The 57,500-nt window shown below is 38.8% G+C and overlaps 4 protein-coding genes across 7 annotated transcripts in view; 1 reads left to right on the top strand and 3 right to left on the bottom strand.

Annotated features, from left to right (window-relative positions):
• The window catches only part of LOC115005006 (BRCA2-interacting transcriptional repressor EMSY-like), a 17,694-nt gene extending 12,248 nt beyond the window's left edge, over positions 1 to 5,446 (bottom strand). The window contains 9 exon segments of the mRNA XM_029426777.1: positions 546 to 758; positions 1,090 to 1,315; positions 1,507 to 1,766; positions 2,421 to 2,573; positions 2,661 to 2,836; positions 3,066 to 3,140; positions 3,267 to 3,366; positions 3,800 to 3,908; positions 5,329 to 5,446. Coding sequence (XP_029282637.1) covers positions 546 to 758; positions 1,090 to 1,315; positions 1,507 to 1,766; positions 2,421 to 2,573; positions 2,661 to 2,836; positions 3,066 to 3,140; positions 3,267 to 3,366; positions 3,800 to 3,908; positions 5,329 to 5,331 — 1,315 coding nt within the window. The 5' untranslated portion in view covers positions 5,332 to 5,446.
• A 2,047-nt stretch (positions 5,447 to 7,493) lies between these two features.
• LOC115004999 (rho guanine nucleotide exchange factor 12-like) lies at positions 7,494 to 42,709 on the top strand. Of its 2 annotated transcripts, none has more exons than XM_029426768.1 (37): positions 7,494 to 8,134; positions 17,601 to 17,692; positions 19,966 to 20,064; positions 20,311 to 20,360; positions 20,961 to 21,018; positions 22,200 to 22,375; positions 23,280 to 23,357; positions 23,647 to 23,760; positions 24,479 to 24,604; positions 26,023 to 26,139; positions 26,311 to 26,409; positions 26,648 to 26,758; positions 27,450 to 27,548; positions 27,633 to 27,675; positions 28,131 to 28,236; positions 28,633 to 28,770; positions 28,877 to 28,909; positions 29,542 to 29,656; positions 29,748 to 29,853; positions 30,535 to 30,768; positions 31,141 to 31,291; positions 31,783 to 31,940; positions 32,013 to 32,159; positions 32,279 to 32,364; positions 33,336 to 33,461; positions 34,203 to 34,317; positions 34,422 to 34,522; positions 34,761 to 34,838; positions 34,927 to 35,002; positions 35,554 to 35,721; positions 35,947 to 36,034; positions 36,555 to 36,638; positions 36,711 to 36,805; positions 37,898 to 38,191; positions 38,272 to 38,481; positions 39,012 to 39,214; positions 40,145 to 42,709. In XM_029426768.1, the coding sequence occupies exons 1-37, from the start codon at positions 8,103 to 8,105 to the stop codon at positions 40,229 to 40,231; spliced, it is 4,293 nt and encodes a 1,430-aa protein (XP_029282628.1). In that variant the 5' UTR covers positions 7,494 to 8,102; the 3' UTR covers positions 40,232 to 42,709. The 2 variants fall into 2 exon arrangements, with proteins under 2 accessions (XP_029282628.1, XP_029282627.1); XM_029426767.1 differs by having other exon boundaries at positions 31,141 to 31,300.
• A 305-nt stretch (positions 42,710 to 43,014) lies between these two features.
• LOC115005012 (transmembrane protein 136-like) lies at positions 43,015 to 50,140 on the bottom strand. Of its 3 annotated transcripts, none has more exons than XM_029426785.1 (3): positions 50,109 to 50,140; positions 46,245 to 46,439; positions 43,015 to 45,188 (listed from the first exon to the last, which is right to left on the bottom strand). In XM_029426785.1, exons 2-3 carry the CDS (start codon positions 46,432 to 46,434, stop codon positions 44,662 to 44,664), a joined length of 717 nt encoding a protein of 238 aa, XP_029282645.1. In that variant the 5' UTR covers positions 46,435 to 46,439; positions 50,109 to 50,140; the 3' UTR covers positions 43,015 to 44,661. The 3 variants fall into 3 exon arrangements, with proteins under 3 accessions (XP_029282645.1, XP_029282644.1, XP_029282642.1); XM_029426784.1 differs by lacking the exon at positions 50,109 to 50,140 and adding an exon at positions 49,326 to 49,468; XM_029426782.1 differs by lacking the exon at positions 50,109 to 50,140 and having other exon boundaries at positions 46,245 to 46,628.
• A 14-nt stretch (positions 50,141 to 50,154) lies between these two features.
• On the bottom strand, positions 50,155 to 52,175 carry LOC115005011 (tripartite motif-containing protein 16-like). The gene is made up of 2 exons (XM_029426781.1): positions 52,142 to 52,175; positions 50,155 to 51,980 (listed from the first exon to the last, which is right to left on the bottom strand). Exon 2 carries the CDS (start codon positions 51,820 to 51,822, stop codon positions 50,155 to 50,157), a length of 1,668 nt encoding a protein of 555 aa, XP_029282641.1. The 5' UTR covers positions 51,823 to 51,980; positions 52,142 to 52,175.
• Positions 52,176 to 57,500: the final 5,325 nt, after the last annotated feature.

Raw genomic sequence — 57,500 nt, 5'->3', positions numbered from 1 at the left:
AGAAGAGAATGATAGAGGAAATGAAAAGGAAGAGATAGAATTACACAAAAGAGATAAAGAGTTAAGGAAGGAAGGAAGGAAGGAAGGAAGGAAGGAAGGAAAGGAAGGAAAGGAAAGGAAGAGAAGGAATGAAGGAAAGGAAGGAAAGGAAGGAAGGAAGGAAAGGAATGAAGGAAAGGAAGGAAAGGAAGAGAAGGAATGAAGGAAAGGAAGGAAGGGAAGGAAGGAAAGGAAGAGAAGGAATGAAGGAAAGGAAAGGAAGGGAAGGAAGGAAAGGAAGGGAAGGAAAGGAAGGAAGGAAGAGAAGGAAAGGAAGGGAAGGAAGGAAAGGAAAGGAAAGGAAAGGAAAGGAAAGGAAGGAAAGGAAGGAAGGAAGGAAAGAAGGAAGGAAGGAAAGGAAGAGAAGGAAAGAAGGAAGGAAGGAAAGGAAGAGAAGGAAGGAAAGGAAAAGAAGGAAAGAAGGAAGGAAGGAAAGGATGGAAGAAAAGGAAGGAAGGAAAGGAAGGAACAGACACATACAGACGGATCATGTTGGGGAGACTCACCGGACTCTTGTTTGATCTGGATGGTGGGCTTGCAGCCTGGCAAGGTGCTGGTGGTCTGGGTGACACTACACATTCCCATAGATGAGCTCTGCTGCAGCTGTTTGGGGGACTGCTGTTTGGGGAACTGGGCCATTATCTGAGCCGGTGACCCCACCATGGTCTTAGGTGAAGGAAGTCTGGCTGAAGCCACCTTCACTCCAGCTGAAGAGGCGCCTGCGACAGAGAACACGGCTAGCTGCTCAAACACTTTAGCAACGGAGGTCAAAGTGAAGCAGGAAGAGCTAATGTGTTCAAAACAGTGTCTTTAAGATCATGTTTGGATTCAACTTGTTTCAGAGTGGTTTAGGATAAACACTACAGGGAGCTTTTTAGCCTCTTTTAGATCATTGTTTTGTTTTTACAGACCAAAAGCTCTGATAAGCACAATGTACCCGTGAGAAGTACTGAGCAGATAAAGATTGTTCTCATGAGTTGGTGGAGATGAAACACTGAGCTGAAGAGAGTGGATACACATTTCTTATGTTGGTGCAGAGGAAGGACCTACATGTTGTTGACATGACCACTGCAGGAGCAGAGGACACCACTGTGGTCACTGCGACGGTGTTGGCGGTAGGGTTGGCGCTGGCTGGGAAGACCACCGTCTGTTTCTGGGTGGGCGCCGTCAGCATGGTGGTGGACACCAGCTTGGATAGAGCGGCGTTGTGAGCGTGAGACTTGGACAGGATGTTGGGCACAAAGTTGGAGCTGGGAGAAGTTGTCACGATGATCACCTGAAGGAACACGAGACATTTAAAAACTCAAGTGTCGTGTCGTGTCGTGTTAACCCTTTATGCCTTTTGTATTTTTATTGACACGATGTAAACAAACCGCCACTTAAAGGGTTAAGATTCCACAAACGATTGAATATTTGGTCGTTCTGCTCGACATTAAAGAGGTCGACGTTCTCAGGAGCAAGCGTCACCTTCTGCGTGGTGGTGTTGGTGGACTGGATGGTGGGCTTGGTGAAGGTGATCTTGACGGGGGACAGGTGGGGCGGCAGCGAGTTGGCGATGGTCTGCATGATGTTGCTCATCTTGGGGCTGCCGCTCACCGGCAACGTGATGTTCTTGGATACCTGCGGGGTCACCTTGGAAATCTCCTTCAGCATCACCGGCGACGAGCTCGACGAGTTTGTCCGCCTTCGCTTGCGTGGCTTCTCGTCCTCGTCGGAACAGCTCACACCTGCGAGGGACACAGGAGGGACGTTCAGGATATCGCCGGGATGACTAGTTCTGTTTTTGGGGTTTATCGATTCATCTGCCGATCATTTTCGTTAAAACATCAGAAGATAGTGGAATCATATCAAATGTCCTTTTGTGTTCTCGTTACATCTTCAGTGTTACGAATGTGCAGACACATCGTTCTGTTTAGACACCAGCTGTTTAACATGCACGCACACATGGCCGCTTGTGGAGTTGTCAAATTTAATCCAACAGATCCTACGAGACGCTGCGTTCAGGACATTTAAATCCTACCCAGTATAACGTCGGCACTGTGGGGAGAAATTCTGAATCAAACTCGAAGCATCAAACATAAAGCCTGAGTTTCCATCAGGGCATCATGTTCTCGTTTTATAATACGAGCTATAGCGCCCCCCTGAGGCAGATCAGGACACTTCTTCAAATGCATCAACAAAAGGTTCGGATTGATTTGATTACATGTACAAAAACTATAACTGAATAATCATTTTTTGAAAGAAACAAGCAGATATTTTGGAGATTGACTGAAATTATGACTAAAACTAGAGTAAAATAATGTTTTTCTTAAGATAAGTTCCCAGACTAAATAAAAACAGATAACTTTGACAGAAGGCTGAGACTAGATTATGTGACTCACTTTTTACATAGACGGTGCTCCCGCTGGGCAGCACCACCACGTTGGATGAAGGGCTGGGGGGTCGTGGTGACTTCACAGTTGCTCCGATGCTGCCGCTGGTCGCTGTAGCGCTGGAGGTGCCGGTGGTGCTCGTGTAGGAGTAACATACGACCACTGCAGGGAGGAAGTTTAACATTTTCAATCAGCGTCTAATCAGTTTTAAAAACACGCTTCGTCGAATACAAAGTGATGCTGGCCCACCTTCTTTGTTTCCCGTTTCAGCTGGCAACAGCAGGGAAGCATTCTGATTGGCTGTGGCACTGGCCACGGCATTAGCAGTCACAGTAAAGGCTGTCTGAGGGACGAGCCTCGGCATCAAGGGAACAAGCCGGCGTCCTTCAATGGACCATTCGGACGAGCTGTTAGGACCCGACATGCTGGAAAAGATCCGTAGTGAGTATATGGGGGGGGGGGGGGACGACGACGACGACTCATATTTGGCAAATTTACAAAATAAATCCACAAATAACTAAACGTACAAACTTCACAAGACATAAATCACCAGTGTTTCATGTTTGAGCCCAATTTCCACTAGAACATTTAAAAAGCACGATTTAGAAAGTTAGATTTAATTTGCGACTTTCCTACATTCCATGTTATACTTACTGATATGCAATGGTGGTGAGGCGTTCATCGTTCACAGCCCTGCGGACTTCTGCACGATGGCGCTCTGTCGAGATGCTGGGAGAAGGGTGAGGAGGATGAGGGGGGGGGGGCACATTTTAAATAAAGCAAAGTTTGTGTGCAAAAGTTGGTCAAATAGTTTCTCTCAATCGTCAATTTTTTGAATATGAAGGAAACAATTACCCAAGGATTTTAGTGAGTTCTCCCAGCAGGTCCTTCTTGTCCTTTGTCAAGTCTCCTTGTGCTCGCAGGGCACTGATGACTCCAGCATAGGCCTCCAGCTCTGGGGGACAGCAATCAATGACACAAACAGGACAGAGTTCAGTCACATAAAGTCAAATATGAATTTATTTTATCTTCTTGTTCCCTTTTAGTTGCATAAACTAAGTTATAATAATAATAATAATAATAATAATAATAATACTATCTTAGCATGTATAGCAAGCAAATAACATATCAAAATACATAAAAACACAGCAAGAAAAGAATAAATGTATTTAACAAAAGTGTCAGAACACTTAAACAGAATAAAAACTAGAATCAGATGAAGGCGGTGCAGTAAAGGTACGAGGCCACGGCTCCAGAGGTTCAAGTTTCAAACACTATGTTCTGTGTGTGAGTGTGTGTGTGTGTGTGTGTGTGAGTGTGTGTGTGAGTGTGAGTGTGTGTGTGAGAGAGAAATGCTCCAATGTTTGTTTTGTATTGCATGACCTTACCAAGTTTACGGAGAATTCTTTTGCACTCATCCCTGCCCAGGTCAAGGATGGTGGGCCATACCACAGGCATGGTACCAGTCAGCACCGGTTTCTCCAGCTGAATCATGGGCTGAGTGGAGAGTAAACAAAGTAATGCACGATTAGACAACATTATAGCTTTATACCATATAACCACGGATGAGAGACAGGCGGCTCTTGACGACAGCAGAAAGTTGTTCATTCTGATCATGTAAGAAAGGTGGACGTCTAGTTTAGTGCCATTTGTTCCCTGTTATTAAACAAACCATCACTTTTAACTTCATCAGAACAGTCTGAAGATAATTATTTCATATACAATTACAGTATTTTGAGTTGAATAAACGCATGTGTGAATAGTTTAAAGTTAAATATTTAGAGTTAAAGCTTGTCCCTCAGAACTGCTGAGTAATTACTCTGCTGTTATGCAGAACACAGAAGACACAAATGTTGTGTTAAGATGTTATGTTTGGCCGGCGAGCAGAGGAGGGGTGCAAACAATTCATGTTTTAGTAGCGCTAATGTTTCATATTGTTATCGCAGCACACTATTGTGGGATTACATCAGTTAATGACTCAATTACAACACATTATGCTTTACAATGCCTTTAAATTACATGACAGTCGCCAAAATGGACTTTTTTGTTTCAAAAAGCATTTGAATAGACACAAAGTCCTATTTAGCTTTTGAAACATTAGAAATAGTTATTAAGGTCAATTATGTTCGACTGTCACGGCCACATTTTATGGGGTTAACAAACCTTTTGTTGTTGTTTTTTGTTTTCAAATTTAGATTATTTACTAGATTATTTTCCATTATGTTAATGTACATCTTTGTTATTCTAAATCCCTTTTTTCAGAATGTATATAGTTATTAAGATATAAATTGGATGCATATTGTTTAAATGACAATGGAAGGGTTGCAATACATGCTGTTCAGTTGTTGCAGACAATGCTCTTCGTAGTTAAAGAAATGTTCTCAATCATCCTCTAAATAAGGGATTGGAAGAAAAAAAAGGAGAATATAATTGATCTGGCACCCAAATATCACAACAAAGTCTTACCTTTGTGTTTACACTGACCAGTACCGCCCACCACTGGGCATCCCAGTAACTACAAAACATTGTTGGCGTAAAAGGCCAACCACACACAAAAAATGGAGATTTTGTTTAATTGAAATGCTCCTTAGAGAGCGATTTATATTCCCAAAGTATGAGAATGGCTTGATAATTACACAACCTGCACATTTGTTCTACCAGGTTCCGACATTTAAGCACAAACAAAGAAACATTTAACTGTTAGCCGTTTATATTTTCTGGGTCAAAATCTGTCAACACAACGGAAGACGGAGCACATACTGAATAAATGACCAATACACAAATATCCAATAACGTTCAAATAAACTAGTAAAATATTCCGAGCAAGGCGTAATATCTTGAGTGACATTATATTTTGTTTTAACGCGTATTGAAAACCTTTACAATGGATGTTAGCTTAGCAAAATCAATGTCTTACCATCCGTTAGCAGAACAACTTCAAGGCCTTGATAATCCCGAGATCCAAACAAACATGGCTGACAATAAGACTTTTAAGTAAACTACCGCATCATGTAGTTATTCTGCAATAAATTGCGAAAGAAAAGAGAAGATAAACTGCTAAAACGGCCCGATCTACTCAAAGATGTTCCAGTGTTTACGTTGTCTGCTAGCTAGCTGCGGCTGGCCTGTGGATGGATGGGTTTCTTCTTCGGTGGTTTTAAAAGGCGGACTACAAACCAACGTTAAAGGTGTATGGCGCCACCTACTGTCCCGGAGTGTAACATCATGACTTTATAAATAAGTTTTATTCTAGATATTAAAGCTGTTTCGGTACACTGTAAAAATAATGTGTTACAAGCAAAAGTCCTGCATCGAAAATGTAACTTAGGTAATAGAATGTAAGTATAATCAGAAAAAGATATATAAGAAGAAAAATGCTGTATCTATTATACTTTTGTGTATATGTTTATTATTACTCATGCATTAGTTTAAAAACAGCATTTTACTGTTGTAGTTAAGTTAATACTTTTTATAAAACTACAACTAATGATTATTTTCTCGATTAATCAATTTGAATGTATGGTTTGTAAAAATTCAGAAAATAATGAGAAATGTGGTCACAATTACCCAGAACCCAAAGTGACACCATCACAATGTTTGTTTTATCCAACAATAATTCAACATTTAGAAAAACTTAAATCGGATAAGCGGTGGATGATGGATGGATGGATGGATAAATCAAATATTAATAATTAATTAAAAATAATTAAAAGGAAAAGCAACAAATCCTCACTTTTTTGAAGCTGGAACCATGAAGTAGGTGGATAGAAATATGGAATACATTATTAATTCAGCCAGATCACACATAAGAATAACAAAAACAAATAAGAAAATTATATATTATATATATATATATATATATATATATATATATATATATTGTTTTAACTAGAATCAGTTAACAGTTAGCCAAATAACCCTGATCCCATTTTACAGCACATGCTGATTAATGTTCTCTTCAGAATTCATTTAGAATAGAATAAAACAAATACTTAATTGTCTTCCTTTTACATGCAAAAGGCCGACATTTGTCGACATCTGCTATTAAAAAGAGTACATTAAAACATGACGTACGTAGGACACATTTACATAAAAACACAACACAAAATAGAAGCTACATTAAAAGGAAAAAAAGGTACTCAGTGAGAAAGACCTGTGAGCATCACCTGCATTTATTTTCTTTCATGTCAGGAGTCTATTTCATCTTGTACTTTAAGTTTAACTTTATTTGCACAATGTAACAAACAGAACACATGATATGCAAGAGGGAGCCTCTAAGTAATGTTAAAATAAAGTTATAGAGAACATAAGATTAATATCTTTACATGTGAAACATCTCATAGACATCTGAAACGTGACAAACACAAACTAGACGCTGCTTTTACGTATAATTGTACTCAAGTATGGTGCTTGATTAAATGTTTGTAGTTACTTTCCATCACTGGTTAGACATTTAAAAGGTGCAGGGAGGTGGAAGCGGTCTTTTTTAATATCTGCATAAACCTGTATTTCATTGCATTTAATATATATGTATAATCTGATTATTTATCTGTTTATGTTTTTATTGTGAACAGTGCTGAAATAAGTATTTAGATTGTTTAATTTTACTAAGTAAAAGAAGGAAAACCACAGGATATAAATACTACAAACGTTCTGCATTCAAAAGTGTATTTATGTCAAAGTGCAAAAGTATAAACATCAAATATACCAAAAGTAAAAATACTTATTATGCATTCTGGCCTATTTCAGATTATAATGAATTATCAATTATACTGTTGAAAAGATTAATCTATAACATTACTTCATGATTTATTAGTTGATTTATATTTTGTATTAATACAAAAAGTACAATATTTCCCTCTGAATATTAAAGACTCAAGTAAAGTACAAGCACATTAAATGTGTACTTGAGTAAATGTACTTTCCACTGTTACATTCTGAATAAAAGTAAAGTAAAACCACAAGATGGCTAATAAATATGATAGTTTAGAGAAGTACGAGGAGCTCTTGAACGCAGCAGGATGGAAGGTGGGTTTTCTCCTCTTTTGGGACTCTTGTGGGGAGGGGGGGACAAAGCACTTCCTTTTTTTTTCCATTTGCATCACACTGTGGAGCAAAAAAAGAAAACCCAGACTGTTGTACACATTTAGTGAGGATTAAAGACCTGGAGGAGGATGCTTCACAAACTCGGTGGACTCTGGACGTTCATTTTGGATTTAGCAGCCAAAGTTTGACGTAACCCCTCCCCGGATAATCAGGCTGCAGTCACCATGGAAGTATTTCCCAGGGGGAAATAGACATATGCTCAATTTGCACTTGGATGTAATGTGAGAAAGTTTGGGGAGGTTTTGCGCAGGAGGTTTCCAGATGTCTCTGCTGGTGCAGACAGTCCCATGAAACACACTCACAACCCGAAAGGCAAAAAAAAAAAAAAGAGAATATTTTTGTTTATTTCTTGCAACTTTTTGGATTCTTGGGAATAAATATAAGACTTTATTCCTCGCGCTCCCCTGGGACTGTTCATCCAACGCTGCCATTGCATTAGAATAACGGGAGTGCCGGAGATAACGACTCGTCGACGGTTGTGGATATGACCGGACACCGAGGAGCCGTTTTAATCACTAAGAGACAGACGTTGTCATGATAATGTTATTTGGGTGAAGTCGTCGGAAACTCGTAAGGGAAGCCCCAATGAGTGGCACACAGTCAACACTCACTGACAGGTAGGCGAAATGCTCTTTCTTTTCAACTCTAATTCTTTATTTCCATCGTTGCTATTTGAACGCAGCAGATTTGCTCAAGAGTTATCAAGTTGAAATGGTTTTCTGAATCTGTTAATGTATGGAAACACGACTAACTGCATCACGCCAAACTCCGTCTAAAAAACTCTCAATTTAAGGTTATCTTACTCCTTTCAAAACATGCATACTATCATAACATAATATACGACAATGTACAATGTAATCTAGATATTGTAGTCAATTCGGCTGTCAAATGATTAGACAAAAAAGCCCTACGTTTCTACAAAATATACGTTTTTAAAATTGACCTTGCGCCCTTACGTCGCATTGTTCTGGAAGATCATGGCATCTGGGATTGGTAGGGAACATAATTAAAAAGTTGAGTTGTAGTAATTAAAAACGTGCTTGATCTACTTGATACACGCCGAATTAGATACAAGCCATTAATAATACATATGTGCTCTTAGGTTATCTTCTAACTTTAATGTTTTATATGGGGAAACTTGTGCAAGTTCTAATCTGCGGATTTCTCAACGGAGCTCGTAAAAAGGGTTTCCCCTGTAAAAACTGAACTGTTAGTTTTCCCCTTTCCCCCCTTGATGACAAGCCCCTCTTCCCATCCAGCAGGGGGTATTTTCCTGGAAGAATAATTCTTTACTTGTGGCCTCTAAAAGGCTACCTTATAAAGGTTCTTGCACACTTTTATGTTCATATAACCTCCAGGACATTTGCACAACACAAGTCTAAGACTATTTCCTTGTTGTCTGGCTTGACTGAAGTTGGACTGATTGAAACATCTCCGTGTAAAGATGTCCTTTAGTATTTAATTATACAAACAGTCCCACAGAGGGGGTTCTGCAGACTCTTTTTAGATATCTCTATGTTTCACAGTCACATGATGTTATCTCTGTGCCGGGTTAATTCCAGATACTCAATAACAACATGTGTATGTCCAGACAAATTGATTATATGATCATATGACTTCCCCATTATTAATCACAGAACACACACATGCTGACGTAAGGAGACGCTGATGGTGTGCAGCTCTGGACTTTGTTGTAAGGTTTGGTAGATGAGGTGAATTGTTTTTAAAACGTTAATTGTTGACTTTGAGCTTTTCATATTCCACCCCACATAAGTCACTTGTGTATTTTTACACTCGGTAATCAGGAGTTTCCTCTGAGGAAATGCCAAAACAAAGGCACACATGACTGCCCCAGGAAATCAAACAAAGTCATTTGATTTCTTGACCTTCAGCCGGCAGCGAGGACTGAGCCGCTGCTCTTTAACAGCACTGGGCCTCTTTTTGTGGAGTTTTGATTCTCTGTAATGTTTCCATCACAAATTCCACATAAAGACCATATACAGTTAAAACAGCCTGTGGAAGTGGAAAGCATGACACACACCAAAGAAGGGACTTAAAGGGAAAATCTACCCTGAAATGGATTTCACAGATATATCTGCAGTGTTGTGCAGCTCAGGTTAGATTTGGTGGATTTACCATCACTGTGGCTGTCATTTGTAAAATCTTTTTTTATTACGGGCATTATCATAAGATGTGGATTTTGTTTCGCAAGACCAAACCCTTCATATGTCAAATGTTAGCTAATTTTCTTTATTTATAATCATTAATTTGGAAAACACGACTTTGTACAACTAAAACAATCACAATATGATTCTGCCGAAGTAGATAAAATGTAAAAGAGTAGACGTATAAAGTGGCATAAAATTGAGATACTCAAGTGAAGTAAAAGTACCTCCAAAAAAAGGTTCAGTTGCCCGGCAACATTTGTGCCAACTCCAGCAGTGGTTCGGTCACTTCCTGGTTGTTGTTCAAGGGTTTCTCAGGGAGAAGAATTCAGTGTGAGCAGCCTGCGAAGTAACATTTGTGATATTTTACTATCTGGATGTGACGACCCGCAGCGTGGGCCATGTTCTCCCGTCGGCGTGGCCTCCAGGGATTGGACTAAAACTGCCCTCTGTCCTGCAGATCACTGCGCAGGGCTCGCTGTGCTCTTCTCTACTTTGACTAGTAGAAGTAATGTAAGGCAGTTCCCTGCAGGTTGAGTAGAAGCAGTCGGTTTTTAGGCCTTTTAAAGGAAAACTACAGTTTATAACGAGTCGGGTTTTATCCTCGGCTCTGCCGGAGGCCGTCAGGCTGGTGATGCTTTTAAGAGGAACATTATGACCACTTTTACTCTCTGGCTTGTAACTGTGTGTAAGCTGTACTTCTGTGTTTATTTGATTCTGTGTTTAAACTTCTTTCTACTTTTACAATTTCTAATGCACATGTATGTTTGTCTATGTCTGTCGTGAAGCACTTTGGTACAAAAACCCTTATTTGCTTTTTAAAGTGCTATAAAAATTAAATAAACTTGAAACTTGGTCACATTGTACTCACCAAAGTAATCGCTAAAAATAGCCAACAAGTTTGTCTAAACCAAAGCAAACAGTAAAATGATTAAACAAACTCTCTGTTATGCATCATAGTTTATACACACACTCTGCAGTGTGTGTGTGTTATCACACGGTTTACCTGTGAAACTCGGGATCATCAAGGTCTGCAGGGATGTCGAGCGCTTGTAGGCCGACCTGGAAGTTTGCATCGCACTGGTTCCTTTGACAGAAAGCCAACAGGTTCCTACTTGTTATTTGATTTTGCATGTTTACCTCTTCTGCAAAAACATTTCCTCTTAGAGTGACACTGATGAATCTACAGGTTGGACATTTGAGTTAGAATAGTTTGAAAGACACATAAAAGAGTCGGGTGTTTACTGACGTATTGAAGTCGAGGAACAGAATGTTAAAATGTCTTTAGCTGCTGTTAACTACAAACCTTATTCAGGCATCTAACCAAAAACCCTTTGACTTCAAGACAAGGGAACAGGAAGTGTATACATGCTGAGTAATATTCACTCATACAGTGTTAGTGTGACTGTCAGCTGAGCTCACTTTCACTTTCATCTTCAGATAAAGTGTTTGTTTACACCCTCTCTCACCTGTTTCCCCCGTCCACATGTTTTAATCGATGCTTTCTAACATCTCAGCCATTACTTTCAGAAATCTTTACACAGATTGTTCAGTTTGTGTGCAGGTTTCAATTTCTCTCTGAAGATCTTCTTTTCATTCTTCACACAACTACAGAGAGCAGCACAGTGAAGCCTTTTATTAAGAAACTTCCGAAAGTGTGCAGCAACATTTGTTGTGTGAAAACTACAAAGACACAGGAACAGATTTGCAGAGGGTCCTGCACACATGTTGGTATTCTGCCGCTCTTCTTAATGCAACCATACGAGGAGACAAGTTAACAGAGGTTGATTCTTTATACCGTAGGATTAACAAAGGTTATGCACTTTGCATGGAACATTCTCTGCTAAAACAGCAGATGCATGTAAAGTGACAGTTTTTGTTAGATTGAGTCAAATGTTGTGGCTACGTCCTGTTTCCTAAATGTTCATTTGCAGATTATTTCAGTAAAGTCGACACATCTCTTGCATGTGCGTGCGGCGTTTGTTTTGATTAGTCAAGCATGTCAAACGTGAATGTGAGAGGATTTTTGTTGCAAATTTGGTGAAACGAGCACCTGGTGACCTTTAGACAAATTCCACTGCTGAACTTCACCCGCTGGGCTCTCCTCCCCTTGCAGCGTGTGTGTGTGTGTGTGTGTGGAGGTCAGGTCCAGGATCGGCCCGGGAGCTGACTGTAATGAGCTGTCGTAGTAAATCAGGAGCTCAACACATGCCGACACAAATGCATGTACATGTGGTCCATTCAGAACCAGTGTTGACACTTTCTCTTATAGATGTGGTCAGATGACAAATGTGTGATTCGTTTGAAAGACACGTTTAGAGTTGTTCCAACATCCGGCCTTTTGCTTTATCTCTTTAGGTCAAATATTACTTAACCTGCCAGACATTTGTTTATTTATTTGCAGTGTTGGAATGTAACTAAGTACATTTACTCAAGTACAAATTACAATTACTTGTACTTTATTTGGGTTTTCCCATTTTATACATCGTTGTACTTCTACTCCACTACGTCTGAGGTAAATATTTATACTTTTTACTCCACTACATTTATCTCACAGCTTTAGTTAGTTTTCAGATTACAGTTTTCATTCTCTCCTGTCCAATGAAAACCATGTTTCTCCGAAGTGTTCCTTTTATGTGTTGAGAAGATTCTCCTCCTTCACATAAATAAAGTCTTCAAAAAGCCTCTTGATCGGCTGGAAGATGATGTCACAAATCTGAAAACTGTTTTTCTGAGGAACTCATGAAAAGTTGACTTTTTAGAGACAAAGATACAAAAATATGATCTTATAGAATCTGATGCATCGTGTAGATTACACTACCAACAGGATGTAAAGGAGGGAAACATCTGTAGCAGGAACATATAACACACACATGTAACATGTAACACACACATTAATGTAACACACACATTAATGTAACACACACATGTAACATGTAACACACACAGTAATGTAACACACACAGTAATGTAACACACACATTAATGTAACACACACATTAATGCAACAGGAACATGTAACACACACACTAATGTAACAGGAACATGTAACACACACATTAATGTAACAGGAACATGTAACACACACATGTAACATGTAACACACACATTAATGTAACACACACATGTAACATGTAACACACACATTAATGTAACACACACATTAATATAACACACACCTTAATGCAACAGGAACATGTAACACACACATTAATGTAACAGGAACATGTAACACACACATTAATGTAACAGGAACATGTAACACACACATTAATGTAACAGGAACATGTAACACACACATTAATGCAACAGGAACATGTAACACACACATTAATGTAACAGGAACATGTAACACACACATTAATGTAACAGGAACATGTAACACACACATTAATGTAACAGGAACATGTAACACACACATTAATGCAACAGGAACATGTAACACACACATTAATGTAACAGGAACATGTAACACACACATTAATGTAACAGGAACATATAACACACACAATGTAACACACACATTAATGTAACATGTAACACACACATTAATGTAACACACGCACATTAATGTAACATGTAACACACACATTAATGTAACACACACATTAATGTAACACACACATTAATGCAACAGGAACATGTAACACACACATTAATGTAACAGGAACATGTAACACACACATTAATGTAACAGGAACATGTAACACACACACATTAATGCAGCAGGAACATGTAACACACACATTAATGTAACAGGAACATGTAACACACACATTAATGTAACAGGAACATGTAACACACACATTAATGTAACAGGAACATGTAACACACACATTAATGTAACAGGAACATGTAACACACACATTAATGCAACAGGAACATGTAACACACACATTAATGTAACAGGAACATGTAACACACACATTAATGTAACAGGAACATGTAACACACACATTAATTAACACATTAACAGGAACATCAGATATAATATAAAACATTTACTGCACAGTCAGTACTTTTACTTTATGTACTTTAACTGCATGTTGCTGATACTAATTACACACTTTGACTTAAGTAAGGTTTTGAATGCAGGACTTAAATACTTTCACTGCAGTAAAAGATCTTTAAACTTCTTCCATCAATGTCTATTTGTTTGTTTTATGACGGCCAAGTGTAAGAGTGATTTCTACATCGAGGGTGTGTGATCACCTGAATGCCAGCGGTCCGTGGACCAGCTCTTTTGCTCTTTGTCACACAGTTCTGCTGATCTGTGTGTTTCCACGCCCGCCGACCTCCACCCCCTCCACCCTTCCCGGGGCTCTGACGGGAAGTGGTGACATCACTGTTAAACAATGTCCGTCAGGCCCAGCAGACCACCGGCCCTCCCTGACTGACACTGCCGCTGGCGACGCATCAGTGCAGGATGGCTACCAACCACACAGCAAATACAGTCCAATACAATACAATAATTGTAGTGTTACTTTATTTCATGTCCTCATTACCTCCGGCAGGGAGGTCGTGTTTTCGGCTTGGTTTGAGATCGTCTGTCTGTTTGTTTTTTGTCAGCAGGATTAATAAAAAAAACTACTTTATTTTCTTGAAACTAGGTGGAAGATGCAGCATGGGGAAGGACCCATAGAGGTTTAAAGCGGATCTTAATCACGGGGCAGCTACACAAATTATTATTTAATTTAGTTAAAATTGTGAGATGAGGCATTTGTGCTGCATTCATGTGGTGTTCGAATAATCGGACACATTAGTTCTCAACTGGGAAAATTCCCATGAACACCACATTTATATGTGGTGTAAACAGAAATTAAAGATTTTAATTAAGACTTCTCCAGTTATTTGATTTATACAAGCTCATATTTAATTCATTTAACTTGGTTCTCATACGCTTATTTGTACAATTTATTTAATTGGTTACACAATATGTACGTTATCATTTCTCACAGTTTAATATTGTTGCATTCATTACATAAAGATAGTGAAATGATGTATTTCACTGTAACTCGCTGCGTTCATGATAAACATTGAGGTCTACTGTGTACACGGAGCTTTAGTCGCCATCTGCAGCCGAGTGCTTTGCTGTTATCATCCCGCAGGAATTGTCTGGTATTCTTGGCACTTGAGTTACTTGTAGATTGCTGCATGTTTTTTGGTAACTAACTGCAGTGAGAAAGTAAACAAATTAGCCAGCAGACATGCGTCCCAGCCGGCTAACGCTAATACAATAAGTGAATTAATGATTCCCTTCTATCGTGGTGCCAGTAAACGTTCACATGGACGTGAACAGAAAAGTACATCAGATTTTAATGACTCTAATAGTCAACAAGGTTTGATTGTCAGCAGGATTACGGGAAAAACTACCGGCACGATTTTCATGAAACTTGGTGGAAGGGTGAAGCACGGGCCGAGGAAGAACCGTGCAGACTGTCCAAATCTTTACTTTGTTTGTATCTCGTAAGGCACCTCGAGTATGTCCCTCCCCACTCCTGCCTGTATCTGCAGTAATGTGTTTTGCTTTTTGGCTGGATATTCACGATCCTGTGACACCGGCTCCATGTCAGCGAGGGTTTAATTTATCTTTGTAAATGTTTTAATTCAATGTCAAAGCCATGCATCGCCGCCATGCATCGCCGCCATGCATCGCCGCCATGCATCGCCGCCATGCATGCATCGCCGCCATGCATCGCCGCCATGCATCGCCGCCATGCATAGCCCTAGTGTAGGCAACTACAACAGCCATGCATCATGTTGGCTACAGTGCCCGTCGTTTTACAATGATCAGTATTTAATATTGTTTCAAGCTACAACTAATCAAACTCGGGTTTGGTCTAACTTCTGGGGACATACAGGTCGGGATTCGGGACTTGGATGTCACAAATGTTTCAGGCTGTCACTCTAAAGTGGCGCCCAGGGAAGAGGTTTAGCAAACAGTCAATAATAAACACCTTTTAATTTTGGGGTCACTTCCAAATCCCACTGCTGTCAGTTCTTGTGGAGAAGAACCTTTGGCTATGTTTTCAGGTGTCTCCATACAGACCGCTTTATGCGTCTTTAAATATCTGAAGCTGAATTCCTCACTCTTATCCACCGCTGTGTACTTAGCTGCCACCCACTGAGCAGGATGCAATCTGTCCTTGTCTCGCCTTGTCTTATCAGCTGTTCATCTCCTCCAACCACAGCAAGGAGGCTCCCTAAGTGGGCCCTCCAATCTCAGAGAACACGACACGGTTCCCACCTTTTCAACTTAATTTCCCCCTTTTTAGTCTGGAGTCCGTTTCTACTATTTAGTCTGGTTCATGTTACACATTGGTGTTTTCAATACGTCCCAGGATTGAGATTATCTCGCCTTTCCTCTGCACCGCGAGGTTAGTTTGGACAGGATTGTTCTCACACTCTGGGAGACTTTACTTTGGAGTCTTCTGTCTTCCCTCAAAGACACTTGTGCGCCACCTCCTTCCCGTCTCCCTCCTCCTTTTCTTTCCCAGCCTTCTTCCACATTCAGGAAACTGGAGTCGAGCCAAGACCCCGAGTCTCCGTTTCCGGGAATCTGTCCCACAAAGCCACAGTATAGTAAGTTGGCTCTGACGTGGGAGCCATTGTTAAAAACCCAGGGCCCCCATTGTCCAAGGGAGGAACAGCAGCACAAACAAACCCCCTCTTGCGGAACGAGTAGGAGGAGCTGTCGGGGGACAAGAACAGGGAAACCTCTGCTATTAATATATAGTGCTCCCACGAGGGACGTGCATAATAACCGAACGCAAAGAAAGAATACTTCTTCCTCTCATTTAATAGACGTTATGTTTCCACTTTGATAGCGTGGACATGATTGCAGAAAAACGTATTCTTGGCCGTCATAACTTAAATCTCCTTCGTATAAACTGAAGGTAAACAAAACGTATTAAAGTGATTTAGTTTATTCACACTGATTCAACAACATGCACATGTTGCATTAGTATTAAATATGAATTTATAGAACTAAATTTAGATGGAAGATTTACTTGTAATTGAAATACTTAAAGTTCATTATAATTCATATAACGGCAGAAGTTATCTGAAGACACTTTTTATGAAGAGCAGGTGAGACAGCAGCACGACAGGGGCAAGAAATCTTCTCTCTAACCCCCTAACCAGGTAGAAACTGGCTCAGGGTGCACTGTTGTCTATGGGAAGGCGTGATTTCTAATAATACACTGCAGCGTCGGACGATTGGACGAATATGTTGGTTGTTACCGATTGGCTGCGTCCATCGCTGGTTGTTTGTTTTGCAGATTTCTGCTGAAGCAGGGCAGTTTGAGGGTCCGCTGCTCAGCAGGATTTGGTGTATTTGCAAATGCTCGTGCAAATTTTTAGAGCCTTTTTCCAGCACTACAAGTTTGCAAACACGGCAAAACGCTTCATTTAGGTCCTTCAGATTAGAGTCTGGCTTAAAACCAAAATCATTTCCCAAATAGCTGATTTTGCATTCTTTCTTTTTTTCCCACAACAAGCTCTTCCATGATGGCGTGCCCGTGTGCAAGCCACACACACACACACACACACACACACACACACACACACACACACACACACACACACACACACACACACACACACACACACACACACACACACACACACACACACACACACACGCACCTGTGTGAATATATCTTTAATCTACGGTTGTTGGGCTGATTGATGCCGGTTGTGTATCCCAGAGTGACGTCTGTCTGAATGAGAAAAGATCTGAATGCATGTTTTCAAGGTTATTGTTTACTTCATGAAACGTGACCCACCATGTGTTGCACTGACTGTATTACCTGTAACTCCTTTTCATCAATTTAGTTTTCCCTTTCCACGTCTCAGGTGTTGTATGGATCAAACTGTTTATTTACTTGGTGTGTTCTCACTTCATGCTTCTCTGCAGGACGCCGAGCATTCTCAACAAGGAGCCCGCAGACAAGAAACCCAAGAATGATAAATCCTCCGTCTCCCTCAAACAGGAGTTTGACCCGACAGGTGAAGACACACACGGATGTATTCCTGACTTTTTACATTTAGTTTAGTTTCGGTTTGTTTCTTTAATTGCTTGATTTTGCGTGAAGGTTTAACTTAAATGTTTTATTCACTATCTAATTACAACTTTGACATCCAAAATGACTGTTTTGTGTTATTTGAAAGAAAGTTTTAAGACATTGAGATTAAATCGAGAATTTATTTGGCAGATTAATGAATAATAAAAATAATTACAAGTTGCAGCCGGAATTAAATGAACAACTTTGAGTACAGCAAGTAAACTTTGGTATAAATATCATATTTTTAGTCCTCTTTTCACCGTTTAAATGTAAAACATGAAGAGTCTGTCCTGAGATGTTGAAGGCAGAAACGAGCCGACGTTAAGCGTTCCCGCCCTTCTCTCACCCTGGAGGCCAGAACACGAACAATTATCCACTCGACTCTCAGATAAGTCTTTGAAGGGGAGACGGAAGAGGAAAAGCGGGCCGAGGCAGATTGCGGGTCACTAAACTTCCTCAGCGGCTTCAGGAAGAACATCCCTGATGCACGTTTCTTGATCTGGCAGATTGTCTTATTTCAGGAGCGAGAAGTAGCAGCAGTGTTGGAGGAAGTGTCGTGATGAGTGGCTGTGCATATAGTACCATTACATATTATTCCTCCTTAGAGCGGGAGCTCATTTCACTCTGGATTCATCTGCTAGTTATTCTCTTGATTAATCAGTTTATTGTTTGATTTATAAAACGTAAAATAAAAGTCACAATTGTCCGGTGACACCTTTTTAAAATCAATTCTCAGCCATATTTTTATTTATTTTTTATAATTGATTACTTGACAAATAGTTTAAGCCTTTTTATTATTTTTAAATTCTGTTAGTCAGTTTTAAAATGTAAAAGTTTTTCATATTTTGTATGCAAAATAATTTGTAAAATAGCCGTCGGATAAATAAATAATAAATATATAAATGTGGAGTAGAAGTAGAAAAATAAAAAGGATTTACTGAAGTAAAAGTACAGATACTGATCATTTACAGTACCACCACTGAGTTTAGGAATATAAATGATTTTACACTCGGGCCGATACAAATGGGAACCGTCAGCCGTGCATGTGTGTGGAAGTAGACGTATAATAAATCAGATCAACAGGGATTCGGACAATTCTAACAATTTATTCGCGTACAAAACATGGAGTTAATATGCTCTCCTCCGCTGACACTACTGCTGGTATTGGGGAGTCTACTGCCTGTTCTTCACAGGTTTTCTAGTGTTTATAAAACCTGCGTATACGCTCTAAAGGTGCATAAAGGTTTATTATATATCCATCAGTTAACCTGAGCGGTACACTTTGTTGTGATGCCGGTTAACATGAGAAGAAATGGTGTAGTGTGTGCAAGCTGTAAACAATAAAGTATTAATCATAAGAAATAGATATGAGTAGGTTAAAGAAGGTTTTTAATGATGCATTACTCAGCCCTGCGTATTGTTTCACGCTCTTCTGCAAACACTGGGTATTAATGCTCCGACAGGCAGCGAAGGAGAAGAGCTGGCAAACATGGATGTAAACATTGCATTTAAAACAATGAAATAAATCCGCTTTAAAAGTGTTTTATAATGAAGGCAATGCACTCGCTGTTTGTTAGGTCTCAAGGACATTTACAATGCATTTAAGAAGAAAATGATTTAAATACGTAAATATAACTTTGTTTGCACGAACAGGACACTTTTAAACCATCTATTCCATAGTTTATTATGAGCACATCCTGTTATCCTAATTTATTTATTCTACTCTGCACTGTTTGCATCATTTTAATGTATTTTCTCATTTAAGTGTTTTAAATGTTTTTTAAATTAATAATTTTTTGCTAAAACTTATAGGAATGGTTTTTATCTTAAATAAAGTATTATTATTATTATTATAATAATAATAATAATAATAATAATAATTATTATTATTATTATTATTATTATTATTATTATTATTATTATTATTATTATTATTATTATACAAAGGCTAAGGGAGAGGACAACATCTCTTGTGAGTAAAGTTTGTGTTGGAAAGAGAGCAGCTTCTATTTAAAACCCTTTTTCTGCTCCAGTCTCTTGATTTGTCACTTCCTGTGTGGAGAAATTTTCCCACAAGACGAAGATTGCACAAGTCCATAAACATCTTGCCATGAAGTGGGATCCTCTGCGTCGCGTCCACACTTCTCTCTCGTCTCGCTGCACCTTCGGGGAGCATGTGATGTGATGCCGACGTGTTTGTTTCTGTGCAAATGACAGGTCTCGTCCAGCGGTGTGTGATAATCCAGAGAGATGAGAACGGCTTCGGGCTGACTGTAAGTGGAGACAACCCTGTGTTTGTGCAGCTGGTAAAAGAAGGTAAGACACACACACACTCACTCACTCACACACACAAACACTCGCATGTTTGTGTTTCCACACTTGTGAGGACGCTCATCGACATAATGCACGTGTTAACTACCTTAATTCTAAACTTAACTTTCAAGCAACTCTTTGAAGAAGTGATGCAGAGATGGTCACACACACACACACACACACACACACACACACACACACACACACACACACACACACACTGACTCTGTTCTGTCTTCTGTATTAAAGATGGAGCTGCAATGCGAGCTGGTGTTCAGACAGGAGATCGGATCATTAAGGTGAGACTAACGATTGTTTTCATTGTTGATTTAATCCGTCGATTATTTTTATTTATTTTGACTTCTATTATCCAAACAGTCGGCGACAACTAATCGATTAATTAGATCTAATTCATTGTGAAGCACATGCAGGAAGTAACAGCAGCTTTTATTAAAGTGCAGCACGTGAAGAGAAAACTGTATTTAATGTGAGTCATGCTTCAAATAATAAAACGTGATGAAACAATAATAAATGATGTAACAGAGACCAGAACGGGGACATTTATTTTAACTAAAGTAAATTCAGTTGGAACGTTTGAGTGTTTGATTATTCAGCTGCTTCGAGATGAGTTTGATGTTGTGTGTGTTTAGTTTCCTGTACTACAGTACACACTGATAATACAACACTGTAAATAACAGCGCACCCAAAAACAAAATGCACTATTCATTATATTTATGTTCCCGATACACATTTTATTTATTACCAATAATAACACAATAAAAGTCTTTGCTGGAACATACAGTTGCCAGCTGCTTTATTTATTATTTATTTTTAATTTCATGTTGCTGTTGATATTAACACAAATATAAAATCTAATCTCTCCCGGTGTGTTTCGACAGGTTAACGGGACCTTAGTCACACATTCGAACCACATAGAGGTTGTGAAGCTGATAAAATGTAAGTTTGCATCTTCAGTTTTCTGCATTACATGTGATTTTATATATATATATTAAATTAAGAATATAATGTCACCATGTCAGCAGTAATAATCACTGCGTTGTGTTCGGGGCAAAGATTGCATTTAAAAAATAAAAACTTTATTGAACAAACATTCAAATACACAAACATAGCAGATATGTAATCAACATAATAGTACTGAAAAACAAGAATATGTATAAAAATTAATAAATAAGAATACAAATAATTTAAAAATAAAATGTGGATTAAAATAAAGTTTTAATAAAATATATATATTTTTAATTAAAGAAATTATTGTTTTTTTTATTAAAATAAAGTTTTAATTAATAAAATGTGTGTGTATATATATATATATATATATATATATATATATATATATATATATATATATATATTTTGTGGTAAAGTTTGCTATATTGTATTTATGTTTATAAAATCAACAATATATAATCAATAAGTTTACATGAAATGCATAAATATATTTATAATTGTCACTAAATGTTTATATTATGATTAGTTTTACACATTATATTAAATAATCTTTTATAGTTTCGGCTGAACGCATACAAAGGTGAAATAAATGGTTCTGGATTATTATTAAAAACATGAGATATATATTTATATGTGTATATATATTGTGTAAAATGTTTTTAAATCTTATTGGAAATCCAGAATCTATGGTTGCATCCAGGCAGAAGCTTTTTAAAGAGTAACTTTCCTTCTTTCGTAAACTGAAAGTGTAAATGTTGAAACATGGCATGTGTGACATTTCTGCTTTAAACTCCGCAGCTTTGGTTTTCCCGCTGACAGATATTTATTTAGTTACTGGAGCCGTAGAATTGATCTTTTTAGCAGACTGTGATGTGCTGAGACAAACGTACCCCCCCGAACCCTCGGAGTCTTTATTAAGACCTTCATGTCTTGTGGAAATAAACATGTGAGGTTTGATTTCAGGAGAGTTTCGGGGTTTTCCCCCCCTTGTGTGCACAGCTGGCTGGGACAACACTTACTTCACGACGCACTCTGTCAGCGTTATTTAGTTCTTTTCGTTCCTTTTAAGTGCGGAGAAGTTTCTGGTCACATCTTCACGGTGGCTTGGATTCTTTTCATGCCCGTTTCAGCGTTTTTCTTATTCCTCTCCCCTGACTCCTCTGTGGCAGCGGGTTCCTATGTAGCCCTGACGGTGCTGGGGAGGCCTCCCGGGCTCCCGAACCTTTCCCTGGGGGAGGACGAGAAGGAGGAAGGGGCGGAGGTCAGCCCGCCCTCTGCTCCCTCAGCGCCCCGCTCACCTGCACTGCCAGGGGGGGAGCACATCCCCTCCTCCATGCCTGAAGGGGTAAGGAAGAAGGATGAATGTGCCGTGTGTGATACACCTTTAAGAAAAGCACGACCCAGAGGGCGAGGCGGGGTGCAGAAATATACTCCACTCAAAACCCCCGAAAACCCCCGAAAACCCCCATAACCACCAAATAAGACGAGTAAGACAGAAGCATGAATACAAAGGAAAATATTATATTATAAGACGAAATGTCTGCAAGCAGCAGAATCTGGAGTCAAGGAAACCAATAAATGAAATAAAATTAATAAAATATTGGTAAATTAAATACCAATAAATTAGATTTCGTCACAGTTGCTCCATTTTAGAATAAAATAAAATATTTATATAAACATAGAGAAGTCAAAGTAACAATGCACATTGTACTATTATAACAACAACATATGTTACAACATATACAGCAGTGTAATAATATTAATAATATATATTATAGTAGAAATAATAGTGGTTGTGCAGAAATGTAAGAATCCTGAATTAATTTCACTCTTATTTCCTTTTCTTATCTTCAATGCTGTAAAACGATGTTATTTTTATAATGTTCCTGATATCAGCAGCTTATGTGGCTCATACAACCCGCTCATTATGTCATTATGTTTAATTAGCCCATCGTTTCTCCATTTCTGCTGCACACAGTCAACAATTTGTCCCTTTTTGTAACGCTGAACGTGTCAAACGAGAGACTTTGGTTTCTTGCTGAAATGATCTACTAATCTGATCTCTTATTTCTTTCTTCTTAGTTCTTATATTTGAATTTGACGACATGAAAGGACTAAATCATATGCTGTATTTATTTATGATGCATTTCCCTTTCAGTCTGATTCGAATCACTTCTCTGTTTTCCCTCATTCGTGTGTTGCAGGAGAATAATGATGTAATTATGTGTCGCCGTTATTTCCTCTTTTAGGGTGAGAACAAAACCACGCACAGCCAGAAGGCCGACCTCTTGCAAAAGATGCTCACTAAGGAGCAACAGGACCTTCAGGTGTGTGCATCATACAATGAGATTAAGATAAGAACCTGATTTCACAAATGAAAAATAAATAAAATAGCAACTTAGAAACTTCCACCTGTTTTATAAAGTGTTAAATAGATTTATTTCCTCACTTGCCTCTCAGGGCTTCCGTACTGTTTCCTCGGACATTATATATACAGTATATTACAAACTGCTGAATATGTTCAGTGTTGTTTGTCTGCCTTGCCTCATGTTTCTTTCGTATATTTATATTTATACACTTGTGTCTACTACACTTTGGGATTTATTTGTGTTTAAGGCGAAGGAGGAGGAGTACAGCAGGAACCCTCGACCTAAACTTCTGAAGGAGGTCCAGGAGGTCAAGAAGCACGTTTCACTGCTGCAGGAGCGGCTCAGCAAAGCAGCATTGCAGGTAGAAAACTCAACCTAAACGGCAATTTTACGCCTGGAAACATCATATATTTTATATAAAAACAATATAAAAATGTATTTTGTATATATTTTTATATTGTTTCTACTGCGGACAGGCTAGGCTTATTTTTATTTATTTTTTCTCTATAATTTCAGTTGAAACTGTTATGTTCATTTTGCATTAAAGTTTTTTTTAAATATAAATATATATATATATAGTATAAAAAAAACAGGCTTTACCATGTGGTTATTTCATGTAGACTATTTGTTTATTTAATTAACAGAAAACATGCCATCGTGAAATAAGTTGTTTTACGATTTTTTTACGCCACATGCAAAAACTTTAAAATCATTAAAAAGCAACGCAATTTTAAAAATTTTAAAAAGAAATTTAAAGAAATTTAAAGAAATTTAAAAAGAAATTTAAAGAAATTTACAAAGAAATTTACAAAAAAATTTAAAGAAATTTAAAAAGAAATTTAAAGAAATTTAAAAAGAAATTAAAAGAAATTTAAAAAGAAATTAAAAGAAATTTAAAAAGAAATTTACAAAGAAATTTAAAAAGAAATTAGAAATAAAAACAAGTTAAAATAAGTATATAATACAAGAATAGAAGTTACAATGCTGTGTAAGAAATTCACAATAAATTTTCTTTAATAAAAGGCAGCAGGCTCTTTAGTCTGGAACCTTTATTAATAATGTGTACGTGTGTGTTTCAGGATGGAGCCGCAGCATCCAGGAATGGTGAGGCTGAGGGGGGGCACGGTGGGCCTCCTCTCAGGGAACACACCCCGTCCTCGCGGGCTGACAGCCGCACCGACGGACCCCCGACCAACAATAACTCTGTGGGTATAATGACAGATCACAGCACAGCGTGTGGGGAACCACATTACCCAGAAGCACTCTGTGAATACTTTGTCATGTGAAGGCAGTTGTTGGTAAATGATTTGTAGAATAATGTGAGTTGATGAATGAACTGCAGATTTAATAATTCATTATTTAAGTAATTTATTAGTATATGCAGTTTTTCTTCTCATGATTTAATTTATACAAGCCCGTACAATAATTTAAAATACTTTTACTAAATAGTAAATATAAAAAGATATATAGAATAATATATAATAAAATAACAAAATATATGAAGCAATTAAAAATATCCATTAAAAAAAGATGAATAAATATGTTTATATTTATATGCATTTTATATATTTTTTTGTTGATTGATAAACAAAAAAATTAACTGACTGCAGATTTGGTAATTAATTATTTTAAAGTAATTTATCGAGCATAAATGCCAAATAGTTTATTTTCTCATGATTTAAGATTGAAAATGTTTATACAAGAACAATCGTGTGAAAGAAAAGCATTAAATAGTAAATATTAAAAGATAAATAGAATAAAATCATTAAATATAATAACAAAATATAAGAAGCAATAAGAAATATCTGTTAAAGAAGATAAATAAATATATGTATATGTATTATATATATTTTTGTTGGTTTGTAAACAAATAATTTACAATTAATTAATTGTAAATTATTTGTTTAAGTAATTTATCGAGCATAAATTCCAAATATGCAGTTTTTTATACAAGAACAATCGTGTGAAACACTTTTGCTGGTAAAGAAAAACATTAAATAGTAAATATAAAAAGATTTATAGAATAATATAATATATTATAATAACAAAATATAAGAAGCAAGAAATAAATATCCATTTGAGGAGATAAATAAACATATTTAGATACATTATTTATATCTTTGACTGCATAGTTGATAATCAATTAATTATTTAGGCCATTTATCAAACAAAAATGCAAAGAATTCACTGGTTTCTGTTTTCTGCTTTATATCATTTGTATATTTCATATCTTTGGGTATTTAAAATTTTAAAATGTGTCCTTCGGCTCAGGGAACAATCAATGAATCATTTCCGTTCTGTGTGAGGTTTGTGGAAGACATCAGCCATGGATCAGTTGCTGCTGTTGAAAGAGGAACGTTGTTAATAATACTTTACTGTAAGAGATCCCGTGATCTCATGAACCCCCCCCCCCCCTGCTGACTCAGACTCCTTTGTAATCACTTCCTCCCTTTTTTATCACAACTTCTAAAAATAGGAATGAAATGGTCCTGCGTTCCAATCTCTGGGGATTTCCCAGTATTCAGCAGCAGACTAAACAATCAATTTAGTGTAAGAGTGTGTGTTTCTGTGAGTGTATTAATGTGCATGTGTTTCTGTGTGTGTGTGTGTGTGTGTGTATTAGACGCACAGCAGCCCCCCCACTGAGGGTCCGGGCAAAAGAGAGACGCCCTGTCAGAGCCCGGACATCAGCCGGCGGGACGGCCTCAACTTCTGCGACACGGACGACACCCCTGACACAGTAATACACACACACACACACACACACACACACACACACACACACACACACACACACACACACACACACGTTGTAAGGATGTTATCTGACTCGTCCTGCCTACAAACAAGGCTGAACATATCCTGCCTGTTAATGTACAACTGTATATCATCATGTTAATACATCACCCAGGACTCCAGGGCTCAGTGCATTGTGGGAAACCCTCCCTACCTCCCCCACCTCCAGATCATCGGAGCAGAAGACGACTACTTTGACTCTCAGCAAGAGCAGGTACCTAAAGAAAGGTTTCTAAGCAACTACTTTGTCTCGTTTTCTGCATCTATATGAACCTTTGAATGTGAAACAAGAAGCAGAGCTCCATGTTTCCATGTTTCCATGTTTCCATGATTTTATATTTTCATGTTTCCATGTTTTCATGTTTTCATGTTTCCATGTTTTCATGATTTCATATTTTCATGTTTTCATGTTTCCATGTTTTCAGCAGTTTGTGGTTTTGATGTCTTTAAAGATTAATGGACTCTGCAGCTGTTTCCAGAGTGTAGACTCGCTGAAGTGTCGGCCGGCTCACCTCGCAGTCTTCCTCCATCATGTTGTCTCGCAGTTTGACCCTGTGCCTTTGGTATATATGCACACAGACACACACACACACACACAGACACAGACACAGAAACACACACACACACAGACACAGACACAGAAACACACACACACACACACACACACACACACACGCAGACTAAGGTATTATATTACTCTGTGGGTTTATACCAATATGACAAATATCACATATTGCGCTGTATGTTATTTATATATTACATTATATATTCTTTAACAGGTAGACAATGAATTGTCGGAAGCTGTCCAAATAAAAATAACATAAAATAAATTACTTGATATATAAATATGCCATTAAATGTCCCAAAAAAAACATTAATTATTTAAATAATGTCACATAATTTGATATTTCTGTTTTAATTTGCTTCTTTATTTATTTACCTTTTTTATATTTAATTTCCCATATAATTTATTTATCTTTAATTCATTTTTAAATTTTTTATATATATGTTTTTCATCTATGCATTTATTTCTGTATTATGTTCCTTTTGCATTCGGTTTGATTTCCTTTAGATTAAACGTCGTGGTTTGCAGCACAGACCTCGACATAGACAATGTTGTCATAAGAAATAAAGAAAAACAAAAGATAAGATTAAATAAAAGCGGGCCGAGGATCGATCCTTGTGGAACGCCTTCACGGGTCTGAAAAAGGTTCCTGATGAGATGATGCTCTTTCTGTCCTCTTCCCTCTGTAGCTCTGTTATCTCTACGCTGACATGCACAAGCAAACCAGCTCCAAAGAAAGCCGACGCTTCTTCATGGAGTTCCACTCCCTCTTTATGGATCGAACAGCAGTAAGTTCTTCTCTGTTCTTCCAGTCAATTTATATTTTCTTAGATTTCTGACGCTCTCCATCTTTTCCCGGTTGTCTTTCTCAGAATCTCAAAGTACCAGTGCCAGATGCAGTTGCAGCTGAATTGGGTAAATGATGGAAAGACACTAAAATGTTTTGCAGATTTCTTCAATTAACGAATTTAAAAGTCCATAAAAATATCATATTTCACTAAACTTCAAAAAGTGGGATCAACAAGCAGAGTTGCATACATTCATTGACTGAAACTGACTTTAACTACTTAATGTTTTTAAGTTTATTTCATTCATAAAGTACCAAAGTGCTTCACAAAGACAGACATGCACATGCATATATATGTAGAGGATTACTATTATCTCATTTCCTTATTTCGAATTGCGATTAAACATTTCTGTGTGTGTGTGTGTGTGTGTGTGTGTGTGTGTGTGTGTGTGTGTGTGTGTGTGTGTGTGTGTGTGTGTGTGTGTGTGTGTGTGTGTGTGTGTGTGTGTGTGTGTGTGTGTGTGTGTGTGTGTGTGTGTGTGTGTGTGTGTGTGTGTGTGTGTGTGTGTGTGTGTGTGTGCAGAGAAGCGGAGGCTGGAGTTGATCCCAGAGGAGCTCTGCAAACAGTACACGCAGCTGCTACAGGACACACTCCTACCAGATCTGCACAAGAACCTGGAGGACTTCAGGTAAAAGTCACAAAACTGTAAAACTCTTCGAATAGTGGAGGAAGGATTCATATTCTTGTATAGTTGAAAACGACCAAAATCCATAAAGTGTTTGGTAAAAAAGTGTCTTAAAACTTAAAAATGAAGCTTCTAGCAGACGCTGCTCAAAGGGGACAAAACGGACCGTTAAAATGAAAATGAGACATTTCTGTAGGTTTGAAATAGATCTAAACATTTTAATGCAAAACTTATCCTCAGTAAAATGTAGTATACTAAGTAAAAGTAGTATACTAAGTAAATGTAGTATACTAAGTAAATGTAGTATACTAAGTAAATGTAGTATACTAAGTAAAAGTAGTATACTAAGTAAAAGTACTGCTACCACCCGGTTGTAAGAAGGTATTTATGTGTGTGCAGACAGAAGCGCAGCATGGGTCTGACTCTGGCCGAAGACGAGCTGTGCAAGCTGGACTCAGAGGGAGGAAAAGACCAACAGGCGCTGGAGAAGGAATGCTCCTGTGCTGAACACATCCTCTCCAAGATAGAGGACGTCCTGTGAGCACACACACACACACACACACACACACACAGAACGAGTATATGCAGCTCATATCTTCCTTATTAATATGTGTGTGTGCTCACCTGGAGTTTCCTGTTGCAGGCTGACGACACAGAACACAGAGGAGGAGAAGTGGTGAGAAGATTTGATATCATCTGATATCATTCTGCAGGACAGAAGAAGTTTTTAGTTTCTTTCCCAGTATTTTATTGTTAAACTTTAGAACAGGGTTCCAGACGATCCTTTAAAAGTCTTATATGGTATTGAACGTTATTAATATTAAAATGTCTTAAACAAAAAATGGGATGTAAGATTTTATGAATCGTTTGTTTGTAAAATATCAAATTAATTTGTCTTTAAAAAATAAAAATACCAAATTAACGGCAGATCAGGAAAGCAGAAATAAAGCGTAATATGCATAATGCAATAAATGCCCTTAAATGTACTTAAATAAATAAGAGTCTTCCCAGTGCTTATTTTAACTGTCACTACATTTCTTTTTGCATGAATTATTCTGCAGCTATTTAGATTATAGATGAATCATTTGAGTATTTCTTGAAGCCTCTGTCTGCATTTGCAGCTTTTATTAACTGTTGAGCAGAAACAAGAAGCGATGTGAAGACTCCATCTTGGACTGACGGGTTTATAGTCCAAAGATAATCGTCAGTCATCGATAATTAAAATGTCTGCTAGCGTCTCATGTAGGTGAAACATTTGGTGATAGTAGATTTGTAAATATTTCTGCTTTATTGTCCGTCATGTTGCAGCCAAACCATGCAGTACGTGATCCTCACCTACATGAAGCACCTCGGGGTGAAGGTGAAGGAGCCGCGAGGCCTCGAGCATAAACGAGCACGCATCAACTTCCTGCCCAAGATCAAGGTTCGCAAACACGTTTGATTCTCGTCATGGCCACACACACACACAGGTGGAGGCTTTTAATGAGCGTTGTCTTCTGTTGTTAAACGAGCAGAAGAGCATGAAGCCTGAGAAGGAGGCAGAGGAGAAGGTGAAGAAGCCTCGCTTTCACAACATCCTCGGTCCGCCGCGGCGTCTGAGCAGAGTGGACTCCACGTCAGGTGAGAAGGATTGTTTTATACTCTAGAGCAGGGGTGTCAAACATGCGGCCCGAGGGCCAAAACCGGTCCGCCAGAGGGTCCTTTTGTAAAAAGATAAAGTTTGAACATTTTCAGAATGAACTTTCTTGCACGAAACGAAGGGAACATGTGGAGTTGTTGTTATTTACAGGTTATCATGCTGTGATGTTACTGGTCCGGCCCACCTGAGCTCACATTGTGCTGCATGTGGCCCCTGAACTAACATGAGTTTGACCCCCCTGCGCTAGAGATACGACTATTGAGTCCATGGGACGTCCTTTTAACGTTCCAAGAAAACACTCAGAATTAAAGATTAAAGTCGTAAATGAAGAGAAACAACCCTGAAGATCTCTGGTTACATCTACGGGCGAGATCTTTCCTTGTAAATCTGTGATTTTCATCTCTGAGAATTTCCACGTTTTTCTCACTAATTCATGATTTTATAATCTCGGAGAATATTCAAGTTTCTTGTAAATATAAAAGTGTTATTCTTCTAAATATAAGACTTTAATCTCAGAATATTAACCCTCTAGTTACGGTTATTTGTCCTACAAGCACATAAAATACTTTAAAAATATGTTTAAACGTCACTAAAGGTGGAAAAGATTTGTGTATATCATTTTTATGTTTTCTTTCCCGACCCGTGTGTGTGTTTGCGTGCAGTCGGTAAGGCCGTGGAGATGAACAAGCAGCGCTCGCCAAAGCCGCTCTCTCAGCCCGCCTCCGTCATCCCCGAGCAGTCCGACTCTTCTGCCTCCAATTCTGGACGGACCCGTGGGAATCAGCTCGGCGAGGGATCGGACGCCGGCGCGCAATCTTCTCCTTCCACCACCTCCCCGACGCTCAGCTCGCCCACCGGTCAGGCCTCAGATACCAGCGGACAAGACTCCGACTGCAGTACGATACAGATCATTCTCTTCCTCGCCTCACTCAGGGATTTAAAATGTTACATCATTAAAATGTGCAGAAAAGGATAAAGAACAAGTAACTTTGGGAGGATTATAGGGATACTTTGTTTGTTAGTGACCTGATAGAGAAGACAAACACTTCCTGACTTTGGGATATCAGGAAGCATTAGAGCAACTTACGAACACGTTCTTGAAATAGAAGTTAAAATACTTTTAGTGCAGATGCACGAGGAGCAGCGTCGCTGCTCTATAGCAACACCATATATGTTGAAGGCGCAAGAATAAAAACAGTTCTTTTGAGAAATGAACAGTCATGTGCGTGGACTCATGGCGTCGTGCCGCTCTCCTCTTTACTCCACAGACGTGTCTCCGCTCTGCGTCCAGCCCAGAGCGGGCGAAGCTCTGCAGCCCGGAGACCATCAGGACGCCGTCTCCAGTCCGACCAGCACTCAGTTCGACTTCAGCCCCTCAAACCTGGAGCAGCTACAGGAGGAAGAGCAGGACAACTGCAGGTGTTCACAGTGAGAGGACGTTCTCTAGAATACTTTCAACTGTGTCTATGTTATAATAATAATATATATATATATTCTCTAAAGACATATTCAGTTTTCACAAAGGAGGACATTAAAGGTGAAGCTGAAACTAACGATCATTCTCATTATTGATGATTATTTTTGATCCTTTTAGTCTATAAAATATCCGAAAATGATAAACGCCCGATAGTTTATACAAATTGCTTGTATTGTCCGGTCAACAGTTCAAAACATAAAGATATTCAGTTTATTATCACATAAGTCAAAAAAAGAAGCAGGAACTGGCATATTATCTTAAAAAATGATTAATTAAATATCAAGTAGTTGCAGATGAATGAATCGTTTCTTCTCTACATTAAGGATTTTGTCATTTAAGTTATAATAAAACGTATTATGACTTTTTTAAACCACTTTTTGGACAGTTTGGTGCAATAAATACAGATTATGAGACATAATATCCTCGCCTGTAGGATGGAGGTGCAGAGTTCAGCCGACATCCAGAGTGAAGACGACCAGGGAGGCGAGATGGAGTGTGAGGAAAACCCGCTGAACTGGCAGAGTCTGGTCAGCCGAGGCGTCCTGGCCACTTTAACGCCGCAGGAGATCAAACGGCAGGAAGTCATCAACGGTGAGTCTCTGACGCTTCACAGCAGCGACGTGAAGGTGATGGAATCTTATTCTGTTTCTTGTCGTCCCTCAGAGCTGTTCTACACGGAGCGTGCACACCTGCGGATGCTGAAGGTGTTGGACTGTGTTTTCCACCAGAGGCTGAACAGAGACGGGATCCTCCCCCCCGAGGACATCAAACACATCTTCATTAACCTGGAGGAGATCATTCAGCTGCACGGTAACACTCACACGCCCTGCGAGCCACACGGGGACGAGCGCGTCGTTAGAAAATGAAAGGCAAAACACGAAGAGCAGTTATCCAAATTGTGATAAACCGACATTAAACTTTCTTCACAGTTTCTGTAACGGAACAAATGACGGCGATCAGGAAGAGGAGCGAGACGTCGGCCATCGGTCCGATCGCAGATGATCTGCTGGCGTGGGTAAGAGCAGTTTCAGCTCCTGCAGGAGGATTAACATTAACAGCTTCCTGTTTACAAACAGATGCATGTAGAGCTGAGCAAATGTACGTTACCCTGAATGTATGAAGACAACATGGAGGACGTTTTTAGTTTCATTAACGACAAACAGCATCGACAATTCTCCGTTTCCGGAGAGTATTTATATAATGTAATGTTTATAATGTTTTATATGTATAATGTATTTAAATAATGTACTTCTGTGTAACTTACAAACAATCTCCGACAGAGGAGAGGAAAGTTTTGTGTCGGGTGAATTTGTGGAATAATCCAAATAAAAATCAATTCAAGAAGTTTAAATCTTTTTTAGGAGGTAAAGAGATGAGGGCAGGATGATCGCTTAAGATATATCTTGAAAATAATATCATTGGGGTAGTTTATCAATCAAATCAAATGTATTTATATAACCCACTATCACAAATTATACATTTGTCTCAGTGTGCTTTAGAGACTGTACAGGTTACGACATCCTCTGTCTTTAGACCCTCTGTCCTTAGACCCTCTGTCCTTACACCCTCTGTCCTTACACCCTACATTTACATAAATGCATACAGATAGAGAGGGAGAAGAAGAGAGGGAGGGGAGGAGGGAGGAAGAGAAGGAGAGCAGGGAGGTGTCCCCCGGCAGTCTAAGCCTATAGCAGCATAACTAGGGGCTGATCCAAGGCAAGCCTGAGCCAGCCCTAACTATAAGCTTTATCAAAAAGGAAAGTCTTTAGCCTGCTCTTAAATGTGGAGGGTGTGTCTGCCTCCCGAACACAAACTGGAAGCTGGTTCCACTGGAGAGGAGCTTGATAGCTGAAGGCTCTGGCTCCCATTGTACTCTTAGAGACTTAAACCGCTCTGTGTGAAAACTTCAGCTGCAGTAAGAAACTTGCTGTTGTTAATTTTAATTTGATTTTAAGTTGCTGTTAATTGTTGTGTTTGTTTTGGCAGTTCAGCGGGGAGGAAGAGGAGAAGATCAAACGAGCCGTGGGAACGTTCTGCAGCAACCAGCCGTCTGCACTGGAGCTCATCAAGAGCCGGCAGAAGAAAGACCAGAGGTTCACTCTGTTCATGCAGGTCAGCAGCAACAGAACAAATACAGGAAACACATTCATATTTATTAATATTCATTTTTATTTATTTATATGAATTTGATTGTTTTTTATTGTTTTTTATTTTTTGAATTTTATTTATTTTGAATTTTTTATATTTATTTATATTTATTTATATTTATTTATATTTATTTATTTATATTTATTTATATTTATTTATTTATATTTATTTATATTTATTTATTTATATGTATTTATATTGACTTATTTGATTAAATCTTCTCTTTTCATAGTTGTTTGAATTCTTTATTTATTTTTTTATATAATATATATTATAAAGTATATTGTCAATGAGGATTTCCATTTATATAAAATAATTAGTAAAAATAAGTGTATTTAAAAAGAGAAAAATAAAGAAATTGACAAAGATAAAAAAATAAATAATAATAATAATTCAAATAAAAGAATGTCAAGAAAGACCAATTAATATACAAATAAATTGTCTAATGAGAATGTTTTTATTTTTTTATTCTAAATTTAAGATAACAAGCCTTAATTATTATATCTATTTATTGTATCATACATTATCACAGTTTTTATGTAGATTATTTTTAAAACATGTTTTTTAATTGTTTTCATTCATCTTCTCTTGTTCGGCCTTCTCTTGCTATATTTCCTTCTGGATATTCACTTTGTCTGTCAAAGCATTTAGTAAACTGTCTTTAAAGGTGCTTTATATTTAAAGTTTTCATGATTAAATCTTCAGGACGCTGAGAGTAACCGTCTGTGTCGCCGGCTGCAGCTTAAAGACATCATTCCTGTAGAAATGCAGAGAGTCACCAAATACCCACTCCTACTGGACAATATCGCCAAGTACACAGGTACACACTGCACAGGTGTCAGCAGGACCGCCGGACCTTTTCAACGTCTTCGTTTTGATTGTACATTAAGCAGCTCTTGGCTGTGATTGTTCATCTCCTCACAGGAGACGGTGAAGAGAGAGAAAAGGTGAAGAAAGCCGGCGAATGTTGCAAAAAGATCCTCAACCACGTGAACCAGGCTGTCAAAGAGGCTGAAAACAAACAGGTGCACACGTTAGAATAACCTTAAATGCATAGTTTCATCATATTTATATTAACTTTCAGTGCATTTGTTAACTAGTTAACTAGTTCAGTGTTAACTTCACTCTAAGTGAGTTACTGCGAGTACGTTTTTATTTCTCGTCAACAATAATTCCTGTTGACATCGTGACAGTTGGTGTCGTCTGGTCGTGGGCGAACATATGAAGTTGTTATGTGTAACGAGCTGCTTTGCGTCTCACCAGAGGCTGGAGGAGTATCAGAGGAGGTTGGACCTCTCGTCCCTCAAACAGAGTGAGAACCCAATGATCCTGGAGCTCAGGGTAGGGATCCTCTGAACATGCGTGTTACAGTCGCTGAACAATGTCACGTGGAAGCTGTCGAGGTTATAAATGAAGTTTGTTTCTGCAGAATCTGGACCTGACCAAGAGGAAGATGGTGCACGAGGGACCGCTCTCCTGGAAGGTCAACAAAGACAAAACAATTGGTACATACACACGTGTGTGTGAATAAAGAGGATGTACAGATTAATTTATCAGAATAAGATCAGATATTGCTTTATTGCAGCAAAGGGACAGCGAGAGGAAATATAAAAGTATAATAGATACGTAAATAAAGTAAAAATGGACAAATTATTGCACATATGAAATACTTTATTGATACTTTATATATTATAATAAATAAAAATGTACATGTAAAAATATGTGCATTATACAACAATATATAACATAAATACATTTGGAAAAATAGAAATAATAAATCTGGAGAAATATTTATATTACAATGTAAATTATAAAGTCTAAGATTAAGTGTGTTAAAAAGAAGGAATATTATAGATAATGTACAGTATAAATGCAGCATTAATACCAAAGTAAACCAGAGTATTGTGCAGTTGAACTATCATTGCACAAGTGAATTATTGCACACAATGATTGAATCGTTAAACAGTATTTCTGGCTGCAGACGGGTGAAATAAGTCCAAGGGGCCGGTCTATGGGGAGGAGTTACCCAGTTTAATATCCAGTGTGTTCCTCTTAGAGCTGTACACAATCCTGCTGGAGGACATCCTGGTGCTGCTGCAGAAACAGGACGAGCGTCTCGTCCTCAAGTTCCACGGCAAGAATCCGGCCAGCGCCGCCGACGCCAAACACATCTTCAGCCCCATCATCAAGCTCAACACTGTGTTGGTCCGTCCCGTGGCGACTGGTGAGAACTACATTTATGTGTTTTGCATTTTGTTCTGCACGGGACAACAGATGTATTTAATTAATTATTATATTCTTTTCTACAGTTTGTCCTTGTTTAAATGTTTTACATTGTAAAGCTGCATCTCTTGTATGAAAAGTTCTGTGTAAATAAAGTTTATTTATAGAATATTTAACTGTAATGCATGTTATCGTTGTTGTAATGCATCACTCGTGTCCTCGTCAGAAAACAAATCCTTCTTCGTGCTGTCCATGTCGGAGAACGGGGCTCAGATCTACGAGCTGATGGCTCAGACGGTGTTCGATCAGAGAGCGTGAGTCCCCCCCCCCCACCATCTTTATTTCTTATATAAAAAAACAAAAGAGGGGAAATAAATTAGATTTATTTCATGAAAGGAGCAACTGTTCTGAGCTGGACCAAAACGGCGTCTTAGAAACTCTCCGGAAGGATTTATTTATTCATTTATATTATATTTTTATATATATATATATATATATATATATATATATATATATATATATATATATATAAAAGTAAGTAATAAGTGGACTTCTCTTTCTTTTTTCTTTTAGCACTTAGTGCAGCTGCCCTCACAAAGCATGTACTGTTGCATGCTGTAAGCATACAGTACATTTGGGACAAACTACTTCGCCCTAACATGGCGCCTTGAACTTTGACCCTCTCTGTATTTTTGGCATTCTGCGTTTGACATGCTACGCGTTGGGACACACTAAATCTTGTTCTGCCACACTTCTTAGACAGTATGGGTATTGTAACGCAGGGTGCATCTGTTTCCTGTATCTCATCCTGCTGTGTCACCTCTGTTCATGCAGGTGGCAGTGTCTGATCACACAATGTGCCGACGCCATGAAGGCCAAACCTCACAACAGAGACGACACACCAGCAGCTCAGTCGGAGTGAGTCCACGTGCTGCAGACTCACTGATAGTGTGTATTTGTTTGATTGTTTCTAATGTGAGTGTGTTTCAGAGCTGAGCGCGACGCTATTGAGATCATCAAACGTGGGATGCCGAAGGCGAGCAAAGACGCTAACGGCGCATCAAGTGGAAACATCCTTTCTTCAGGTACCGTCGCTGTGAAGTTTCTCTAAGTGTTAAAACATTTAGTTTGTGAATCAACTGACTGAAAATTCATTGACAACAATTGGATCATCGTTGAAGAAATAAAGCACACGTGCCCATCCTTCACTGGAAGAGGATTAGGGCCTCATGAGAAAAGTTTATTTGAGTTCCAAAAGTCAGAACTCAAATACATTTTTCACTTGTGGCCCAAATGGATTTAAATGTTATTTCATCTGTGAGGATTTTAATTTTAACTGTAGGGATTTAAATTTTATTTAGTCTGTAAAGATTTTTTTAATTTAATCTGTGAGGATTTTCTTCTCGTTTCTGTTTTATATAATTCAACTGAATATCTTTTGGTTTTGATTTGTTAGTCGGACAAAACAAACAATTTGAAGTCGTCAAAAATAAACCAATTTTATCTGTTCATAGACTAAATGGCCCGTTACTGATAATAATAATAATAATAACAGCAATAATAATAATAATAACAATAATAATAATAATAACAATAACAATATTATTATTATTAATAATAATAATAATAATAATATTAATTAATTAATTAATTATTATTAATAATAATAATAATAATAATAATATTAATAATAATATTAATATTAATATTAATAATAATAATAATGGTTAATTGAAAGGTTCAACACAAACTGACTTCCTCTCCATCAGAGTGACTTTATCTCCTTTATGTCACATTAACAAACATGTTTTTGGACTTTCTGTAAATCACATATTCTTTTATTCTTAACACTGTGGCACATCCCATATATATTCTATATATATATTCCTGCACATCTCCTTCAGTTTAAACAGTTACATGGTACATATTATAATTATAATTATAATAATAATTTCTATTTTAAATGTATGTTTCTTCTCTTTGCACTAATAAACCAAAACTAAATCCTTGTATGTGAAAACCTTCTGATTCTGATTCTAATCAATTTGCTCGTCAGAATTATTAATTTGAACGCACCTCAGAGTTTTAACTGTTAAAGTATTTTACATCAAATTAAAAACTACAGTTGAATTTACAAGTTTTTCTCCATCACCCTCTGAATCCAAATCTCATCCCAGATAAAGACGCCGCCTCTTCTCCAGACATTCAAGCTGCGCCGAGTATGAACCCGTTTGATGGCATGAAATCAGAAGACGAGGAAGAGGAGCTGACCGTGGCGGACGGACGTGAGGAGGAAGAGGAGGATGAAGAAGAGGTGGATGAAGCAGAACTGGAGGCGTTCCTGGACGGGCATCTTGCAGACGGACTTCCCTTCCTGCAGGACGAGTCGCATCAAGGCGTCGCCGCTGAAAACCAAGAGCCCAACGCATTCGGCGTACCCTCCTCCAAAGGCGAAGATGCTCTCAGGACGTGTAAGTGACGTATTAAAGGGACAGTTCACACAAATGATTTGTGAAAGATTCAGATAATAACACATTTCTCTGTGTCCTAGTGGCGATGCTGAAGCAGGCTCTTTTTAACCACATGGTGAGCAGAGAGGCAGACGAGGAGAAAGAGGAGAGCGAGCAGCTGAGCGCCTCTCTGCCCGGGAGCCCTGAGGGGCCCGCTGACAGCCGGGCGTCTCTAGGTTCACAGAGAGAAAACCTTCAGCTCCCTTCAGCACACACAGAGCTGTCCGAGACCCCTGAACGCAACGGTGACGGTGAGACGATCTTTGCCTCTTATACTGAAGGATTAAAGGAAGAGTTTAACATTCTGGGAATTACCTGGAAGTATCTGTACCAGGATCTGATCTGTCTGTGAAACTCCACCTCACAAAACAAAGGTTATCGAGCATTTTCATTTGTTGGCTCTAAATTGAGGAATGGTTTGCCACGAACACTCCCTCTTTAAATCTAAAGATGTTTGTTTGTAATTTAGATTTTATCCAGATATACGATGCTTTTATAAAAGTACTTATATTCTCTTATCTTATCTAACTCTTATCCAGTTTTAAGACACTTTATACATCCTTGTGCTTTTTGCACAATGAAGGAATCCTAACTGACGGTGGCAATAGTGGTGAAGACTACAACTCCCATGATGCCACGCTGCTGTACTTCCTGACTCCGTCTTTTGTTGTTGTTTTGATTGAGAGAAAATGAGCCAGAAAGTGAACAAGTGTGTTTCCCAAAATGTTGAACTATTTCATGGTTTTGTTTCTAATGAACAAAAACGTTTTCTTCCACTCAGGTGGTTTCGTGGTTCTGGATTTTGGTGGGGGCCCCGAGGAGAGCAGCACGGACGATGACGGGGGAGTCGGAGGGGACGTGGGGATCGACATGAGGAAGCTGCTCTCCTCCTCCTCGCAGGCAGCGGGCGGCGGCGGCCCCGACCTCAGCAGGCAGCTTATGACCCACATGCGCCTCCTACAGGCCGACCTGCAGTATCTGAAGGTACAGCGTCAGCTCCGTGTGCGCACGCGCAGTGATGTGGACAGTCACAGATGACACTTCACATTAGAAGCAGAGTTCTGCACGTAAAGGCACAACATTGTTCATCTTGATTTTGTGTTTCACTGGTTTCTGCTGTTTGCCAGAGTTGAATGCTGGGAAATTGAGAAAACAGAATTTATTGGGAATATTTATAAAAGTTTGGTCAGTGAAAAGATATTTAATAAAATAAAACAGAGGCAAACAAACGTGTAATAAAATAAAATAAGTAGCTAACATATTAAATAAAAAGACAAACATTTGTAATAAAATAAAATAAGCAGCTAACATATTAAATAAAGAGACAAACATTTGTAATATAATAAAATAAGCAGCTAACATATTAAATAAAGAGACAAACATTTGTAATATAATAAAATAAGCAGCTAACATATTAAATAAAAGAGACAAACATTTGTAATATAATAAAATAAGCAGCTAACATATTAAATAAAGAGACAAACATTTGTAATATATTAAAATAAGCAGCTAACATATTAAATAAAAGAGACAGACATTTGTAATAAAATAAAATAAGCAGCTAACATATTAAATAAAAGAGACAAACATTTGTAATATATTAAAATAAGCAGCTAACATATTAAATAAAAGAGACAGACATTTGTAATAAAATAAAATAAGCAGCTAACATATTAAATAAAGAGACAGACATTTGTAATAAAATAAAATAAGCAGCTAACATATTAAATAAAAGAGACAAACATTTGTAATAAAATAAAATAAGCAGCTAACATATTAAATAAAGAGACAAACACGTGTAATATAATACAATAAGTAAACAACCCTGGTAGAAACAGGTAGCAGCATTATACAGGTGCACTCGCAGTGTAAAGAATAATAATAATGTATTATGTTGTGATGATTTGTCTCCAGGAGGTGGAGGTGAAGTACAACGAGCTGCGACAGACACACAGTGACGCCGCTGCTGACTCGGATGAAAACATCGCCGTGTTTCACTGAGTTTCATCCATCAGTGGTTTTTACCTTCAGAGTGATTTCAGACGGGATTCACTGATGAGAGATTCTTCTGGATGTTTCTTCCACTATTGAACACGATGGAGGCTTAATGTCAGATCTCCCACTTCAGGCAGGTATCAGTGGAAGACATTATCCCCGTTATAAGAAAAGGTTTCACTATAAACTCAAAATCCTCCCGAGGAGAGACTCTGTGGAATTACCCGAGGACAATTCAGTAATATATCAGCAATAATCAACTGCATAACTTATCTTAAACACTGGAGAACGAGGCAAAGTGGAGTGTGTGAAGTCACACAGATGCACAGCAGAGACTTTAAGAAATGAAACGAGACGATGGATCAGGAATTGTCTTCAGGACTCACTGCTGTAAGATTGAAAGGTCTGCAATAAGAAAGACGACCTCTGCTGCACATATTCAGTCCAGCACGCCACGTAGTCCCACATGCTTAAAGATGGACTCCATGGTTCTGTAGCGGCGCTGAACACAAGTCTGCTCTCACCACACCGAGTATGTTTTTAAATTCAGCACCATTCACAGAGAAAGGCTGTAAAATCCATTCCTACCATTTCCAAGTGTGACTTTAGCCTAGCTTAGCATAAAGCTGGAGTTAAGGTGGAACAGCTGACTAGTTCACGAGTGAACGTATCTTCTTTGTTTTATTCCTTTATAAACACAAATGTAAAATTACACTTTGTTTTTTCATTCATTCAATCAATCTTTATTTATAAACAAAACAAAACAATAAAGACATTCTAACAGAAAAGAAGCGATAGCATTATAAAATAATAAAAGCCATTAAAACTTTCCAATAAGGGAAATATTTGATGGATAAAGTCGGATAATTAATGCAAAATAAAATATATTTATATTAATAAAAACATTGAATTTTGCAGTTACGGTAGATAATTTGAAAGATAAACACAAATAAAAATAGGATTTTCTGACTGGAACTTTTTATTTATTTGACAAACAACATCCAAACGCAGCAAAATGTCTTGTTGTCACAGTGAGGTTGCCAGGTTTGGTATTATTATTCTTGTGCAGAAACCAAATCCTGCAGAATAAAGCCATACTATAGTTCCAGTATGATTGAGTTTAAGAGGCGTTTGTAGGCGTAATGAACTTTGAACAGAGTCACGCTAGCTGTTTCCACCTACTTCCAGTCTTTGTGCTAAGCTAAGCTAACCGTATCTCTCTTCTCACCTCACTCTTGGAAAGAAAGCAAATAAGTATATTTCTCAGAACTGTTGGTTTGTTAGATGTTCCTTCAAGAGGCTTGTGTGTGTAAAGTCTAATGTCATGTCCAGGTGGATGAAGTGAACATCACTTATGTGGGGACACTACGACGGCGTATTCGGGCCATTGTAGGTAAAAAACAATTTACAAGAACAAATCATGAGGTTGATCCAACTTTGCAAAGTGAAGCGATGTGTTTTCTCTCTTCTCTTCCCTGGCTCCGTCATTGTTTTAATTTAAACATGTTTTTTTACCTACAATGGCCATAACATGCCGTCATAAGCCACAAATCTCCAACGAGAAATTGTCAAACTGTGCTGAGCTAAAGCCTTTCACAGTTCCAGTACTGTTTGTTTACTGTTTGTCTTCTTGCTTTGAATGTCTGAGCGAATAGTAAACACATGAAATACTGTTTAAGTCCCAGCTTTAAGATTTCCTATAGCACTTGAATGTAGCATAATATAGCAAACAAAGATCCCGATCACTTCCTGTTCATAATGACGAATCAAAGAATCAATAAACAATGCAGGAATATACATTTGGCATCATGCAGATTAAATACTTCTTTACTTCCTGTGTGTTTTATCAGGAGTGTTAACGCCTCACGTAGAAACGCAGAGCAAAGCCCTGAGTTGGTAAAACTACAAAGAAACTGCAGCTTTAAAAACAATTCTGCACATTTATTGTCTGATATTGTGTTAAAATACACGCGTTATAGACACAAGCCTTTCAGAGTGTGTGCACATGGGATTTATTGAATTGAACTTTATTGCAGGATTTGTTTTGCGTTTGTTTTCCACTTTTGTTGCTCATCAAACACTTTGTTCAGGAGGTTCTTCTCCAGGATCATTTCGGCTGCTCATGAAAGTCTTCTTCAGCTTGTAGCTCCGGCCTGTTGATCCTGATGTTCCTCATCAAACATCTTCAATTCACTGAAGATGTTTGATCATTGAAGACTCAAAGATTCTTTCGCCACAAGACTGCACAGATGACATTATTGCTTTTGATTTTTGGGACGAAATATACGTGAAAAAACAAACCTGAAAAGAATATATAGACAAAAAAACAGATTGTTATGGACTGTTTTCAACGTAAAGGAATATAATGTACAATTGTGACTGTATATCAAAGTGTGTTGTTTTTCTACACCATGCAATCATGAAATGTTTTAACACTTAAAAAGAGCATTAATGTGTTTTATAAATGTTCTATTCAAAATGTTCCATTTGACTTTTCTTAACTTGTTTGTTGAGAACACAAAGATTCTTTCAGCAGGAGATTTAAAGCTGTTGGTTTTGTGATGATGGGATCTTATTGATCTTAAAGCTTATTACTAATCAGCACTAAACATCAGTTCCTTTACAAGGTCTCTTAAAACAGCTTTGAGTTCAGCTTCCACTAAAAGTCTTATAGTATTAAAAGTCTTACATTTCATTGACAAAAGACAATTTTTCAAAAATGAAGTCATTTTTAAAAGTCAAGAAATCAACGTTTTAGAGAATTACTTCATTTTATAAAAGTGAGGTCATTTGTGTGTAACACGGTAACACAGTTAAAGACAAAAGTAATTCATGTCCCTGGAGTGTAATTGTGTGACACCATCAGCCATGTTTTTTGTTTACATTTGGCGTCGTGCTCCTGGAACAGCTGGAGGTCGGAAATTAGACATTTCAACTGGGAAATTACGACTTCCGACTTTGACTGAAACGCAGCATGAGTTTCTAGAACACACGGGGACTGTAGTTACTCAAAACTGTCATTTGTTGGGGACTATTTTCAGTGGTGGATTAATACACGTTTGGTGCTCGAGTGCAGACGTGTGTATATTTCTGTATATTTCTATGTTTTCTTGTTAAATACTGGATAGTTTTACCTCCTCGAGCCTATAAAAGTGAAGTTTAACAACACTTTGCTAAAGTGCTAACACGTCATATAGATGTAACTCTCGACGAGGTTGTGAGTTAGATTACAAACGTTTTTAAAAAGGTAACGAGCCAAAAAGAACCCGCAGCTCTCCTGAGTATTTACGGCAGAAATGTGGGATTGAATGAGTCGATAACTAAAACTGCGACATTCGGTTGATTCTATTATTTTAATACAAAATGTTTTTCCACAACAGCTTTATTTTGACATATAAATCTCACTGCTTTCAGAGAATTCAGTTTGTAACGAATGATTCTGTTGCAAAACATGTAAAATATGAGGTTCAGGAAGAAAGATTTACACATTTTCCTAAAGTAGATCCGGCGTGTTTACATTATGGCAGCGGCATCAACACAGACTTTAAAACCTTTTTATTAAATGTATAAAGAGATGTTTACCCACTGCACATCATACTTCCCTCTTAAGTTAAACAGTCTGCTTGTGGATTTAGGCCACAGATGAGAAAGCTTTATTTAAACTCTGCGTTGTTTCTTGTAAAACACAATGCACAATATTAAACGCTAAAGACTGGAGTAAAAGAAAACAGGAAATCAGTTTGATGCAATGATGCACAGGAGCATGAACGTGTCCCAGAAGAGAAACATTTGACGTCCTCCGCCATCGTGTGGTCGGACAGCTCTCCTGACTCTCGTCCTCTGATGAGTGAAATACGTTTTGTTTTATTATGCGGTGAACGCGGGCGCTGATAGCTATACGTTAACATGAACTAAAATGTTTAAACTTTTATTTCTATAAAGAAAAGAAAATAATGTAATCGGTTACATCGACGATCCTAGTTCAGGAGAAAAATCACAAGCGCAGTTTTCTGGTATGATCCAAAACAACACGTGTAGTTACAGCTGATCACCACAGGGGGCGCCAAAGAGACTCTTTTCACAGCATCGGTACGTGTAAGTATATCGGACCGTTCGAACATTTTGAGTTTTGATACTTTTTGCGTAACTTTCTCCGTTATCGTACATGCACGTCCTTCTTCATTGCGTCACCTGTCATCACGTCTAAGTTATTAATACAGATGTTACTTATTCTGTTGTTTGCTAATAAGAAGTGTTGTGTAGCCTCGCACGCCCTCGTACACTTTTCTTCATTATGACTGGTATACATTGTTTGATGGATTCTGAAAGTCTTATTTAAAAAGACTTTTGCAACTAAATGTTCTTTGATTTATTCCTCCAGTTTGAGACGTGAGCGACGGCACCACAGATCGTAACTTTGAGCTGAAGTCCTTCAGTCACTCCAGTTTTTGTGCGCTAACTTGGTTGAGCTTGTGATTCTCTCGCCACCTTTTATACTTGGCTCGACTCTTCTTGTAGCCAAACCGGGCTATGTCCACCATGAACACCCAGGCTAGTCCGTACATGGCCACGCCGCCGAGCTTCATTATCAGCGTGGTCCTGGGAGACGTGAGCTCGCAGTAAAACATGACCGTGCCGACCCCGACGCGCACGGTGGCGAACAGTACGATAAAAAGCAGGTCCACGGCGTCGCCCAGCAGGCTGTCGTACAGGCCCAGCTGCCGGAGGAACCAGCGGGTCTGCAGCAGGGGGTTGGTGATCTCGCTGCCGAAGATGACCCCGCAGGTCTCGCAGCCGGACACCCCCATGAGCAGAGCCAGCAGGATGCCCACGATGCTCGCGACGTGGTGCGCCAGCATGACGGGACCCTCGGTGTGGTAGAGCACGCACCAACACAAATCGAAGAAGAAGTAGCCGAGGCACACGGACAGGGAGGAAATCTGCAGCTCAGTGTTTTCTGTACCTGAGGGATGGATGAGAGGGTGAATGTGAAGACATGAAAACATCTTCGCCTATAAAATGTCACTTGAAGAGACCAACCTCAAAGAGACTTGATACTAAATTACCCAAAGTTTGTGTCATTTTGTGTCTCTTTGTGTCATTTTGTGTCTCTTTGTGGTCATTTTTTGTCTCTTTGTGGTCATTTTGTGTATCTTTGTGTCATTTTGTGTCTCTTTGTATCATTTTGTGTCTCTTTGTGGTCATTTTGTGTCTCTTTGTGTCATTTTGTGTCTCTTTGTGGTCATTTTGTGTCTCTTTGTGTCATTTTGTGTCTCTTTGTGGTCATTTTGTGTCTCTTTGTGTCATTTTGTGTCTCTTTGTGTCATTTTGTGTCTCTTTGTGTCATTTTGTGCCTCTTTGTGGTCATTTTGTGTCTCTTTGTGTCATTTTGTGTCTCTTTGTGGTCATTTTGTGTCTCTTTGTGTCATTTTGTGTCTCTTTGTGGTCATTTTGTGTCTCTTTGTGTCATTTTGTGTCTCTTTGTGGTCATTTTGTGTCTCTTTGTGTCATTTTGTGTCTCTTTGTGGTCATTTTGTGTCTCTTTGTGGTCATTTTGTGTCTCTTTGTAGTCATTTTGTGTCTCTGTGGTCATTTTGTGTCTCTTTGTGTCATTTTGTGTCTCTTTGTGGTCATTTTGTGTCTCTGTGGTCATTTTGTGTCTCTTTGTGGTCATTTTGTGTCTCTTTGTGGTCATTTTGTGTCTCTGTGGTCATTTTGTGTCTCTTTGTGTCATTTTGTGTCTCTTTGTGGTCATTTTGTGTCTCTTTGTGTCATTTTGTGTCTCTTGCCGAGTTTGACTCGAGAAACTTCAGAAGATACAGATACATTATTTTCAAGAGGTTGAAAGATTCGAGGCTTTTTAAGGATTTTGATTTGGAAATGAAAACATATGAGACACGTTATTGTTCCAAGCAGACCATTTGTATACATGTCGTAATAAATCTCAGGAGTGGATCTTCAGGAACCTTCAGCTCATGGTGGCATTTAAACAGTTTTTGTATCTGCATGTGAACTCTACCTGCATGTGTGAAGGGCCAGGGTCCGTCTATGAAGAGGACGTACGCAGTCAGCAGCACGATGACGACCCCGTGGGACAAAGTGACGAGCCGGCAGCTCCACTCGGGCCCCCGCCGAGTGAAGGTGCAGCAGAACAACAGGTAGAGACAGAACCAGCCAATCAGGCTGCAGGTCACCTCCAGCACCGGCATGGCTGCTGTAAGGGACAGTTTCAGCATCACATGTGGATCATAAAGTTCAGGTGGGTTTGTACATGTTGGAGACACTGCAGGTACAAACAAGTGGAAAATCCACATGAGAGTGTGTGTGTGTAACTGTGTGTGTAGATTTAAACTCTCCACAGCTACATTACATAACGCCTCATGTACATATTAAACACTTGTGATATAAACTGTGTTGATGTGAGTCATGAAGTGGGGAAGCTTCATGATATCTGTTAGTTACATGTTTGACCCTGTTCACCTGTAGTGTGTACAACATGTATGACTCTGTTCACCTGTAGTGTGTACAACATGTATGACTCTGTTCACCTGTAGTGTGTACAACATGTATGACTCTGTTCACCTGTAGTGTGTACAACATGTATGACTCTGTTCACCTGTAGTGTGTACAACATGTATGACCCTGTTCACCTGTAGTGTGTACAACATGTATGACTCTGTTCACCTGTAGTGTGTACAACATGTATGACTCTGTTCACCTGTAGTGTGTACAACATGTATGACCCTGTTCACCTGTAGTGTGTACAACATGTATGACTCTGTTCACCTGTAGTGTGTACAACATGTATGACCCTGTTCACCTGTAGTGTGTACAACATGTATGACTCTGTTCACCTGTAGTGTGTACAACATGTATGACTCTGTTCACCTGTAGTGTGTACAACATGTATGACTCTGTTCACCTGTAGTGTGTACAACATGTATGACCCTGTTCAACATGTTTGACCCTGTTCACCTGTAGTGTGTACAACATGTATGACTCTGTTCACCTGTAGTGTGTACAACATGTATGACCCTGTTCAACATGTTTGACCCTGTTCACCTGTAGTGTGTACAACATGTATGACTCTGTTCACCTGTAGTGTGTACAACATGTATGACTCTGTTCACCTGTAGTGTGTACAACATGTATGACTCTGTTCACCTGTAGTGTGTACAACATGTATGACCCTGTTCACCTGTAGTGTGTACAACATGTATGACCCTGTTCACCTGTAGTGTGTACAACATGTATGACTCTGTTCACCTGTAGTGTGTACAACATGTATGACTCTGTTCACCTGTAGTGTGTACAACATGTATGACCCTGTTCACCTGTAGTGTGTACAACATGTATGACTCTGTTCACCTGTAGTGTGTACAACATGTATGACTCTGTTCACCTGTAGTGTGTACAACATGTATGACTCTGTTCACCTGTAGTGTGTACAACATGTATGACCCTGTTCACCTGTAGTGTGTACAACATGTATGACTCTGTTCACCTGTAGTGTGTACAACATGTATGAGCCTGTTCACCTGTAGTGTGTACAACATGTATGACTCTGTTCACCTGTAGTGTGTACAACATGTATGACTCTGTTCACCTGTAGTGTGTACAACATGTATGACTCTGTTCACCTGTAGTGTGTACAACATGTATGACTCTGTTCACCTGTAGTGTGTACAACATGTATGACTCTGTTCACCTGTAGTGTGTACAACATGTATGACCCTGTTCACCTGTAGTGTGTACAACATGTATGACTCTGTTCACCTGTAGTGTGTACAACATGTATGACTCTGTTCACCTGTAGTGTGTACAACATGTATGACTCTGTTCACCTGTAGTGTGTACAACATGTATGACCCTGTTCACCTGTAGTGTGTACAACATGTATGACCCTGTTCACCTGTAGTGTGTACAACATGTATGACTCTGTTCACCTGTAGTGTGTACAACATGTATGACTCTGTTCACCTGTAGTGTGTACAACATGTATGACTCTGTTCACCTGTAGTGTGTACAACATGTATGACCCTGTTCAACATGTTTGACCCTGTTCACCTGTAGTGTGTACAACATGTATGACTCTGTTCACCTGTAGTGTGTACAACATGTATGACCCTGTTCAACATGTTTGACCCTGTTCACCTGTAGTGTGTACAACATGTATGACTCTGTTCACCTGTAGTGTGTACAACATGTATGACTCTGTTCACCTGTAGTGTGTACAACATGTATGACTCTGTTCACCTGTAGTGTGTACAACATGTATGACCCTGTTCACCTGTAGTGTGTACAACATGTATGACCCTGTTCACCTGTAGTGTGTACAACATGTATGACCCTGTTCACCTGTAGTGTGTACAACATGTATGACCCTGTTCACCTGTAGTGTGTACAACATGTATGACCCTGTTCACCTGTAGTGTGTACAACATGTATGACCCTGTTCACCTGTAGTGTGTACAACATGTATGACCCTGTTCACCTGTAGTGTGTACACATGTATGACTCTGTTCACCTGTAGTGTGTACAACATGTATGACCCTGTTCACCTGTAGTGTGTACAACATGTATGAATGTTACAATACATATCTTTAAAGGAGCTTTTCTCTAAAGGAGCTTTTTCTCACACTCTTCAGCAGAAGTCTCCACTTCAGCAGCACTTACATACACCAAACTTTCCACTTTCATTCCTCTCTATATTCTGAAGCTTTGTGCAGAGGGCTTTGTTCACATGTCACTCACAGCTCATGTTATACACGCTACACTCACTACATGCAGGAGATGCACAGAGTTCTGTGTGTTGACAGGATTTAGTGATTTATGGAGTGATACAAAGACAGATCCAGAATCTGTACAAACCTTTGACATGTGAACAACATGAAACACTTTGAACCTGCTTCATCCAGACTTCACTTTATAACTGGACATGTAGCAGATTACACACATTTAATGACATAATGCCTCATTTACATATTTAAACATCACATGTCAGAACACCTTTAACACAACATGTAATTGTGTTAATGTGAGTCATGAAGTGGGGAAGTGTCAGCTGATATGTGTGAGCTGTTTATTTGAGCCTGTTCACCTTCATGCAGGAGTTCATTAGAGCTCGTCTTCACTGAACACATGAATACTTGCTGCAGTGTGTCGATGTGTTTCACAGAAGAAGTACTGCAGTATCTGGAAGGTGGAGCTCAATATTAAAGAGTGCAGAAGTTATTGGATGCAGATTGTCATTAAAATAAGAAGCAGCAGGTGGAGCCAGACACACACACACAGACTGACAGACAGTTCAACAGTCACTGCTCCTACTGTAGAAGCAGGTCAGTGAACGCACCTTGATCCCTCTGTGTCAGGGGTAGCCAACGCGGTGCCTGCGGGCACTTGGTCGCCCGCAGGCACTACGTGAGTCGCCCGCAGAGCATGTTCTAAAAATAGCACTAGTCCCCATGGAGCTCCGTCTAAAAATTGTATTTAATTATTTTGCTGTTTAATAAAAAATCAATAACACTTTAATTATTCTTTATTTTAAAATGACAATATTGAATATAGAATTTAAATCACACGTTTACATTCATTTTAAAGGAAGAAGTCTTTTTAGTCTTAACATGTTTAATACAAACCCCACCCAGGATGAGGGTCATGTTCAACTTCACTGTTAACATTACAAGAACATTGTGTTCAAAGTAAATGTGATCTGTGATCAACATTCACAGGAAACTATCTGCTCACACTTCATCCTGGTGTCACACAAACCTCCTGCACTTATATTGGGATTATTATTCAGGTTCATTGTACAGCTGATCATCTGGAATATAATATGAAACATAGAACATGTCACTTAGTCCGGGGGGGTTAGTTTACTCACTGAGAGAAGAAGACTCCCTGAAGGAGAACCAGAGATTTACTTCTGTCTACTTGAGTTTACAGAACTCAGCAGTGGATCCAGGAGGATAATATAAATAAACTCCAGCGTAGAGCGGCTGAGAGAATGTGTGGTGGACTCTGTGCAGGAGAGTCATGGTGTCAGAGACGCTGTAGAAGGACAGAACACCTGCTCTGTGGTCCAGGTACACTCCGAGTCTGGAGGACGGACGACCTGAGACGGGAGTGTGGACATTGTTGTGATAAAATGTGTAACTGTTATTGTTACAATATAACGCCCAGGATTTATCATTACATCCAAATGCACATTCATCACCCCCCCCTGCTCTGCTGATGTTCTTGTATGCGACTGCTACATAAACTCCCCCCCCGCTCCGCTCCACCTCCCAGTAACTACGTCCAGTCAGACTCTCTCTACTCAGCACCTGAAGACACCATCCAGTGAATCTGTCTGTGTGATGAGAATAAGACTGTTGTTGACTCATTGCTGTCACTTTTCTGCCCCCCACAGATAATAACAGCAGTGTGTGTGCTGTGTTTGGATCCAGTGTGATGTCACGTGAATACTTTAAGAATCCAGCTCTGGTCTTGGGCTCTGCTGACAGTGAAACATCCACTTCAGTCCCAGTCTGTGAGATGTTTGTCCACTTCTCTCTCAGAACGTCCTGGAGTTCATCTGTGACTTGTGACACAGCCGCTGTCACTTCCTCAAAGTATCTGAGAGGGATGTTGATGCTGGAGGAGAGTGTAGACTCACTGAGTGGGGACAGTGAGGGGTAGTTGTGTAGAAACTGGTTGTGGTCCTCTGTGTGTGCGAGCTGCTTCAGATCAGCGTCTTTCCTCTTCAGCTCAGTGATCTCCTGCTCCAGCTTCTCCTGAAGCTCTTTGACTCGACTCACTTCACTTTCCTGCTGCGATCTGAGCTGCTGCTTCACATCAGAGCTTCTTTTCTGCATGAGACGGATCAGCTGAGTGAACATCTTCTCACTGTCCTCCACTGCTCTGTCAGCAGAGCGATTGATGACCTCCACCTTCTGCTGAAGCAGCTTCACATCTTTCTCTCCGTCCTGGATTCTCTGCTGGATGTTTAGTCGACTCCCCTCGAGCTCTCTCTGCCTCTCAGTCCTTTCTGCTGCAGCTGAGACTGTGTCGTGGCCTTTATGTTCCTCCACAGAGCAGAGATAACAGATACACTGCTGATCAGTACGGCAGAACATCTTCATCACCTCATCGTGACGAGAGCACATGTTCTCCTGGAGCTTCTGGGAGGGCTCCACCAGCTTGTGTTTCTTTAATGGAGCCGCATCATAATGAGGCTGGAGGTGTTTCTCACAGTAAGAGGCCACACACTGCACACAGGACTTGAAGGCTTTCAGTTTTCTCCCAGTGCAGACATCACATCCCACATCTTCAGGTCCAGCATAGCAGTGATCAGCAGGAGCAGCTTGGAGTCCAGTCTTCTTCAGCTCCTCCACTACAGCTGCTAACATGGTGCTCTTCAGCAGGACAGGCCTCGGTGTGAAGGTCTGCCTGCACTGAGGGCAGCTGTGGCTTCTCTTCTCGTCCTCTCCATCCCAGAAGCTTTGAATACAGTTCTTGCAGTAGCTGTGTCCACAGGGAGTCGTCACCGGATCCTTCAGTAGATCCAGACAGATGGAACAACACAAGGTTTCCAGCTGAACTCCTTTCTGCGCCATTTCTCCTTCACTGCCAGCGACTGTGTGAGTCTCACTTCCTGAGAAGTGAAACTAGTTTGAGCTGCGATCTCAAAGCATGTGTGTGTGCAGCGAGTGGAGCCTGTCAGCTGTGTGTGTGCAGCGCCATGTTGGTTAGACCCATCCACACAGCTGTAGATCTGCAGGGGAGGGACCAGGAAGTGTATGAGCAGGGGGGGGGGGGGGGGGGGGGGGGGGGGGTTATAACAAGCTCCACCACATTACAGGAAGAGTAGGGGGGGGGGGGGGAGAGCAGGGTGTGACAGATACTGTGTGTTCAACATGTTTCACAAACACTCACTTCAGCTTCAGGAAACTTCTTACAGTCAGTTTAGACTTCAGCTGTAAAAACAAATGAGTCGTCCTGTAGTGAAGTACAAATACTACAGTAATACTTCAGTACAAGTACAAATACTACAGTAATACTTCAGTACAAGTACAAATACTACAGTAATACTTCAGTACAAGTACAAATACTACAGTAATACTTCAGTACAAGTACTACAGTAATACTTCAGTACAAGTACAAATACTACAGTAATACTTCAGTACAAGTACAAATACTACAGTAATACTTCAGTACAGTACAAATACTACAGTAATACTTCAGTACAGTACAAATACTACAGTAATACTTCAGTACAAGTACAAATACTACAGTAATACTTCAGTACAGTACAAATACTACAGTAATACTTCAGTACAAGTACAATAACTACAGTAATACTTCAGTACAGGTACACATACTACAGTAATACTTCAGTACAAGTACAAATACTACAGTAATACTTCAGTACAAGTACACATACTACAGTAATACTTCAGTACAGTACAAATACTACAGTAATACTTCAGTACAAGTACAAATACTACAGTAATACTTAAATACAAGTACAAATACTACAGTAATACTTCAGTACAAGTACAAATACTACAGTAATACTTCAGTACAAATACAAATACTACAGTAATACTTTTTATTTTATTTTAACTTTAAAGATTTTTATTTTATTTAGTCTGTGAGGAATTTTCTTCTCGTTTCTGTTTTATATAATTCAACTGAATATCTTCTGGTTTTGAACAGTTTGAAGGCGTCACCTTGAGTTGTTTTTAATTTAGATTTTATCCAGATATACGATGCTTTTATAAAAGTACTTATATTCTCTTATCTTATCTAACTCTTATCCAGTTTTAAGACACTTTATACATCCTTGTGCTTTTTGCACAATGAAGGAATCCTAACTGACGGTGGCAATAGTGGTGAAGACTACAACTCCCATGATGCCACGCTGCTGTACTTCCTGACTCCGTCTTTTGTTGTTGTTTTGATTGAGAGAAAATGAGCCAGAAAGTGAACAAGTGTGTTTCCCAAAATGTTGAACTATTTCATGGTTTTGTTTCTAATGAACAAAAACGTTTTCTTCCACTCAGGTGGTTTCGTGGTTCTGGATTTTGGTGGGGGCCCCGAGGAGAGCAGCACGGACGATGACGGGGGAGTCGGAGGGGACGTGGGGATCGACATGAGGAAGCTGCTCTCCTCCTCCTCGCAGGCAGCGGGCGGCGGCGGCCCCGACCTCAGCAGGCAGCTTATGACCCACATGCGCCTCCTACAGGCCGACCTGCAGTATCTGAAGGTACAGCGTCAGCTCCGTGTGCGCACGCGCAGTGATGTGGACAGTCACAGATGACACTTCACATTAGAAGCAGAGTTCTGCACGTAAAGGCACAACATTGTTCATCTTGATTTTGTGTTTCACTGGTTTCTGCTGTTTGCCAGAGTTGAATGCTGGGAAATTGAGAAAACAGAATTTATTGGGAATATTTATAAAAGTTTGGTCAGTGAAAAGATATTTAATAAAATAAAACAGAGGCAAACAAACGTGTAATAAAATAAAATAAGTAGCTAACATATTAAATAAAAAGACAAACATTTGTAATAAAATAAAATAAGCAGCTAACATATTAAATAAAGAGACAAACATTTGTAATATAATAAAATAAGCAGCTAACATATTAAATAAAGAGACAAACACGTGTAATATAATAAAATAAGCAGCTAACATATTAAATAAAGAGACAAACATTTGTAATATAATAAAATAAGCAGCTAACATATTAAATAAAGAGACAAACATTTGTAATATATTAAAATAAGCAGCTAACATATTAAATAAAAGAGACAAACATTTGTAATAAAATAAAATAAGCAGCTAACATATTAAATAAAGAGACAAACACGTGTAATATAATACAATAAGTAAACAACCCTGGTAGAAACAGGTAGCAGCATTATACAGGTGCACTCGCAGTGTAAAGAATAATAATAATGTATTATGTTGTGATGATTTGTCTCCAGGAGGTGGAGGTGAAGTACAACGAGCTGCGACAGACACACAGTGACGCCGCTGCTGACTCGGATGAAAACATCGCCGTGTTTCACTGAGTTTCATCCATCAGTGGTTTTTACCTTCAGAGTGATTTCAGACGGGATTCACTGATGAGAGATTCTTCTGGATGTTTCTTCCACTATTGAACACGATGGAGGCTTAATGTCAGATCTCCCACTTCAGGCAGGTATCAGTGGAAGACATTATCCCCGTTATAAGAAAAGGTTTCACTATAAACTCAAAATCCTCCCGAGGAGAGACTCTGTGGAATTACCCGAGGACAATTCAGTAATATATCAGCAATAATCAACTGCATAACTTATCTTAAACACTGGAGAACGAGGCAAAGTGGAGTGTGTGAAGTCACACAGATGCACAGCAGAGACTTTAAGAAATGAAACGAGACGATGGATCAGGAATTGTCTTCAGGACTCACTGCTGTAAGATTGAAAGGTCTGCAATAAGAAAGACGACCTCTGCTGCACATATTCAGTCCAGCACGCCACGTAGTCCCACATGCTTAAAGATGGACTCCATGGTTCTGTAGCGGCGCTGAACACAAGTCTGCTCTCACCACACCGAGTATGTTTTTAAATTCTGCACCATTCACAGAAAAAGGCTGTAAAATCCATTCCTACCATTTCCAAGTGTGACTTTAGCCTAGCTTAGCATAAAGCTGGAGTTAAGGTGGAACAGCTGACTAGTTCACGAGTGAACGTATCTTCTTTGTTTTATTCCTTTATAAACAGAAATGTAAAATTACACTTTGTTTTTTTCATTCATTCAATCAATCTTTATTTATAAACAAAACAAAACAATAAAGACATTCTAACAGAAAAGAAGCGATAGCATTATAAAATAATAAAAGCCATTAAAACTTTCCAATAAGGGAAATATTTGATGGATAAAGTCGGATAATTAATGCAAAATAAAATATATTTATATTAATAAAAACATTGAATTTTGCAGTTACGGTAGATAATTTGAAAGATAAACACAAATAAAAATTTCTGACTGGAACTTTTTATTTATTTGACAAACATCCAAACGCAGCAAAATGTCTTGTTGTCACAGTGAGGTTGCCAGGTTTGGTATTATTATTCTTGTGCAGAAACCAAATCCTGCAGAATAAAGCCATACTATAGTTCCAGTATGATTGAGTTTAAGAGGCGTTTGTAGGCGTAATGAACTTTGAACAGAGTCACGCTAGCTGTTTCCACCTACTTCCAGTCTTTGTGCTAAGCTAAGCTAACCGTATCGCTCTTCTCACCTCACTCTTGGAAAGAAAGCAAATAAGTATATTTCTCAGAACTGTTGGTTTGTTAGATGTTCCTTCAAGAGGCTTGTGTGTGTAAAGTCTAATGTCATGTCCAGGTGGATGAAGTGAACATCACTTATGTGGGGACACTACGACGGCGTATTCGGGCCATTGTAGGTTAAAACAATTTACAAGAACAAATCATGAGGTTGATCCAACTTTGCAAAGTGAAGCGATGTGTTTTCTCTCTTCTCTTCCCTGGCTCCGTCATTGTTTAATTTAAACATATTTTTTTACCTACAATGGCCATAACATGCCGTCATAAAGCCACAAATCTCCAACGAGAAATTGTCCAACTGTGCTGAGCTAAAGCCTTTCACAGTTCCAGTACTGTTTGTTTACTGTTTGTCTTCTTGCTTTGAATGTCTGAGCGAAATAAGTAAACAACATGAAAATACTGTTTAAGTCCCAGCTTTAAGATTTCCTATAGCACTTGAATGTAGCATAATATAGCAAACCAAAGATCCCGATCACTTCCTGTTCATATGACGAATCAAAGAATCAATAAACAATGCAGGAATATACATTTGGCATCATGCAGATAAATACTTCTTTACTTCCTGTGTGTTTTATCAGGAGTGTAACGCCTCACGTAGAAACGCAGAGCAAAGCCTGAGTTGGTAAAACTACAAAGAAACTGCAGCTTTAAAAACAATTCTGCACATTATTGTCTGATATTGTGTTAAAATACACGCGTTATAGACACAAGCCTTTCAGAGTGTGTGCACATGGGATTTATTGAATTGAACTTTATTGCAGGATTTATTTGCGTTTGTTTTCCACTTTTGTTGCTCATCAAACACTTTGTTCAGGAGGTTCTTCTCCAGGATCATTTCGGCTGCTCATGAAAGTCTTCTTCAGCTTGTAGCTCCGGCCTGTTGATCCTGATGTTCCTCATCAAACATCTTCAATTCACTGAAGATGTTTGATCATTGAAGACTCAAAGATTCTTTCGCCACAAGACTGCACAGATGACATTATTGCTTTTGATTTTGGGACGAAATATACGTGAAAAAACAAACCTGAAAAGAATATATAGACAAAAAAACAGATTGTTATGGACTGTTTTCAACGTAAAGGATATAATGTACAATTGTGACTGTATATCAAAGTGTGTTGTTTTTCTACACCATGCAATCATGAAATGTTTTAACACTTAAAAAGAGCATTAATGTGTTTTATAAATGTTCTATTCAAAATGTTCCATTTGACTTTCTTAACTTGTTTGTTGAGAACACAAAGATTCTTTCAGCAGGAGATTTAAAGCTGTTGGTTTTGTGATGATGGATCTTATTGATCTTAAAGCTATTACTAATCAGCACTAAACATCAGTTCCTTTACAAGGTCTCTTAAAACAGCTTTGAGTTCAGCTTCCACTAAAAGTCTTATAGTATTAAAAGTCTTACATTTCATTGACAAAAGACAATTTTTCGAAAATGAAGTCATTTTTAAAAGTCAAGAAATCAACGTTTTAGAGAATTACTTCATTTTATAAAAGTGAGGTCATTTGTGTGTAACACGGTAACACAGTTAAAGACAAAAGTAATTCATGTCCCTGGAGTGTAATTGTGTGACACCATCAGCCATGTTTTTTGTTTACATTTGGCGTCGTGCTCCTGGAACAGCTGGAGGTCGGAAATTAGACATTTCAACTGGGAAATTACGACTTCCGACTTTGACTGAAACGCAGCATGAGTTTCTAGAACACACGGGGACTGTAGTTACTCAAAACTGTCATTTGTTGGGGACTATTTTCAGTGGTGGATTAATACACGTTTGGTGCTCGAGTGCAGACGTGTGTATATTTCTGTATATTTCTATGTTTTCTTGTTAAATACTGGATAGTTTACCTCCTCGAGCCTATAAAAGTGAAGTTTAACAACACTTTGCTAAAGTGCTAACACGTCATATAGATGTAACTCTCGACGAGGTTGTGAGTTAGATTACAAACGTTT

This window comes from Cottoperca gobio, unplaced genomic scaffold, assembly GCF_900634415.1.
Source record: "Cottoperca gobio unplaced genomic scaffold, fCotGob3.1 fCotGob3_237arrow_ctg1, whole genome shotgun sequence".
Classification (NCBI taxonomy): Eukaryota; Metazoa; Chordata; class Actinopteri; order Perciformes; family Bovichtidae; genus Cottoperca; species Cottoperca gobio.
Note: the sequence above shows the minus strand (reverse complement) of the source record. Positions and strands in the feature narration are given on the sequence as shown.

Bases quoted from the DNA above. Each gene is read 5' to 3' on its own strand.
- LOC115005011 (XM_029426781.1), bottom strand. From the start codon at position 51,822: ATGGCGCAGAAAGGAGTTCAGCTGGAAACCTTGTGTTGTTCCATCTGT.
- LOC115004999 (XM_029426767.1), top strand. From the start codon at position 8,103: ATGAGTGGCACACAGTCAACACTCACTGACAG. The intron at 31,941-32,012 runs GTGAGTCTCTGA...GTCGTCCCTCAG, and splicing joins ACGGCAGGAAGTCATCAACG to AGCTGTTCTACACGGAGCGT. The intron at 34,318-34,421 runs GTACACACTGCA...ATCTCCTCACAG, and splicing joins CAATATCGCCAAGTACACAG to GAGACGGTGAAGAGAGAGAA.
- LOC115005012 (XM_029426782.1), bottom strand. From the start codon at position 46,539: ATGTGGATTTTCCACTTGTTTGTACCTGCAGTGTCTCCAACATGTACA. The intron at 45,189-46,244 runs GTAGAGTTCACA...TCCATCCCTCAG, and splicing joins CTGGCCCTTCACACATGCAG to GTACAGAAAACACTGAGCTG.